This window comes from Herpailurus yagouaroundi, unplaced genomic scaffold (assembly GCF_014898765.1).
Source record: "Herpailurus yagouaroundi ecotype Mexico unplaced genomic scaffold, PumYag 195, whole genome shotgun sequence".
Lineage (NCBI taxonomy): Eukaryota > Metazoa > Chordata > Mammalia > Carnivora > Felidae > Herpailurus > Herpailurus yagouaroundi.
The window spans coordinates 7,535,172-7,607,260 of record NW_024412426.1 but is presented as its reverse complement, the minus strand read 5'-3'; the positions used below and the strand labels follow the sequence as shown (position 1 = coordinate 7,607,260).

Here is a 72,089-nt window from a genome sequence, read left to right as displayed (position 1 = left end):
GCTACATTTCCCAGCCCCTTTGACAACTGGGAGTGGTCTTAAGACTAAGATCTTGATGATGAAATGTAAGTGCAGTGTCATGTGAGAAGTTCTGAAAATCTTACTTTAGATTCGGCCCGCATATACACTGTGCCCTTCCTTCTGCACTTGTCCCTTCCTCCATTTTCCTGCCTGGAAGATAAATTGCCACCCTGGACAGTAAGGTTGAGACCACTCACAGGAGAACAACGAGAGAGAAGGATCCTGGGCAGGCCATCACTTTGCACTCCTCTAGAAGGGATCACTCATGCTGTATGTGTGGATAACACTCCCTGGAGTTGCACAGTGCACAGCTTGTGTAAATGGAGCCCCAGGGCCTGGGTTCCTGACATCACAGAGTTTCATAACAGAGCTCCGGATTATTTGCTCAGGCTTTTATGTGAGAAAGAAACTATTCCAAAACTTCTTATTTGTTTAAGTTTTTAAACTACCAGTATTTTAGTTTTCTCTCAGTTGCAGTAATATCTAATCCTAAATCACACAAGGAAGGAGTCACCAACCCATGGGAGAGAGTTGAAGCCACAGGGATGGATCCAGCCACCTAGGGGCTGTGTGCAGTGTGAGCGGAGCAGAGGACAATCATAGGCCCCAGAAGGCAGGAACTTGAGGGGCCCCTCAGACTCTTTCTTCCATCGGTTCTGGAACATTCTTCGCTCTTTGTTCTTTTCCTTCCCACACTACCTCTGGGAGGAGAACTTGTCTTCTCTACTCACCCAGTGCCCTTCTGTCACAGATGTCATGCTCTAACCGTAAAGTCCTGCAGTGGGTGTGGCACGAGGAAAGCAGGAGCAGTGATTTTAACAGCTTTATTGAGATATAATTTATGTAACACACAGTGCAGTCGTTTAAAGTGTACAATTGAAGGACGCCTGGGAGGCTTAGGCCATTGAGCATCGGGCTCTTGATTTCAACTCAGATCATGATCTCACGGTTGTGAGATCGAGCCCCGTGTCCGGCTTTGTGCTGGGCATGTAGCTGCTTGAGATTCTCTCTTTCTCCCCCCCGCCCCCCATCCCTCCCCTGCTCTCTGTTTCTCAAAAAAAGAATAAGGTGTCCAATGAAATGTTTTTATACTATTTTCACAGAGTTGGTCAGCCATCACCACCATCTTAATTTTAGAATGTTTTTATGCCACAGAAAGAAATGGGATGAGGCATCCATTAGTAGCTGCTTGCCAGCCGTGGCAATAATTTTTTTTTAATGTTTTTTTTTTTTAATTTATTTTTGAAGGAGAGAGAGAGACAGAGCATGAGTGGGGGAGGAGCAGAGAGAGAAGGAGACGCAGAATTCAAAACAGGCTCCAGGCTCTATGCTGTCAACGCAGGGCTCGAACTCACAAACTGCGAGATCATGACCTAAGCTGAAGTCAGACGCTCAACAAACTGAGCCACCCAGGCACCGCGGCAATGATTTTTAACTGGGTCATTGGTGGTCCCTTTTAAATCTGAAGCAAGACAAGTGGTGAAACCAATGCCTTAGGCATAGAAAGGCAGAGAATGATAACGCCGAAGACACTGAGGTTCAGAGAGTTTCAGTTACCTGCACAAGGTGACAACAAAGAGGTGGCAGAACCCGGTCATCTGCTCTCCCCCCAACGCCCTTTGACTTTGCTGAAAAATGCTGTAAGCATTCCGTAAGGACTCTTTGAATCCAGTGATAAGGTACCATGAGAGAATAATGACCTTTCTTTTCTTTAGAAATAATTTCAGACTTACAACAATGTTGTAAGAATACTGCAAAGAACTCCCACATGCCCTTTGTTCAGATTCTCCCATTGTTAACATTTACCACGTGTCCCTCATTCTCTTTGCATATATATGTATACATATATATATATATATATATATATATACATATACATACAGACTTTATTTTTTCTGAACAATTTGAGAGGAAGTTGTAAACATAATGTCCTATTATCCCTTAATACTTTATTATGCAATTCCTTCAAACAAAAACATTCTCCCAGGTAACTACAGTGCAAACACGGATGCAATGTTACCATCGAATCCACAAACAACATTTGAATTTTACCATCTGTCCCAATGATATCCTTTATGGGTCTAGAATCCGATCCAGGATTATGGGTTGCATTTAATTTTCAGATCTCTTTGGTCTCCTTAGCCTTTCCTTGTCCTGCGTGTCTCTGACATTTGCAAAGAGAACAGCCCATTGTTTTGTGGAATATTCCTCAATGTGATTTTGTCTGATACTTTCTCCCAATTAACTTTAGGTCATGCGCTTTTAGCAGGGCCACCACAGAGGAATGCTTTGTTCTTCTCAGTGTATCGTATTAGGGGTACATGATGTCTGTTTACCCTATTAAGCTGGTTAAACTGGTTTTTACCAAATTTCTCTATAGTAAAGTTAACTAATAAGTACTTTGTACTAAAACACACTCTCAAATACAGAGAACAAACTGGTGGTTACCTGGTTACTGGAGGGGAGCTGCGTGGGGGGATGGGTGAAATAGGTGAAGGGGATTAAAAGAACACTTATCACGATGAGCACTGCGTTTAGAATTATTGAATTATCATATTGTACACTGAAACTAAGGTAACACTATATGTTAATTATACTTCAATTAAAAAAAAGCCTTCTCAAAAAATAAGCATTTTGTACTTATTAGGAAGGAATTAATAAATATTCCATTGGTAGTTTCTATGAGGTGTAAATATTCTCTTTCTCATCAAATTTTCATCCACTAGTTCTAGTATCCATTGATGCATCTTGCCTAAATCAATTTTTATTATGATGATTTCCAAAAGGTGCTTTTCTTTCTTTATTAAAAATTTTTTAATGTTTATTTATTTTGGGCGGGGAGGGGCAGAGAGAGAGGGAGACACAGAATCCGAAGCAGGCTCCAGGCTCTGAGCTGTCAGCACAGAACACGATGTGGGGCTCAAACTCACGGACTGTGAGATCATGACCTGAGCCGAAGTCGGATGCTTAACCGACTGAGCCACCCAGGTGTCCCCAAAGGAGGCTTTTCTAATTCCATCATTATTTCTGTATTTATTAGCTGGCATTGCACTGTGAGGTGGAGTCCTTTTTCACTTATTTATTTGTATAATTTTAGACTCATGGACTCCAATTTTATTTATAATGGATTAATGTACTCATCTTGACATTTAGTTTTTAACATTAAAATTTTTTTATTTAGAGAGAGAGAGAGAGAGAGAGAGAGAGAGCACAAGTGGGGGAGGGGCACAGAGAGAGAGAGAATCTTAAGCAGGCTCCACGCTCAGCACAGAGCCCAGTGTGGGGCTCAGTCCCACAACCCTGGAATCATGACCTGAGCCAGAAACAAAAGTTGCACATTCAACCAACTAAGCCACCCAGGCACCCCCATCTTGATATTTATTTTGATTCTTAGTTGTCCTCAATTTGGCCAATGGGAGACCCTCCAAGTTGGGTCCTGGCTGTTATGTCGTCCCCATTCCTGAGCATTACCTCAATTTCCAGCACAACAAGATGTTCTGGCTTCATCCCAAACCTTCACTGTCCTCACCCCCGTATGAGTTCCTATGGCTGCTGTAACAAATTATCTACAACAAATTGTGGCTTAAAACAACAAAAATTTATTCTCTCACAAGTCTGGAGGCTGGAGGTCTGAAATCAGTATCACTGGACTAAAATCTAGATATCAGCAGGATGAAGATCCCTCAGAGGCTCTAGGAGAGAATTCATCCCTAGCCTTTTCCTTAACTTCTGGTGGCTGCTGGCATACCTGGACTTGTGGTCACATCACTCCACTGTCCACCTCTTTGGTGACATTCTTTCCTCCTCTTCTGCCTGTAATCTCTTTCTGCCTTTCTCCTGCCCAGATAATATGGGATAATCTCATTTTGGGGAGAAACTCAATCATATCTGCAAACATCCTTTTTCCAAATAAGATAGCATTTATAGGTTCCAGGGATTAAGATGTGATCAGATATCATTTGGTGGGCCATTTTTTAGCCTACCATGCCCTGGAATCCATCATTTCTTGAAAAAGTGCTGGTTCCTTTTTAACAGATCTGGTATCTTCTAAACATATTTAGAAGTCAAGATGTGGATTCCAGGTATCCTTGGATGTTTTACGTCCAGGCACTGTGCAGATAGAGCTAGAAAATTATACAGATAAATGGAAAAACAGAATAGAATAGAATAGATACGTGGGGATGTATGTCTGTATATATGTATGCCTATGTAAGCATATATCTACATATACATACATAAATACATGTAAATTTCATTTATCTATTTACATAAAAGACAAGGAGTTCACATAGATACCTTCAATTCCACTCCAGCACTACAGAGCTAACTCTAGCCTTCTTCCTTTCTGTATCTGTTGTTGTTATTGCTGTTTATTTATTTGAAAGAGAGAGAGAGTGAGCATAAGCAGGGGAAGGGCAGAGGGAGGGAACCAGAGAATCCAAAGCGGGCTCTGAACTGACAGCAGTGAGGCCGATGTGGGACTCGAACTCATGAACTGTGAGATCATGACCTGAGCCGAAGTCAGATGCTTATCTGACTGAGCCACCCGGATGCCCCAAAGCACCTTTATTTGTGATCTCACATTTGTTATGCTCAGAGAGATGTCCTCAAGTTCCAGAAATGGGAGAATGGTTCTTACAATCTGACATCCTCGAAAACTTCCACCCTAAAAGCTTCAAGACAACAGTGAAGGGTTCAGAAGTTCCCCTACACGGCATACATATTCACATTTGGTGCTGCGTTTTCTCATCCTTTAAAAAAAACATGAATTGCCAGACATGCTGAATGTTGAATTGCTTATAGACATATTTTTTTTTTCAGTTGGATGAACACCTTCATATTTAAAAACCCTAGAAGACCCTGGGGAAAACAATTTTAAAATCCACTCAGAGACACTAACAGATGATTTTGCCCCTCACTAACTCCCTTTCTGATGTTCCTAATGGGAGGAAGGGTGGCGTTCAGCTGTTCCATTTCAATTCTACACAAACATCGGATTTATAGTGCTATTGTGTAATATCATTGTCTAATCCTAAAGAGGTTTTCCTATCAGGAAATAGAGATTGGGTGGTGGTGCGGTGGCAATCAGAGGGAAATTAGTGGATTACAGTGCATTTGGGGGATTCTTCCAAAGTTCTTCAGGCACAATTTTGGTCTTTGCTCTTGGGATTTAAAAAAAAAAAAAAAGTGTGTGTGTGTGTGTGTGTGTGTGTGTGTGGCTATCTTAGCTGTTGCAATCCCTGGGCTGCTTACGCATTAATAACATTCCAAAAATGCAACAGATTTTGTTTTTTCTGCTCTTCGTATGCCAGGCATCTGGGGTGAGACAAGGAAAATGGAACCCTGAAAGCCTCCTGAAACTGTGCAATGAAGACGGTAGCTTTTGATGGCTGGGGATTGGATCTAATTTTCCTTTTCACTTACAAAGCTTCAGAAATTAAAGGGAGAACATTTAAAAGGGGGGAAAACCCTCTAAGTGCTTCATACCACAGTTTAAAAAAAAAGGAAGATGCATGTCAGGACACAGAGGAAATGACAAGGCATATTTGCAGTAATCAAGGCTTTGTTGCAGGGTCCACATATGTGGTGTGACAATAAAGCAAAGAGAAATTTCTTTAACACAGTACAACTTAAACGTTCAAAGGAGTTGTATCCACTTTAAACGGCCACCCAGCGAGCCCGTACACAATTCTAAGGAGAGTATAGCGAGCCCGTACACAATTCTAAGGAGAGTATATCATCTTGCCAAACATTTTGGAAACATCTTTTGGAGTTGACTTCAGAGCCACCTAATGAGCCACATACGATTTTAGTCTCCTGACTGTAACGGCAAATATTTTTTTTCCCACCCAAACTAGAATTTCCAGCCCTTTGTTACTCCTTTTTCTTCTTCTTCTTCCTTTTTTTTAAGAGAAGTGGGGTGATGGGGGGGGGCAGGGGAGTGGGGAGAACATGCATGTGAGTGGGGGAGGGGCAGAGGAAGAGGGAGAGAGAGAATCTTAAGCAGGCTCCACACCCAGTGCAGGGCTCCATCTCACCACTGTGAGATCATGATCTGAGCCAAAATCAGGAGTCCCCCAGCCGCCTCTATTTTTTATTCTTCTAACTGGACTTTAAAGACTTGGAAGTTTCCAAAAAAATCCTTGTCAAATATCTCTTAATGCAATTCCAAAGAACATGTCATTAGTGATAAAATGAAATTAATAATTGCTGACCGGGCTACACACATTTTTTGTTTCCTTTTTTCCCATTTTACCAATGAGAAAACTGAGGCTCAGAGAGAGGTTAAGCCACTAGATCAAGGTCGAGGTTCAATAGTGGCAGAACTTGATTTGCTGCCAGGCCACCTGCCCCCAAAGCTCCTGCTTCTTGCCCTGTGCTGCACTTAAGTGAGCCCTCCAAAATACTTCAGGGCAATGCCATTAGCCCTGGAAACCTATGTTGACCTCCCCAGTGGCCGTTTCAAAAACACAAGGCTCATTTGGTTGTATACATTCTCATTTGTTTGTTTAAAGCCGGCGTCATCATTTTATGTCACAGAGAAAATGTACAACCGAACATGTTAATGGGATGCTACCCACAAATGAAGACGGACAGTGTTAATATTACCATTTAGAACAATGATTCTTAGGAACCGAAGGTGGGGGGAGGGAGCTCAGACTCCCACGTGCTGCCCACCGGAATCTGGAGGGGGCTTGGTCTGAAAACAAAGCAGTGCTTTGTTCTGGTGCCTTTGTTCCCCTTGATATTTACGTTGAATTTCAGAAAATGAGAGGAGGGCATGTGATGTTTTAAAGTTTATCAAAAGGGGTTTTAAAATGCAAGGGTTTTAAATGAATATGGAAAATATTGTAAGAAGGAGAACATAATCTGCATCAGTGTTGTGGATATCTTTGCCTCTGTACCAGAAAACCCTGGCTGGTAAAAGCCTGAGGTAAGGAGGTCAAAGAAAACGCATCTTCAATCCCCATTGTTTAATAATTCAGTGCAAACCCTCCTTATTATGCCTCTAAAATCATTATTGTTCCTCGTGAAGGGAGCTGGGGAGAGGAGCTGCAGCCTCTGGGCACAGACGAAGACTGAGCCTGAGCGTGTGAAGTTCCAGGAGCTGTGGACATTCAAACCCGCTCCCTCCTCTTGACTGAGAAATGCTGGCAGTGACAGACGAACGCTCTCGAGCATCTGTTCAGTAGACAGTTGTGAATGGCGGATTCTTCCTAAACAAATTTATAGTTGCTGTGTAAACATTTCGGTTTGATAAATAGCTCCATTTGCACTAGCCTGTTGTTTGGTCAAGCAATGTGAGTGTGTGTGGCCTTGCACCTCAGAGACGGTGAGGGTGGGTTGATTGTCCCCTGGGTGAGATGCTCCATTGGAAAATCACTGTGCATTTCACCCTCTTCAGCTGCACTATTTCTGTCCCAGTTTTCTTCTGTGTTTTTCGTATTTTCAATTATTTCTAACTAGATGGTAAGAGTCGTGGGCTCCAGGGGCCCTGTCTATTCCATTCACTATGCGCGTAGCATAGTATTTGGCACATGGCAGGCACTCAAAGAATAAATAATCCAAAGCTCTATCCTGCCTGCTCTATCTTGCTCAGAACTCTGAGCTGGTCATTGCCCAAAGCTCATTTGACTTCACTGGGTCAAATTCCAGAGAGAGCAGGAGAGTCAATTTTCAACGCTGCCTAGGCAGTATGCCACTGCCAGGCCCTTCCTGCTACCCATTTGGAAAGCAAACCACTGCTTATCCAGCTAGCTTGTCAGAAGGAAATTCACTCCACACCACCCTCAAGGGGTCTACCAATCCCCATTCTGGAAATGCAAAGTCTGGATTTTTTCTATGCCTAAAGGCTGAAGGTTGCTCCCCAACTCCCCCGACCCAGAGGCGAAACCAGGGAGGGGTGGAGCCCTGGGACAGCAGCCAGTGCCATCATCATGGCCTGCAGGGACAGTTCTTCAGAGGGGGTCCTTGGTCCAAGCCAAAGAGGCCAGCCCTTGGATGGGCCGGAAGGGGAGACCAGCTGCAAACTGGGAATTGATGTGTTTGTGAGCAGATAAGAATGAGAGAGGGGATGTCAAAGCTGAAGAGAGGCAGGAGCAGGTGGGAGGCCTGGATGGAGCCAGGAGTCAGCATGGGACAAGGTCCCACATGGTCAAGAAACCCTTCCGGTCAAGTCCTCCTACGCCACCATGCTGACATGGAATGTGTGTTTTAGTCATGTTTTCTGGACTATAATATAGCCAATACTATTGAGACAGTATTCAAAGGGGGGAAATTGAGTAAGCAAAACTGGAGGCCATGGGGTCCAGAGTGAGGGCATAGGATGATGGTTCTCATTAGAACATTAAAATCACCTGGGGAGCTTTTGAAGTCCACGGAAGCCAGACCTGACCCCTATAGATTCTTAAGTTAATTGGTCAGAAGTGGGGCCCAAGCATCAGTGGGTTTTTAAAGCTCTCCAGGTGATTCTAATGTAGTTGAGCCTGGATCAGGCAAAAAGAAACAGGAAGCAGGGAGAATATGCTTATCCACCCAGCTTCTTGTCTTCCAGCCGAGTGCCTGCTCGTCCAGCTCACTCCAGGTACCACAACCTTGTCGCAGGCTATTCGCAGTCCAGAGAAACTGAAGGAAACTGATTGCATTAGCTCAGGTAACTGGGTTAATTGGGATGGTACCCTCTACTTTCTCCTTTTGGCAACAAGAGGATGGCCTTGAACATAAACAATAAGGTGGAATTAACATATAATACAGTGGCTTAACTTTAGACCAGGGTTGTCAGTAGCAAATAAAAATACAGAACACCCAATTTGATTTTCGCTTCAAATAAAGAATGAATAATTTTAGTATATGCACCATGCAATATTTGGGGGCATATTCATAACAAAAAATATATTCATTCATCTGAAATTAAAATTTAACAGGGCAACTTGTAATTTACCTGTGAATCCCGTGTTAGACTCCAATCTTGTGTTTGACTTCAAGAGCATGACTAGATTTTTATAATAAAATTGACAAGACTGGCATAGTGTGTATGTATTGGGTGGGTATAGGCCTCAATTTTCTGGAGATGTCCAAGTTTACACCTGCTTCGCCAACGTGAGTAACAGGCCTCCTTTCCCTTAAAGTGTCTAGTTTGAATGATGAAGATGTGGTCATCCCGTTCATGGTGACCCAGGCCGAGGACGCCTGGCTGTACTCAGTAACACAAGAATTGTAGTTGGTTAGTTCCATAAAGGAGATGATCTCTGGTTTTCTTTCTGGTGGCCTGGGGTAATCGAACATGAACTCCACCTGGGTTGTTGTACCTTGCTGTACCTTGCTGTCTCACTGTAACCCTCCTCTGACTGGGGGAGGTGGACCCAGGCTGCCTGGGGGCCTGAGGGAGGCCAGGATGGCAAACCCCTCTGCTCCCAGCATGCTCTGCACCTTGCCAGCAGTGGCCAGAGCTGTAAACTGTACTCACCCCTGTGCCCACCAGATCTGGAGGCTAAGGGAGGTGGCAGTAAAACCACGTCTGTATTTACCTTTAACTGGCGTCTTTATCTGCCTTGTAAAACCACTTGTCTAGAGGAAGTGTTTAGGGTCCTGATCTTACATCCCTCCTTAGGCAGCTCCAAAGAAACCAGCCCCTGAACATGGCCCCAAGTCACATATTTGTCAGCCTGCCTCCCTGGGTGTGCACCCCACCTGCCTCCCTGTGTGCATGCACACCCCATCCATTCCTGAATAGCATGTACTCCCAGAGCGTCTCTGCTTCATGCTCGGTGCCCACTGTTAGCCTCACGTTGGCCTCTTGGCTTTGAATACCAGCCTCTCTTCTCAGATTTATCACACTTGCCTCTCCCTCCACCTGTCCTTCTGCTTGACTTAGGGCTTTATAGATCCCTGAGTTACAGCATTCTTAAAGCTATATGATGCATAAGGGATACACCCTCTTTAATCTTTGGTCTCATGGGACCCATCAGGACATTCATTACACCTGAGACCCTCAATAACCCATTCCCTACCTGTCACCCACTTGGGAGCAACATTCTTTCTGGGTGACACCATATTATAAGCATACTCAGTTGCTGGTCTTTGACTTGCTCTTAATATTTTTTTTTAATGTGTATTTATTTTTGAGAGAGAGACAGAGCACAAGCAGGGGAGGGGCAGAGAGAGAGGGAGACACAGAATCTGAAGCAGGCTGCAGGCTCTGAGCTGTGAGCACAGAGCCTGATGCCGGGCTCAGGCTCACAAGCTGAGCCAAAGTCAGAAGCTCAACCGACTGAGCCATCCAGGCGCCCCCTGATCTTCGACTTGCTGAACTAACTAAATGTGGTATTACTCTCCCACCAAGCTGTCGGGCACCTCCAGTTTCTCACAGATCAGGATGGATGATGGCAGGACGGTCCTCTCAGACAAGTCCCTGTCCAAGCTGAGTACCCCACTGTTTCATATGGTCCAAAGTTTCATATGCACCACTGTTTCATATGGTGCAAAGTGGCTGCTCTGAGCTGCCAGACAACCCACTGCTGAGATCTGCACGTCTGGATCTCCAGGGATCTTCTGTTCCCCAAATCCCTGCTGTGTACTGCCCCCACCTCCTGCAACACCACCTGTTATCCCAGCTGGATTGTTCTGACAGTTAATGCCTGGTCCCTTGTGCCCACCTCATCCTCTGTGGTCTTGGAGATTCCCCTGCTCGGCCCCACTTCTTGCCATACATGTAGTTTGACTGCCACTAAGCACCTGGTCACCAGTGTGGTTTGGATTTGGCCTTTCCAAATAACTCTCAGCCAAATGCCTTCTGTGTTTCCATTCCAACAGCATGTTGTGGGTTGGGGGGTGGGAGGCAGATGGAAACTAGGAGAATGCTCAGGCAAGAGCAACCACCGAAAGGTGCCAGGGGGGAGCAGAGCAAACAGACAAGATAACCCTGTTTCCTGATAACCTTTTTTGTGCCTTTCTCCCCTTATCTCTAATTCATTGGGGCTGGAACATGGTGACTCAAACCCCATGGTGGGGCTGAAAATAGAAAGGCCAACACAGATTTTTCCCTACTCTAAGATGACTTAGAATATGAAACGTTAAAAAAAAATTGAGGCAGTGTGTTCTTTGATATTCCTAAAGAATCAATCAGTTGAATTAAGCAGATATTTAAGACATAGTTTGCCAAAAACTTTAATTTGTACACTTTTTAAAAAGAGCTCGACTACTGTGTAAGGCTAGACACTAACTTATTGGAGGGCAAACTTACAACTTCCTATAAAATGAGTAAATGCTATTGAACACTCAGCAAGACGAATGTTCTCTGTGTTAACTTAGCCAGCAAAGGCATAGGTTATACAAAGTCATTTCTGGTGCGTATCAACCATGTAGAACTATAAAATAAAACAATTCAGTAGTTGTTGGACCCGAGAAGAAGCATTTCTTTATTTAAAAAATTTCTTTTCATGTTTATTTATTTTTGAGAGAGAGGGAGAGACAGAGTGCCAGCAAGGGAGGGGCAGAGAGAGAGAGGGAGACACAGAATCTGAGGCAGGCTCGGATTCTGTCTGAGCTGTTAGCACAGGGCCCGACGCGGGGCTCAAACCCACAAACTGTGAGATCATGACCGGGGCCGAAGTTGGACGCTTAACCAACTGAGCCACCCAGACACCTCAAACATTTCTTTATGTTTTAGGGCCTCTCAGATGTAGCCCAAGATACTAAGTATCTCTAAATGTAATTTCTAGAATGTCTTTTGTTATTGTGACACCTAGGAGGAACATCTTCTCACGCAAGGAATATGGTAATGCCACACTGGAGCATGTGCCTCTATACTTGTGTAATATTGGTTCTATGACTTTGAATTACTTTAAATTGTTTATGTTTATTTTTGAGAGAGAAAGAGAACATGAGTGGGGGAGGGACAGACAGAGAGGGAAACACAGAATCCGAAGCAGTCTCCAGGCTCCGAGCTGTTAGCACCATTAGCACCTTGGAGCTGGAACTCACAAACCCCGAGGTCATGACCTGAGCGGAAGTCAGATGCTTAACAGACTGAGCCACCCAGGTGCCCCTGAATTACTTTAGATTCTGCCTTAGCTCCTTCCTGGCACAGTGCTTCATCGGAACTGCTCCTGCCCTGGTAAAGTACCCATGGCTCCTACAGGTGTAGTGCTTGTGAACTTCATTTCCTGAGCCTCCTGATCTCACCTGCTTCATCCCTCTACCCCACCCCATTCTTTTGATAGCTTTTACTTCTAGCCTGGCTGCCTTTATATTATTGTGTTTTGCTCCTTCAGCTCACCTCTTGATGAGACAAAACAGCGTTGGGATTCCAACTCTGCCACTTACTAATTCTTGGCAACTTGCTCAACCTGAGCCTCACTCTTCTCATCTGTGAAATAATAATAATGAACCTTCGATATGGTTACTATGAAGTTCAAAGGAGACAAAACATGGAAAGTGCTTAGAAACATGGCTGGCGCATGGTAAGGATTCACTAGATGTTAGCTCTTCTTACTACCATTTAGCTTTCCCAAGATGGCCACGGTCTGAGCCATTCTTTACATCTCTTTTGTTTGGCTTGACACATTCATGGATTGCTTTGATAGAATCCTCTCCAGGATGACCTAGCAACTTCCACACCTTTTATAGCCAGTCTTTGGAGGTGAGGCCAGACACAGGGTTCCTTATAGTAACAGGAGCAACCAGACGGGTATGTCTAACAATATCACCTCATTATCACAAATGCCAAATTTTATTAAGTCAAAAAGCACATTTGGAGAACTTTTTTCTTTTTTTTTACCATTTTGTTTAATTTATTGTTTTTTTAAAATTTACATCCAAGTTAGTTAGCATATAGTGCAACCATGATTTCAGGAGTAGTTTCCCTAATGCCCCTTATCCATTTAGCTCATCCCCCCTCCCACAACCCCTCCAGTAACCCTCTGTTTGTTCTCCATATTTAAGAGTCTTTATGTTTTTGTCCCCCTCCCTGTTTTTATGTTATTTTTGCTTCCCTTCCCTTGTGTTCAGCTGTTCTGTGTCTTAAGTCCTCATATGAGTGAAGTCATATGATATTTGTCTTTCTCTGACTAATTTTGCTTAGCATAATACCCTCTAGTTCCATCCATGTAGTTGCAAATGGCAAGATTTCATTCTTTTTGATTGCCGAGGAATCTCCATTGTATATATATACCACATCTTCTTTTTAAAACATTTTTAATGTTTATTTATTTTTGAGAGAGAAGAGCAGAGAGAGAGAGAGAGAAAGAGAGAGAGAGAGAGAGAGAGAGAGAGACAGAATCTGAAGCAGGCTCCAGGCTCTGAGCTGTCAGCACAGAGCCTGATGCGGGGCTTGAACCCACAAACCGTGAGATCATGACCTGAGCTGAAGTCAGATGCCTATCCAACTGAGCCACCCAGGCACCCCTATATCATATCTTCTTTATCCATTCATCCATCGATGGACACTTGGGCTCTTTTCATACTTTGGCTATTGTTAATAGTGCTGCTATAAACATTGGGGTGCATGTGCCCCTTCGAAACAGCATACCTGTGTCCATTGGATAAATACCTAGCAGTGCAATTGCTGGGTTGTAAGGTAGTTCTGTTTTTACATTTGGAGAACTTTTTATCATAAGTGTCCAACTCAAGATGATCTAATCTTAATCTTACCAAGAATATCATCTAAGACATTCTCAAAATGGGTGCATTGAAACACTTTCATAGGCAGTTACATTGATTCCATTTATGAAATTTAAATATGAATAATAACCCATGGAACTGGATAGAGGTATGCTTTCTATAATACTTCATGGTAGTTGGGAGGGACGTTATAATGACTTAGATCTGGGCATCGCAAACTTTCCTCTTAGGAAAACAGCATACATTTCACTCAGGTCCCATTTGTTGACTGTGGGATAGAATGGAAGCCTCTTCGTATGTCATTGACATCGACCATCAAAGCATCTATGTTAAGCACAGGGTCTGTGTGGCAGTTTTAAAACATAGTACATTCTGCTATGTTCCACCTGTCCCTTTTGCTTGAGTCTGTACAGGCTTCAACAATAGAGTGTGGTGATTTTTGAGCAGGGTGGGGGCTAGAGTGAGCCAAGAGAGATGTCTATGGGTGCACATTGAAAGACACACTCACTCTCAGTGTGGGCATTAATGTGTGACTCAAAAATCTTCACACTTTGTGCCCATACCTTCATCCTACCGCAGACCTCTTCGCCTCTGATCTTTCAGTTCTTTTCCTTCTAAGCTTTTGACCGGACATCACTCCTGGGAATCTACATATATTTTCACACTGGGCCCCTTCTCCTTCCATAAAGACTGGATGGCTAGGTATACTGCTCATTGGGAAGATTTTCCCTTTCCACTGTCTTTTAAGGCTACCTCTTGAAATATCCACAGACTAAACTAACCTATTCATAAACCAAGTTCAGACAGGTCTTTCAGCCGGTCTCGTGGGATCTCTCATATGGTCTGAGGTACAACCCAGTGTAACTATCTGGGTAGAGACATGGGGTCTAGGCCAAGTAGGTATGCAGCTGTCTTATGCCTTCAAGCCCTGCTTGGGCTTAATCCAGGATGTACCATGGTCAATTTATGATAAATTTTGCTGGACCAACCTGACTTTATGACTTAGTGAATGTGACAGAATACAGCTCATTAGCAGTTTCAGAATCATGGATACTTCATATCTCAAGGTCAAGTGTTCCATTCCTACTAGGACCTAGTCGTACACCTAGAGTTCTTTCTCAAAGGACACATACTTCTCTGATGTAACATGAATCCACCCCAGAGTCTGAGAAATCTGCACTGTGATTTTTTTTCTAGAGCTTGCCATAGACTCCTTGCCGCACTAGGGGAAATCCACCGGTGCAACCCAGCAGCATAAGATGTGGTGAATCGTGTGGCTGAGGTGGCAGGGCTGATTGCTGCATGGCCTGGACTTGCTGCAGAGCTCTTTCCTGTGTATCTCCTGCTGCATGTTAATAAGCTGGAAGCCTTCGGTGTCACCTAGTATATTAGCTGGAGTAGCATTTCTAGGGGTGTAATGTGTTGCCTCCAGAACCCAAAGGGGCACAACCAAGAGTTGTGCTTCCTTCCTTGTGGCAGCAGATGCAAGATGCAGCAGGTTTGCTTTTCCTTTGATTTCACTGACTTTCTCTATTCTTTGCTGCTTCCTCCATAATGGAAAGGACCCGATGTAATGAATCTGCCACCAGATGGGCTAGGTGGCTGGTGGGTCCAGGTGGCTGGTGGCTCTCCCTGCCCAGGAATTCTGTGTAGGTTTTCACTGTTGGCAGGTTAGGCTGTCAACAGTGGCAGTAGCCATATCAACCTCGGTGAGAAGATGTCTATATATTGAGCCCATGAGGAGCTTCTATTCCTGTTGCCATGACTACTTTGGACTTGAATTCATTAAGCACTGGAGTATCTGGCTGAGATCCACAGAATAGGTCAACATACAATCTTGAGTTTTTGACAGCCTTCTATGCAGTGAGCATATACAAGCAAAACACACATCTTTGCTCCGTGCCCACTTCAAGACATCCATCTCTATACCTTTTCCAGTCCTCCTGTCACCAATCTCCCCTTCCTGTCCTCTTCAATTCCCTAATCATCCATCCACTGTCCATGAATCAGTGCCTATTTTCAGTACTGACAGGGTCGATAACCAAATACACTTCTTTCATTTTGCACGCTGGAAGGATTTCCCTTCACTACTGTCTTAACTTGCATCTGATGTGGGCTATTACGCTGTAGCAGTTCACCTCTGGTTCATGCTGTGTGGAACCACGTATAAACCTGATCTGAGTTTTTCTCCCTCAGTCAGCTGATCATAATGAACTCCTGCTGACATCATAGGTATATACTGAGGAAAAGGAGGCAACATCACAGGACTAGGTGCTGTGGGAGTCTAAGGCACAGCTCATACAAATTACTTGTGTCTTCAGAATTTTCTTGAGTCCTATTTCTTAGTCGTTATTTCTACTGATGGTCATTGCTGCTGAGCATACTCTCAATTTATAAGTTGCTGGATCAGATATCACCCAGTTCATGATGAGCAGCTCACTTTGTATTGTCACTTAATGTCCTAAATGTCCCTACCAGGGCCCTGTAGCTCTGTTTCTTTAGAGAAAAAAGAATTGTTATCTGAAGGAGAGAGCATAGCTTTGCTCCCAAACCCCAGGAGTCTACATTGTAATTCTTCTATTAGAACTTGCTAGAAGTAAGCATCTCTCTTTGCCACTAATACTTGGAATGTGGCCGGATCTGTTAGGTCATATGACCAAAAATTGCTGTAGAACCTCTTGCTTTGGGCACTATTCAAAACTGGCAGCTTTTGGGTTATTCAGTAAATGGGCTGTAGTAACACATCAAAATTGGTGCATATTGTTTCTAAAACCAAGAAAAAAAAGCCCCTGCATTTTTCATGAGGTTTCTCTCCTACTCTATGGCATGCATGCATGCAAGTAAGGTATCTGTGGTGTTTGCTACTTTGTGTGCCTTGGGTCCAATTAGCATGCCATCAATTAATGGAGCATCATAATTTATGTGGAATGTTAAGATCACCAAGATATCTTTGGCCTAGATTATGCAGAAGGCACGAAAGTTGTTGTAGCCCTGAGGCAAATCCTTGCCAGTTGAAAGCAAATGGCTGCTGGTGGGTCTTGTAAATTAATAGAGGGGGAAACAAAGCATTCACTGGATCAATAGCTCTATATTAGGAGTCAGAGTCTGAGATGATTTGCTCCAATATATATACCAAATTGGAAAAGCAACTTCAAAAAAATGCCTGATCGATTTATGATAATCTATAATCATTCTCCAAAATTTATCTACCTTCCTCATCCACTGTCCACGTGTTAAATGGCAATGTGAAAGTAATTGCTGCCTTGGGATTTTTCAAGTCTTTGAGAGTGTCACTAAAGTTGACAACTCCCCTGAGGATGCAGTATTGGTTTTCATTTATTATTCTCATTAGGAGAGGATGCTCCAGGATGCTTTACTTAGCTGTTCCTACAATAGCCATTACTCCGTGGGTCATGAAGGCAGTGTAGTAATTCTCTCAGTTGCCTAGGATGTCTGTTCCAATTATACATTCAAAAACTTGGGAAATAAGCATATAATGAGTCTGTGGACCTCTTGAGCTCACTATCGGGTGAGCCTTGGGCCAAAACATCATATTTCCTGTCCTCTATAAGCCCCTGGTGGACCTGTAGACTATAGTGAGTTTTTGGGTCCTCAAGGATTAGTATCAAGTTAGAAGGCTATGTTAGTTTCCTACAGTTGCCATAACGAATTACCACAAAGTTGGTGGCTTTAAACAACAGAGATGTATTCTCTCATAGTTCTGGAGAACAGAAGTTTGAGATTAAAGTGTTGGCGGGGCTCTTATCCCTCAAAGTCTCTAGGGAAGGATCTTTCCTCACCTTTTCCAGTTCTGGTGGTTCCTGTTGGCTCCATGCTTCTTTAACTTCTGGCTGCACAATTCCGATCTCTGCCTACATCTTTGCATGGTCTTCTTTCCTTTGTCTCTATCTCTTTTAAGGGCATTTTAATTGGATTTAGGTCCCATTCTTTTCTAGCATGATCCTTATAATTACATCTGCAAAGATACTATTTCCAAATAAGATCATATTCTGAGGTTCCAGGTGAACATGAATCTTAGGGATCTTATTCAACCCACTACAGAGCCAGTGTTTAGTAATTCCATAAAACTATGGGTTTTTCATTTGTTCCTGTGTACAGCCAGTATAGCAAATGAATGTAGAGCCTATACAGAAGGCTTGTAGAAAGATGTGTGGTGTATTTTTGTTGCAGTATTGCAGTGTCCTTCTTCAAAATGACCCAATCTCCCTTTCATTCAAGGGGCTTCGGGTCTATACATCAGCTTAAATATGGAACCAGCTGACAGAGCATATCAAATTAATTCTGGGGTACCAAACACTAAATTACTACTACATACTTCTAAAGCACCACCGCCCGCTCTGGTCCAAAGAAAATTTTTAAAAAACTAACATTAGGTGGCAGTTTTCCAGTATACTTAACAGTGGCCATGTAACTAGCTCCTTTGGTAGTTAAAGGGTATAGCCACAAAAAAAAAAAAAAAAAAAAAAAAAAAAAAAAAAAAAAAAAGGAGAGCATAATAGTTAAAACAATAATAAGAAGCAATGAAAAACAACAGAAACAGAAATAAGGCAGTCGCCCATACTCCATCAGGCTTTATCATATTCTCCTACCCTGAGCTTCTAATTACTTATTCCTTTATCCTGATCAAAATCTGGATTAAGGAGTGTGCCAGCTGAGTAGGCGCCCAGAGCACCAATTAATAAGTAAACAGTGAAAAAAAAAATCAATGGAATACATTGGCTATATGGTGTCAGTCAATGCAGATCTTCACAGGAGGATTTTTATACAACTGGTGAAAACGTAATTTGGTCATACTCCCACCAGACTAGACAGTAATCTCAAATGGAATTTTTAAAATATGTCTGTCCCACTAAAGAGATTTTGAACAAATATCTAAAGAGCATTGGCTTGCTCAGATCACGATCTCACAGTCTGTGAGTTCGAGCCCTGAACTGAGCTCCATGCTGACAGTGTGGAGCCTGCTTGGGATTCTCTCTCTCCTCTCTCTCTGCCCCTCCCCGCCTTTCAAAAATAAATAAATAAATGTTAAAAATAGTAGTTCTTAAAATGTGGAATGGCTGAACTGAGTTTGCTAGTTTCCCCTCTTTCTCCATGGGAAAGGTGGCGGCCTTCTCAGAAGGTAGCCAAGCACTTGGTTAAGTTATTTCCATTGTCTCATGGGACTCAGGCAGTATGCCTCCTAAGATGGGAGGTTTAGAGTGCTTTGTAAAGAGATATCAAGTGGGATTGTGGATATGGTGGCTACTTCTTGAAGCTTTCAGTAATATCTTCAAAGAAACAACGTTCTTTGTACAATGGAATACTATTCAGACATAAAAAACTAATAACTAATACTATCCAGCCCTAGGAAAGAAGGAAATCTTGCTATTTGCAACAACATGGATGAAACTTGAGGCATTCATTAAGTGAAATAAGTCAGAGAAAGACAAATACTGTATGATCTCATGAATGTGTGGAATGTAAAACAAAAATGAAAACAAAACTCATAGAAAAAGAGATATGATTTGTGGTTACTAGAGGTCAGGGGTAGGGGGTAAAGAAATTGGATGAAGATGGTCAAAAGGTACAAACTTCCAGTTATAAGATAAGTAAGTACTAAGGATGTCATGTTCCCACGATGACTATCGTTAACATGCTGCATGGTATATTTGAAACTTCCTGAGAGCGCAGACCCTCAAAGTTCTCATCGCAAGGGAAAAACATTCTTTTTGTAACTATATGAGGTAATGGAGGTTAACCTAAGCTTACTGTGGTGATCATTTCACAACATATGTGTGTCAACTTTTTATGCTGTGTACCTTAAACTTATACAGTGCTATGTGCCAATTATATCCTAATAAAACTAATTTTTTTCTGTTTTAGTTGGCACATCTGAAAAAAACAGGGAAGGAAAATATAGCTTTATTAAAGAGAGATACTTTCTGAAAAGCTAAAAAATCATGTACCTTGCAGGATTGTCAAAGCGCAATTTGTCTAAAATTATCTAATATTAATGTGGACAAAGTCAGGGATGTTAGACACAGAGGAAACAAACGACTAAGGCCTGGATAGACAGAGCCAGAGTACTGAGAAGAACATGGTCCCCAGGCCGCTACTAGATAGACATGAACAAGTATGTAACAGTGTCCATAAGGAACATATGGTGCAAGCAACTCACCCAAGGTGTAGACAATAAAGGGGTGCTTTTTTGTAGAGAATTTAAAACATTAATAAAATCTGTACTGGTCTCGAACCAGGAGCTCACTTCTGCTGAAGTGCATATTTTTAACCCTGTGGAACAACATGTTCCTGCCTTTAAAAAGTAGATTTGAAATCAACTAGGACAGTGTAGCAATTGTACAAGACAAAGAAAGAAAACTTCAGTTACTCCAATTCAGTTATTCCATGTGACCTTTGGGAGTGTTTATTTATGCTGAAAATTGAAAATAGGGAAACAGAGACTGAACCACAATGTGTAATATTATTGTTGGTAAGTAGAAATTTTAGTTCATACCTGAAACATTTTACTGATTTTGAACAGTAGTTTTTAAATTGAAATTTATTTTGCTTTCTTGATTGTTAATTATTTTAAAACTGAAGAATGAATCAAGAAAATAAAATATTACATTTGTGTTATGATTTAATAGTTGCCTAAATTGAACCTTTTATAAACATATCCATTTTATTAATATTCACCTATTAGTTATTAGACAATTATGTATATAAAATATTGTTATATCAGATGGTAACCAAAGAATCAAGTTCAAACTGCTAGATAGATATAAACACTATTGAATAAATATTATGCCTTTCTCTTTCTTAGTACTGTAATATTCATTTTATTTTTATTCTATCCTTTCTACTGCTGTGATTACATATAGGAAATTCAATAACAGAAAATTCACTGCCTGCAGTTCTCTTCTGGCCATTATTGTTATTTGTTTCATTTCATAAATATTATAAAAAATAATTTCATTGTTTAAAGGAGCAGAGTGTTTAAAATGATCTCTTCTGGACTTCAAATGAGTTGATAATATGGAAGCTCAGTGATGGCTACATGGAGGTTAATATACTATTTCCTCTCTCTGTCTCTTGTTCTGTCTGTCTCTGTTTCTTTGTATCTATCATCTATCTGTCTGTCTATCTATCTATCATCTATCCATTCACCCATCTATATAAAATTTTCCATAATAAAGTTAAAAAACTATAAGGACCAAATGCAAACTATCGGGGGTCATATCTGGAGGGATTAGAGGGTCAAGCTTATAAAGGTAGCCATTGTGAGATGAAACTCACAATGGGTAAATGGAGATTGGACCCGAGTAAATTCCTGGCATCATTCAATGTGCCTGCTTAACTATAGTGAATGTGAAGGTAGCTACAAAGTTTCAGGAATGGAACAGACTCAGGCAAATTGATAACCACCAATACAACTTTTAAAATGACAAAAGTAGCTCTCAGATTTGTGTTACTACTGTGCATATCCCTTGGAATTCTTGGGACCCCAGGATGAAGGAATCTAGGATAGATAATGGATTGTTATTTTCTTTTGTGGGCTATACCCATAAGTTAATTTGGATAGAGGGAGGAGCAAAAATTGAGGACCACCAATACCATTATACCATCAGGAACTAAAGTGTTCTGGTAAATGATACTCCTCTGGACCCTGCTTCAATTAAGATCCTTTATGATCACAGAGGTTATCAGATCCCAGTAACGCAGACTTCTTGGAGACCTACAATGAAGAACACTGGACCCAGGGCTGGAGAGCCCAGAGTGAAGGCCAGTTCAAGTAACCGGATGATTTCTGCTTCCTTGTTTCATCCCCCACATAGCCATGCCGTGTGTAATAACTTCCATGAACTTGCATTTGTAGGGCTGTTTGCTAATTCAGGGTTTCCCACTGAGATCTGTACAAGTGCAGCGGTTTTGTTTTGTTGAGAAAATGAGCTATTTGTAAGTGGAGTTCAGTTTAATGGATTTCTGAGCTATTTTTTTAGAGCCAATTTTTTTAACGTTACCTTTTTAGACTTTGTGGTACTCTTTCCTCCATATCACCCCCAGGGGAAGGCTGTTGAGTAGCACTTGTACTGTAAGTTAGGGTGACGATGGGGGAGAAATAAGATCCCATCATAGCCCAGCAAGCTCCTTAGAACTGAGGGGCAGCTATTTGTGTCCTAATGGTGGTTGGCTAGCCCTTTGCATGAGGATCTCGCCCTGGCCACCTTTTCTTTACAGGGCTTGGGCTTCCACCTTACTGCTTAAACTTCACCCTGCATCTCTTAATCTTTTCCCTCTCTTTCCCCTATTCCTCTCCACTTAGCACTCTTGCATTGAATCATCCAACTTCAGAGGCTAGAAGGACTTTACAGCTAATGTAATCCAACTCTCTCATTAACAGATGAGGAAACAGAAGTCCCATAGTTTGGGCAATTGGCCTGTGATATATCAGCCAGACTATGGTAGGGCTTCACCTACAAATGAGGTTTGCCTTCTCACCTAGGACTCTTGCACAAAACTCTGCTGTTGCCATGGTTCTGAAGCTAGCAAGTCAGACGATTTGAGGTACTTATGGATGGATGAATGCGCAGCCTCAAACAATAGCTCTCTCGATGAAAAGAAAATCTGGCTGGTAATTGAAACCTCTGAACCACAAGCAGAGAAAGAAGTAAAAGGCTTTGCAGCCCGCTGCCCTGCCTGAGGGCGGGCCGGTGCAGGAGATGTGGAGAGTGGGTGGACAGAGGCTTGGGTGAGGCCCTGGCTCCACTGTGTCCCATCTGGATCATGCGGGAAGCCCTTTGGTTGCATGACACTGTTGTAGGCACCCTGAGGATTTTACATCACCCAAAGCTATAAATGGTTTTGCATTAAAAAAAAAAAAAAATTACAGGTCTCCCACAGCCCACAAAAATATGCTCCACCCAAAACGAAGCCCATAATTTGGCTGCATCCAGCTGGGTTCAACAAAATTGGAGCCAAGGTTGCTCTGTATTGTCCTTAGAGGTGGCTTAACATTAGCAGGAATGAAAGAAATGTAAAGTTACTCACAGTGGGCTAGATTTTCTCCATAGGGAAAGCTCTAATAGTTACACAGCAAGACCTTGGCGTCAGCCAGGTAAGGTCTACTAGCTGCATGAAAATCACTTCCAAGCTATTATTTATAATTTTATAGCATCTCGCATTTGCAAATTGCCTAGTGATGAATTGAGGCAATTTCTTTTAACAATTCTGAGTGGGAGGTTGAGGCATTTAACTCTTCTTTTACTAAGACACAAAGATGTTGAGACAAATAATATGCATCAACCACAAAAATACCTGGACAGTCCTATTTATTTTGGCCAGGACCTGTGGTCTGCGACTTGACCCACTTTAGGACGGCCAAATGTTCCAGTTTGCCTGGGATGGAGAGGTTTCCTGGGATGTGGGACTTTCAGTGCTAAAACCGGAACAGCCCCAGGCAAACCCAGACAGTTGGTCACTCTATCTCACTGAGTGATGTTCTATCTCACTGCATGGTGCTAACTCCTGGCCATTTCATTCTGCGCATCTAAAATGAATATGGCTCTATTTCTTTTTAATCCTAATCTGTTTTACTTGCTGTGTTTCAGAAAGCACAGCCTGAAAGCAGAGTTTTTGCTGCCTTCTCACATTAGAATCTTGTAAAATAGTATTAACTAGCTGATTGCTCTGCGCTGTTCCATTTAAGGAATTCAAATGCCTACCACTGACCTCTGAAATGTTTTTGGTATTGTGTGTCCAAAAGCAAAACACAAGCAAGGGAATTTGATTTAACGTTTAAATTAAGTAATCTGACTTGGACAGATTCTCTGTCTCCTTACACATAAAGGTCACACTTTATACCTGGGGTATTTTCTCTGATAGGAGAATATTTAAATTTATAAAATTCAGATAGCCACCGGATAGACATAAAGAAACAATTCATGGGGTGCCTGGGTAGTTCAGTCAGTTAATCATCTGATTCTTGATCTCGGCTCAGGTCATGATCTCATGGTTCATGGGTTCGAGCCCCGGCTCTGCACATCAGGCCCTGTGCTGATAGCATGGAGCCTGCTAGGGATTCTGTCTCTTGTTTCTCTGACCCTCCCTCACTTAGGCACGCACATGCTCTCTCTCTCTCTCTCTCTCTTTCTGTCTCTCAAAATAAATAAACAAACTTAAAAAAAATAAAATGAAATAAATAAAAAAGAAACAATTCACCTCTGGCTAAGGAACACTTGAGTCAAAGTCAGTCCCAACTAGAATCACAGACTGTTTTATCACCAGCCAAGAGGATAAGGGCCATGCATGCCAACATTTTTATTAGTAGGATGTCATAAATTGGATAAAGCTTTCATTAGCATTACAAGATTAAAGATCCAGAAAGGTCTAAGTGAGGCATTATAACCAATGGCAGGGCTTATTGAAGTGAGGCCTCAGGAGACAGGTCAGAGGGGAAGTAGGCCCCGAAAAAATTGCAACTAACAGTCACCACTGCAGATAAGCCTTTATCTGTGGAGTTCTGTTACTAATACATTCCGTTGGCCCTTGGTGGGAGATAGCATGACCTATTTAAAGGAGGTTGGGGAAGCACAGAGGGTGCAAAGAAGGAATCACACAGATTCAGAACTGGATTGAGGGTCAGTCCAGACAGACAGCTGCCTTAGGTGCCAATTTCTAAAGAGTACTCTCAAAAATAAAGTAGAAATATGGTGCCAAATAAGCTTAACACAAGATTCCACATATAACTGGGAAAATGTCAAAGTAGCCTCACTTCAGCGCGTAGACCAGGCCTTCCAGTGAAAATAAAATGGCACTCTTCCCCCATGTCCCTCCCTCACCACCACTCAGTTAATCCGAAAGGCACTCGCTTCTTAACCCACCTGGGATTCCTATTTCTCAGTCCGTCCTAGAGAAAAGCCTAGAGTGTTTTTCATGCCAACCACCTCTGGACCAGGTTGTCTCTAGAGAAACTATCATTCTCTGAAGCATTCAGGTGCCAATGGTAGGGATTAACACTGTGGACCTTGAGGAAGGTACTTAAAAGTTATGACAGCCTATCCTCTGTCTAGAGGTGCCCTCAGATCACCTTGAGCCATCTTTTGTCTCTCTTGCATGGTCCCTGCTTGGTTAGCCAGGTGTAGTTGTGTGCAGGCATCCATTACCTTGGAGAAAAGGGGAAAACGGGTCTTTTTGTGATCAGGGAAAGCCCATCATGATACTCCCTTACCTTAAGAATCTTTAGGTCTTCTCCCAGAGTCTGGAACATCAGCCCAAATCTTCCTTTTGTTTTGGTGAGTTTCCCTTTGGGAACACTGTGTCTTTAGGTGAAATGGTTCATCCTCACTTCACCAAGTCCAAAAGTATTGTCTGAGGCCTGGCTTTGACAAACCATAGGAGCTTCCATTGCCTTGGAACCTCGATGATGCTTTAGTTAGCTTATGGCCTAGGCAGGAAGGCCCCCAGGTTGTAGCTGCTTTGGCTGGGCACCAAGAGTGTGAACTTAGCTCAGAGTAGGGGCTCCATTGTACCATCGATCCAAACTAGCAAGGACATCAATGAAGGGTAGATGAGCTCTGTTGGATCGTGCTATGCCAGCTTTTGAAAGCCCCGTTTGGCCCACTTGGGTTATTCGCCAACCTCTGAATTAATGACAATGGTTAGAGTGATGATATACTTGGATTGGTCAACTTGCTTGGGCATATCCCCAGTGAAGCCAGAAGAGGGATGGGGCACTGTGACTGATGGCATCACCAGGACTTGCCAGGGAAGGGAAGCATAAGTCCCCAAAGAAACGAAGAAGTTTGTTATCAAGACAAAAGGGGAACTTCCATTTCTGGGCGAAGTCTTATTTTTTCAATATTCTCTCACCGCCTACACAAGATCAGTGTTTTTACACGATTCATACCTTTGGCAGGAAGTGGAAGATCAACAAAGAGGTGATCTATTTCCCCTTGCTCCAGGTAAAAGATTAACATGATTTTCCTATAACCCACTTGAAACATTACTCTATTAAACTGTTAGTGGGAATACAACCCAGCTTTTCTTTAAAAGTACTGTTGAGTCAGAAAAAATATAATGAACTAAAATAGAAAGGAAACTAAATTCCTTCATACTTCACAAAATCAGGCAATTAATGGGAAAGACATCTTTAGAAAATAAAGAAAAAGACATCGTTCCCTTACACACAAAGGCATCTTTTCCCAGGGGGCCAGGTACAGTCTCTACTTCATTAGTTCTCATCAAACCTCAGAGTGGGAAGAGACAAATATAGAAATCTGGTATCCTCTCTCCCTCTCTCCATCTCCGTCTGTCTGTCTGTCTCTTCATTTCAGAAATTCAAGAACTGAGACTTGAAAAGAAAAGTGATCAGGCTGAGGTGTCACACGGGGAGTGTCCTTGGTGGCTATAGATATGTTCAGCATCCGACATTTTTTTCTGAACAGAGCCCAAGAGAGAAGGGGCATCGTTGATGCCTGAGACATGAATGGAAATGTAGGTCCTCTTGCACAGTCTCCTGTTGCCTTTGTTGGAGTGTTTTCTGAGAGGAGGCAAGGCCTCACACTCTCCAACTACTTCCATTCGCCCAGGAGATTTAGGTAGACAGTGCTCAGCGACATTGTAAAGCAGGCAACTGAAGTTTGTCTTCATTCTCCCAGTGCCCAGGGCCCCCTGCGCTCTGCTGGTTTTCACCAGCAAGAGAGAGAAGGATGTGATCTTGGTCCTTTCACATCAGGGTGAATGAGCTGTACTCATCACCAAAGAATGTTAACGCTGCAAACTTAACTCTAAATAGTACATGAAAGATCTTGCCCCTTTGAAACAAAATTGTAAGAAAAGAGAAACAGAGACAGCCTCCCAGAATTTTACCATGAGTGTTGCTGCAAGCGTTTTTAAGAGATTCTTGACATTTGGGGGCATGCGGGTGGGAAAGAGGTCATTTCTATTTTTTCACTCCCTACAAGTGTTCTGTTTCTAGTCGGGAGAACGGCTAGGGATTACTTTAATCCAGCTCTGTTGGAAATAGGCTGGCTTATTCCAAGGGGAGGCTGGGGGCAAAATGGCCTGGATGCCACCACACAAGCGGAGGTGTTTACCTACAGTCACTCTCTCTGTTGGATCTCTCTCCTTTTTCCTCAGTTCTCAGCATGGCACTGGTCTCACCTTGCTACGCTTCTCTCTCCCAAACCTCCAGGGACCCAGAATCAAGTTCTCCCAAACCTCTGACCACCCCTGACCCTATTACTTTCCCCTCTGGTCCAGGTTTCAACCATCTCTCATTGAATCCCTTAGTATCAGTCAGTGGTCCTAGGCCGGACAACCTTGCTGGTACTGTTGAAAACTTAGATCTAAAGACCAGTGGTCATCAACGTTTTCTTTTTGCCAGTTCAGTCAAGTAGAGAAAAAAATTCAATAAGCCACCATATTTCCTTCACTTATATTCAATAATTACCAAGTTTTTGCCATATGTACTTGATCTATCCCCCCTTTTGATGTCTTTACTGTTTTTATTTGCTGAAGCACTTGATTAATTAATTAAAAGTAATCTCTACACCCAACGTGGGGGTCAAACTCACTACCCTAAGATCACAAGTCTTTTTTTTTTTTAATGTTTATTTATTTTTGATAGAGAGAGACAGAGCATGAGTGGGGGCGGGGCAGAGAGACAGCTCGAACTCACAGACCACGAGATCATGACCTGAGCCGGAGTCGGTCACTCAGTCGACTGAGCCACCTAGGCGCCCCCTAAGATCACAAGTCTTATGTAGCACTGACCGAGCCAGCCAGGCGCCCCTATTTGTTGAAGTACTTTAAAGCAAATACCAGACATCATATTATTTCACCTCTGAATCTCTCAAAATATTGACTTAAAAAAAGAAAACATAACCACAATGCTATTATCACACCTACCAAAATTAACAACACTACTTTGGTATCATGCATACCCAGTCTGTAATTAAGTTTCCCTTATTGTCTCTAAAGAGTCTTTTTATAGTCAGTTGATTTGAATCAGGACCCAAACAAGGTCTCCATATTACATTTGCTTATCATGTCAGCGTTTGAAATTAATTTCCACGTCCCTGAGTGGTTTTGTTTGGGGCTTATTTTTAAAAAGCCACCTAAATAGCACACCTTGACCTATCTAATTATAACGCTTGGGGTTGTTTTTTGTTGTTGCTATTGTTTGGGTTTTTTGTTTTCACTGAGATGAGATCTGGCTGTGTATATGTGTGGTGGGGGCCGAAGGGGGGCATTAAGATACTGGCATCTGAAGAGGCCAGTGGCACCAGATTCATCTGCAGACCAGAGACAAAAATAATAATTAGAGCTAGCACATATTCAATGCTTACTATGTGCCAGCCATTGTTCTAAGTGATTTAAATGTAATTATTTCATTTTTAAAAGATGACTGCCTTAGGAGAGTTTTAGGTGCTGGTGAAATAAGAAGAAAGCACTACCTTGTTTGGTTGGGGGAAGGTTATCTAAAGAGTTCACAGAGCTTGTGAGGGTGTCACCTGAGGGCGCAGAGGTGGGTGCAAAACACTTCGAAGACTAGCTGAATGTTCTTCTCCACCTCCAAATGTAAAATAACGTAAAGGGGATGTTTCTGCTACCACAAACATTTTAGAGGGTCTCAGGAGGGAAGTAGAGTACTGGTGACCCTCTAATCCCTTGTCCTGGACTGGTCTATTTCTTTCTCTCTCCCATCCCCATCCTGTGCCTTAAGTCACAGTGCATGGTCACCAAATGTCACATCCCTGGCGGCAGCCTCAGTGACTCATCACCAGTAGTGGGGGTAGAAGACTGGCTGGAATGACTTAGCCTGGGGAGGCTTTCTCAATGCTCCTGTGAGTAAGTGGGACTATAATAATTTTGGTTTCTTACTCCTGAAATGGGACCATAGGCTGTATTGCAAAACTTGGAGGGCCCTCGTTATTAAATACTGCTTTCTACACTTAAGGGGCTCCGGAGTCTGACTTTGAAAAAATGAGGATACAGTGCAGCTCACATGTAGGAGCACCATGAAAGATGGGCCTAAGCAGAGAGAAAACTCTGGGCTTGAGGTGGGTCAGGGTCAGGGAGTCACAAGAGACCTGACCACTGGGAAACTGTGAAGATGAAGTCAAGGACAGGCCAAATTTGGTGCTGGGGAAAGATGTGGCTGGACACTAGAATCTAGTCCAGGAAGCCAAAGTAGAGATGGCAGTCCAAGTTCAGATCCCTGCTTAAATGAGAATCCCAGGGCCTATCTGAGAACTAAGCTGGCAGATGTTAAGTGAATGCCTAAAACCAGGGTGGCACCAATCAACATAGGACAATTCCTCTGAGTGTACTTCTCTTTCATCTGGCCTCAGTTAAAACCAGAGGACCTGATACAACAGCAGGCCTGTATCACCTTGAAGGTACTGCTCTCTGAACCTAGTGTTTTCCCTGTAGGACTGCCTTGTGGGCAGGCAATCCTGGACCTTTCCGAGCCCACTCCCCCTTGTTGTATCTGTCCACATAGAGCTGAACGCTGCTTTGTGGCAGGTGGGTAAATAAAAAGGAAGAATTGCTTCTTTGGGGCAGTCCAGGTCATTTTTCATGAACTGGGAAATAGAACAAGGAGCCATTTAGGCAAAATATTTGGATGTAATGTCTACCCCTTATTGCAACCCTAGTTTCTCTATCCATGTGGACCTTTGAGAAAATACATGTTTAAGATCCATAAATGTCATTATCTTATTTTCTGCCTTAGGGACACAAATCTATATAGAGATCCACAACCAAAAATAAATAGGAATTTAAATCAAATGGGCTTGCACACCTAATGACCCCCTTCAGTGGTGAAAATGTTTAATGATAGTTTAGTTTATGGAAACCCCGGCGACCAGGTTCCAAACAGTCTCAGCTGGGAAACCCAACTCTTTTTCTTTTGGAAATTCTCAATGATATGTTTTCAAAGCAGCTGATAAAACAGTTAATTATAGTGAGGTGTTTGGCTCCTTTATAACATACACTTTCTCCTACTCTATGATTGGAGCTTCTTGTCATGTACCCTGAGCTAATGCTACCATATATTTTTTCCCTTTGGGGGTGGGTGGAGAACCCCTCTAAATTGCCACATAGGTAGAACTTCAGATAAAAAGGCAAAATCTAGCATGAGATCATTCAATTGATTTTCACCAAAAGTCTGGAGAGCTAAGTACCCCCACTGCTTCCATTTCTCCAAGGCCAAGACCTTTCTGGGGGTGAAAGTCCCTTGACCTGAGCCTGGAGGGCTTTTAGCTAGTCAAGAAAAGAAACTGCTCTTTTGGATATGTGGATTATAAAGAAACAAATAGTGAAAAGACTAAGAACTCTGGTATCACTCTTGATTTGAAGTGAGCAGAATCAGTTCTTAATGCTGCTGGTAGCCATTGGTTCCCCATGTAACTCAGAATGATGACGAGTTGATTCAACTCAATATAGGCTCATAGATCCAACTGCTCACTCCACATCTCCATTTGGAGGTTGGATGGACATCTCAGACATGTCCCAAACTCAACTTCCTATTGAGGCGCCACCCCCGCCTCCCTGCCTCTCCTCACGAACCTGCTTCCACTGCACCTTTCCCATCTCAGTTGATGGCAACTCAACTTTCCGGTGGCTCAAGCCAGAAACATCCTCAATATCTTTCTTTCTCTCATTCCCTACAACCACTCTGCCAGGAAATCCCTTGGCTCTACCTTCAAAATATATTCAGATTCCACTTCCTGTCTCCATCTTTACCACTGTCATCCTAATCCAAGCCACTCTTTATTATCTGTTGCCTGCATTCCTGAAAAAAAGTCTTCCACTTTCACCCTTCTACAATCTATTCTTTTTTAAATTATTATTATTATATTTTTAGAGAGATAGAGAGCACCAGCTGGGGAAAAGGGCAGAGGGAGAGAGACAGAGGGAGAGAGAGAATCCCAAACAGGCTCCACACCTAGCCCAACGTATGGCCTGATGCCATGACCCTGTGACCACAACCTGAGTGGAAACCAAGAGTTGGATGCTCAACTGACTGAGGCACCCAGGCACCCCTCTACAATCTATTCTTTTTTTTAAAGCTTATATATATATATATATATATATATTTTATTTTGAGGGAGAAAGAGGGCACAAGCTGAGGAGGGACAGAGAAAGAGGGAGAGAGAAAACCCCAAGCAGACTCTGTGGCTCCAGCACAGAGCCCAATGCAGGGCCGATCCGACCAATTCCCAAGTGGAAATCAAGAGTCAGACATTCAACCGACTGAGCCACCCAGGCACCCCTACAATCTATCATTAACAGCAGCCAGAAGGATGCTTTCAAAACACATGGTGTCACTGCTAGTCACAATCTTGAAATATCTCCACACTTCACTCAGAGTGAAAACCAAAGTCCTTACAATGGCTAACAAGAGTTTACAGGATCTCTCTCGTTCTCACCCCCACCTCTCGGTGTCATTCTCTCTTTAGATGTCACCTACTATTTCTCTCCCTCTTACTTAGTTCGCTCTAGCCATGCTGGCCTTGCACAAGACTGACACAGGCTTGGCGCACACCAACTAGACCTTTATTTTATAGCTCAGTGGCTCTTAAATTTTAGGGAACATCAGAGTCCCCTGAAGGGGGATTGCTGGGCTGAACCAGAGTTTCTGGTGGAGACTGAAAATGTGTGTTTCTAGCAAATGCCCAGACAATGTTAATGTTGCTGGTCTGGGTGGGGATCACAGTTTGAGAACCACTGCTATAACTGTTCACTCTTCCTTCTGCCTGAAGCTCTTTCCCTGTGTATCTCCTTGACTTATTCCTCCTCCTTCAGGCCTGTGCTCAAGTGTTACCTTCTCAATGAAACCTAGTCTGATCTCTCTACTTTCTGTTGCCACCTACGACCTCACTCCTGTCGCTCTTGATCCCCCCACCGTGCTCCACTCTGGTTTCTCTGAAGTGCTCATCACTTAACATTCTGTATAATTTATTTATTTTATTTAATCTGTCTCACCTACTAGAATATAAGCTCCTCAAGGGAACTACCTTCTAATTTGTTCACTCCATATATCCAACACTTAGAAGAGTGCCTAGCACATAATAGATGCTCAATAAATGTTTGCTGCATGAACGATTCAATACTTAATGTTCCTGTAAATTACAAGGATGAGAATCCTAATCTCTTCAAAGGCTTCCTATTTTCATGCTCGTTCCTTTATATGAAGTGTCTTCCCTTTTCTCCATCTCTTCACCTTAAATTTATTTATCTTTTAAGTCATATCATTCTCTTTTAACTACTTTCTACTGCAGTGACAACTCAGCTGTTCCTAACTATTCTCATTAGTTTCCTGGGTGTTATTTTGTCACTGAGAACAGAGACTATGTTCTGAATCAATGGCCAAATGGTAGAATCTGAATACATGCATGTTGGGTGATTGAACATTACTGTAAAGAGTGTTTAATAAAGCAATAGCTAGGATATTCCCACTTCTATAAATATCAACAATTTGCAAGTCTCACATTAAATTAGTCTAATCTTCGTAAGAATTTTTTTGGATTGAGTAGGAAAGATATTACACCCATTTTACATCGGGGGAAGTGAATTTAGGCTGAAATTCGGACAACAGTATCCACTTCATCAGGACTACATGTTGAAGTCATGCAATTTGCTACCACAAAGCTAGAACTCAAAATATGTTAGTTTTCTTCCCTAAGAGATCTTAGAAAAGCCATTTACATAAACCAATATTAACTGAATTCCTACCATGTGCCAAGAGCTTAATAAATCTTAAGCTTTATATTTCTAAATCTTTTTTTGTTTTTTTTTTTAATTTTTTTTTCAACGTTTTTAATTTATTTTTGGGAGAGAGAGAGACAGAGCATGAACGGGGGAGGGGCAGAGAGAGAGGGAGACACAGAATCGGAAACAGGCTCCAGGCTCTGAGCCATCAGCCCAGATCCCGACGCGGGGCTCGAACTCACGGACCGCGAGATTGTGACCTGGCTGAAGTCGGACGCTCAACCGACTGCGCCACCCAGGCGCCCCTGTTTTTGTTTTTTGAGAGAGAGAGAGAGAGAGAGAGAGAGAGAGCAAGTGGGGGAGGGGCAGAGAGAGAGGGAGACAGAATATGAAGCAGAGGGAGACAGAATCGACGCTGTTAGCCCAGGGGTTGATGTGGGGCTCAAACCCATGAACTTGACTGAGCCGAAGTCAGATGCCCAACAGACTGAGCCATCCAGGCGCCCCTATATTTCTATATATTATTAAACTACAATCTGGTGATATATTGCTTATTCCCGTTTACGGATGAAATAACAGACCCTGAAAGGTTAAGTAACTGGCACAAAGTTTCACAGCTAGAAAATGATGGAGCTAGAATTTGAGCTCAGCTCCCAAATCATGATTTTTTTCCCTTGGGCAGAGCATGGTGCCTCTCTGATGGCTTGAAACTCAGGTCTTTTGACTCAGAGTTCGGGGTTCTTGCGTGTATACCAACCACTAATTACTTTGCTGTTCTGTACTAATTGTTAATTAAATGATTAATTTTGAATAAATTTTATAGCATTTTAAATAAAGATTAAAATAAACTTTAGAAAAACTATTTGGTTCAGCCACAGGGTGGCGAATCTTTTTCTTTTCTTTTTTTTAATGTGATATTTATCTGCTTATTTTTCTTTTTTTCCCTTTTTCAAAAAATTAAATCCAAGTTAGTTAACATATAGCGTAATGATTTCAGGAATAGAATTTAGTGATTCGTCACTTACACATAACTCCCAGGCACCCCACAGCAAGTGCCTTCCTTAATGCCACTCACCCATTTAGCCCATCCCCCCACCCAGCACCCCTCCAGCCACCCTCAATTTGTTCTCTGGATTTAAAAGTCTCTTATGGTTTGCCTCTCTCTCTCTTTTTTCCTTATCTTTCCTTCCCTTCCCCTATGTTCATCTGTTGAGTTTCTCAAATTCCACATATGAGTGAAATCATCTGATGTTTGTCTTTCTCTGACTGACTTATTTCACTTAGCATAACACACTCTGGTTCCATCCACGTTGTCGCAAATGGCAATATTTCATTCTTTTTGATCGCAGGGCGGTGAATCTTAATGACTACTGCCTGATTTTTTTTTCCCTTTGGCTTTTACATACATAGAAAGTTAAAGCTGGAAAGGACCTTAGAAATCATGTGTCCTTTGGGTTTGTGAATATGAAAACTAAACCTTGCCCCAAATCAAAGCTAGGGACAGTCTGAGACCGGGGCATGTTTTGTTCTGTGCAGACCTTTCTTTTGCAGAGAGCCTTTTTGAAGGCTTTTCGGACAAGCTGAATGGACACCTGGGTGCTGGTTTGCATGGAAAGCTGGTAGGCAATGCTGGTGTCACCTTGTGGGAACAGAAGCACTCTTGAGAGGCTTGACCTTTCCTCCATTAGTGGCAGCTGCTTCTTCAATATCCTGCCGTAATCATTGCATCACATGGTAAAAGTCATTTGCAGAAAGGTAGAAACAGTCAAGCATTCACTGGTGTAGCACCCTAAGGTCCCAGCTCAGAGGACCAGGAGGAGCAGGGAACAGGCTGAACACTGGCCAAGTGCCTGACCGGCTCCTGTCTGAACTAAGAGCCTGACGTTCTACTATGGGTGTGTGCAGTATGAGATCACAGGCAGCAGCCTCTGGTTTCCAAAAGACATTTTCATATAAAAGGGATACCCACAGAAGGGTCTCTGTTGCCACTTGCCGAGAGTGGACAGGGGCCTGGAATCCACAACCACAGTGCTGAGATCGTTTCTGTTAAGCAGGTCACACTATGCTGACCATGTTTGAGGCTCATCTTTGTAGTGACATGGAAATGAAGGTAGAGGGAGGGCTCCCGGACCTGATCAGCCTCAAGTCTGAGATGGGAGTTTGCTCTTCTCCCCACTCCTTTGAAAACATCCTGGAAAGATGTCCAGCAAGTTCTTTGAAATGTTTTTTTGTTGATTCACACTTTAACATGACCACAGTCTTGGGGTAGTTTTAAGAGCAATCTTCTTCTGCATGTCTGTATAACATTGACCTTGTCAGTTAGTGGGCTCTAAAAGCTGGTTCTTTACACTGGAATGTATCAGCATTTCAAAGTGGAGCCTTGAGGCCTGTCAGACACCCCCACTGCAGAGTAGAAGCTCAAAATATTTGTTAAATAACTTCTTGGGAAACAATTTCCTCATCTGAACTGAAAGCTGATCAAAGGCATGAACTTGTTTTTTTATACCCTTTAAAAGTTGGTCTCTCTCCCTGTTTTTAAATGTTTATTTATTTATTTTTGAGGGAGCAGAAGCCAGGAAGGGAGAGAGAAGAAGCCGGCTCCTTGCTGATAGCAGCAAGCCCGATGTGGGACTTGAACTCATGAACCTTGAGATCATGACCTGAGCGGAAGTCTGACACTCAACAGACTGAGCCACCCAGGTGCCTCTAAAAGTTGGTCTCTTGTGTTCACTTAGGCAAAACTCTTTCTTCCGTGCTGAGCAAGCAACAGATACTGAGTATACACTTGATGGCTAAATGAACGGATTACAGGAGCAGAGAAGCAACAATGATTTAGAGCCTTGTTTTTCGGGTTTCTCTATATTCCCTGGCTGTGTCCTCCCATCCTCCACCCCCCCTCAGGACCTCACACCATCACACACAGTCAATGCCCACCCTCTGCCATCCACCCTGCCCCTGGCACCAGAGAGGGCCACCTGAGCACTTTTCCTATGTGGATTTTGCCCGAGGCTAGAGCCCTGCCAAACAATTACTTTCCAGGAACCATACGACTCTGTTCTGTTTCTGTAATGCAGCCAGAGTGGTGTGCCAAGGAACTGTGCAAGGGTGGGTCGTTCATGCTACTCTATCAGAAAAATCCACCATCAGGCTGTTCGCCCATTAATTAAATTGCCTAGTGTGGATGGAAGGGTGGGGAAGAGATCTGGGCAAGCTGTCTATTCCATGTTTAAGTGAATTTATATTCAACTTTGAAAAGGGATCGCAATTTTCTCTTCTTTGAGATTGAAATCATTTTACAAGTAAATACTGGAAGAGAAATGTGATTATGTGACTTTCTTTTTCTATTGTACTATTCTTATGGCTGATTATTGCTTTGATGTCTTCATTAAAAGATGATCTTCCTTCAAAATAAGGCTGGATCTTATGTCAGAATGATTGCAGGAAAGAGGCCTGGCCGAAGAAGCAGAGAAACTCTGGCTTCAGAAACGTTCAAGGTTTAAACATTGACTCTATCTCCGCAAGCCAAAGTGTCTGTTCTAAAAGAAGGTGATCATAGTATCCGCCGTACCTATCTTAGGAGATTCTTTTGAGGGGCAGTCCTCCTAAATGCTCCTTGAAAAATTTTATAATGTATTATTTTTCAATATGTTAAGGATGTGTTCCTTTGTTTCTTTTTAAGAAACTGCTGAGGCTAGTGATGACCATTATGTTATAAAAGGCCCCAGAAACAGGGTCAACCCTGTGTAAAGGTAGGAGGGAAAATGGCGATAGGAAGGGAAGGAGGCGTTAGAGTGCCCCCATGTGGCGACTTGGGTGTGACGTTTGGGAGGCGGCAGGATGGACCGACCCCGCTAGGGTGACCTGTAGTGAAAAAGGAAACCATACAAGAAGTCAAACTCAATGTCTCATAGGAGCATTTAAGTACCATAAAAAAAAAAAAAAAAAAAAAAAAAAGAATGTATTTCATGCAAATTGTGCTCCAAGTCACCAGCCTCCCTTTTAGGGTCTGCTGCCACTTTACATTCAATTTGCTGCTCTGGTGAACACAATGAAGTGTTTAGATTCCATTAAGAAACCTCAAAAAAAAAAAAAAAAAAACCAACCTTGAGCCTTTAGACTTAGAGGAAAGCTCTTTAAAAGCTTCTCACAAGCTATTATTTGTGCATTCAGAAAACCATTAGGACTTCCTCCTTTGGAAATCTGTGTGATTTTTTAGCTTCTGATTTTAAACATCAATATTTTCTTACCATGACCATTATCCTCAAGAACAAATTTCCCCGCCTCACCAGATAGTGCAATTTCTGAGGTTCCTGGATGTGGGCTGGATTTATAACAGTAATAAAGTGACATATCTGATGGGAGGAAGATTGGAATCAGAAGGAGTTGGGGGAGTAGGAAAGTGGGTGCATAAGTGTCCTGAGTAGAAATGCCATGGGAGTCACGGGGGGCTCCAGCCAAGCCTCATGCCCGAGAAGGATACTTGCCAGTTGGCGGAGCAGATACTTGGGGACCAGACTGAATCACAGTGGGAAACATCTCCTCTTTCTTCCTGATACTCTCAAGAAATGGGGACTAGGGCAGACGCCCCAAGAGGCATCCTGCCATGGCTGGGAGAGGATGCAAACTCTAGGGCAAGCTCTTAGGCTTAGCCTCCAGCTCTGTCACTAGCTGCTGAACTTAGGCAGTCAGAGAGTGGTGTCTTCAGTAGCCCCGAGGGCAAAATCCCAAGTAATTCATATCAAATTCCACAATCTTCTATTTAACAAGACTAATATGCCCTCTACCCAGCAAATACCAAATAATAAATTGGATGGGCCTTTCCAGTTCTTGCAAAGGAGAAAGTAAGAATATATGTGTAGATATAAAGAATGTAGGCTTTAAAGCCAAATTGCCAGGGTTCAAATGCCATCCCTTCCACCTACTAGCTAGGTGTCCTCTTATTGTCTCATTAAGCCCCAGTTTCTTCATCTGTAAACTGGGAATAAAAATAATTTCTATCTCAGAAGGTAGTTGTGAGGATTAAATGCAATGGTACATATAGATTTCTTAATACACTGCCTGACACAGAGTAAGCACTCAGTAGTTAACTACAGTAGTATTTTTCATCCTTAATATTTGAGACATGATGTTATGATGCCTGGTCAAGTTGAGGAAGACTGGAATGTCAAAGACATCACCTATGTAAATGTTTAAATCAAAAGGGCTTTCACAGAGTGTTTGACCTTCACATTTCTGTTTTTAAAAAAGGAATTAGTTGCTTTTATTCCTAATTGCAAAAGTATACATGAACACAATGTACAATTTGGATATTTTAGAAAGGCATAGAAATAACCATTGTTAATTATTTGATATATAATAATAAATATATAAATATATGTGCATATTTTAAACTAAACTGAATTTACACTACAGTTTTTAATCAGGTTTTTTGCACTGTGTTGTGAAAGTGACTTAAAAACATTTTTTTAAATGTGTATTTATTTTTGAAAGAGAGCGACAGAGCATGAACAGGGGAGGGGCAGAGAGAGAGAAGGGACACAGAATCTGAAGCAGGCTCCAGGCTTTGAGCCATTAGTACAGAGCCTAACGCGGGGCTTGACCCCACGAACTACGAGATTATGACCTGAGCTGAAGTTGGACGCTTAACTGACTGAGCCACCCAGGTGCCTCTGGACATGACTTTTTTAAAAAAACATCATGTTTTACTTCTGTAGACATTTTATTGCTGAATATGCAATAATTTAATCGGTGTTATATTGTTGAACATTTTGATTGTTTCCAGTTTTTACCTATTAAAAATTATAATGCTTATTTCTTAAGGATAAAAACTCTAGTAGAGAAAGATGGCACTACTTCAAGGCTTTTGATTCTTGTTCCCAGATTTTCCGCTAAAGAAGTGGTACCAGTTTACATTCCTCTCATGGGTAAAAGAATGCTCATTTCTCTGAATATTATAAAAATGTTTACCAATTTGATAGGTGAGAATTAGTTATTTTGCATTTGGATTTCTAGTGAATTTGAATATTTTAAATATGTTTATGGCCACTTATTTCTTAATGGAACATGTATCTGATGCTTTTTAAATTTTATTTTTTGTTATTTTTTTAATGTTTATTTATTTATTTTGAGAGAGAGAGAGAGAGAATGCAGGTGAGCAGGAGAGGGGCAGAGAGAGGGGAAGAGAGAGAATCCCAAGCAGGTTCTGCACTGTCAGAGAACCTTGAGATCATGACCTGAGCCGAGACCAAGAGTTGGGTGCTTAACTGACGGAGCCATCCAGGTGCCCCTTAAACCTTTTCTTTTTCTTTTTTTTTTTTTTCATTTTTTTTTTGGTAGTGAATATATTTAAAGTACAATTATCGTACACTTTTTCTCCCAACTGGATTGTAAGTTCCTAGAGGACAGAAATACCTATACTTCATTTGTCCCCCACAGTGTTGACAAGTATCTGTCAGATAAATACATCAGTGAACTGGGGGGCGGCTCAGTTGGTTGAGCTTCTGACTACTGATTTCTGCATGGGGCCTGCTTGGGATTCTCTTTCTCTCTGCCCCTCTCTCCAGCTCATGCTCTCTTTCTCTATCTCTCTCTCTTAAAAAAATATACCTTGGGGCACCTGGGTGGCTCAGTCGGTTGAGCATCCAACTTTGGCTCAGGTCATGATCTCACAGTTCATGGGTTTGAGCCCCGCGTCGGGTTTTGTGTTAACAGCTCAGAGCCTGGAGCCTGCTTCGGATTCTGTGTCTCCCTCTCTCCCTGCCCCTCCCTTGCTCTCACTCTCTCTCTCTTTCAAAAATAAATAAACATTAAAACTTTTTTTAATTAAAAAATACATTAGTAAACTGATATTTTTATTTTATTTGACCATAAAAGCTTTATCCTCAGTGATATTTTCCTATGTTACTTCCATTGTGGTTTTGGTCAGCTGACCTGGCAAGCAGAGGAATTAATTTGTTTGTTTAAGAAACTAATTTTAAGGGCACCTGGGTGGCTCAGTACGTTAAGCAACCGACTTCAGCTCAGGTCGTGACCTTACAGTTTATGGGTTCAAGCCCTGCATCTGGCTCTGTGCTGACAGCTCAGAGCCTGGAGCCTTCTTTGGATTCTGTGTCTCCCTCTCTCTCTGCCCCTCCCTTGCTCACACTCTGTCTGTCTGTCTGTCTGTCTGCCTCTCTCTCTCCCTCTCTCAAAAATAAATTAAAAAAAAAAACATTAAAAAAAAGAAACTAATTTTAGAAGAGACACTCAGTTGTGCTCAGGTTGTATTTATAGGAAGCAACCTTTGAAACTTTCAATATCATCAATTAACTCCCTCCTCCCCTGCAAGCTTTATTGGAGCTTGCTCATGAAATATAGGAATCCACTGACACATGTGGATTGTGTCATGGAAACTTGATCAAGGCAGAAGGTGACCCACCTCAAAATATCCACAGTCCCTAACTAACCAATGGGTTACTTATAACCAGGCACAGTTACGGAAAAAGGGAAAATTCTGTAAGTCACCATACCTCCTCATCTTCCCTCCTATAAAACAGCCCCCACCAACTGTGTCATCGTTGCTAATGGCCTCTCCTCTGCTCTTGTGCCCGCTGCTCCCTTATGGTATATTCAATAAACATCTATCTCCTTTGTTGTGCCCTGGGTGAGTCCTTTCACTGCCTGCACCACCGGCTTCCACCCAGTCGGTGCCCCCATCTGATCCGACAGGCAACACATTACGTAGTATTGAAAAGTGGCTGAGAAATGATACACATTTAGTAAGGGTGGGGTCCCCGTTGCTAATGTATTTGGATCAGCTCCCCTAATAATTTTACCTCAAATGAAAAAGAGAAGTCAAGCTCTTTGGGGCGCCTGGGTGGCTGAGTCTTCATTTGGGCTCGGGTCATGATCTCGTTGATTATGGGATTGAGCCCCACATCGGGTTCTGTACTGAGTGTGGAGTCTGCTTAAGATTCTCTCTCTTCTCTCTCCCTCCCTCAGCCTCACCTGTTTGTATGCCAAAGTGCTCGCTCTCTTTCTCAAAACAAAACAAAACAAAACAAAAAAACAGTCCAGCTCTAAGAATAAGATCTAAGTGGGGGACAGCAATCATGCTTCAGGCAGCAAAGCTGGTCATTGGGAGATTAGTGTATGACTTTGCCTTGAAGGGCTCTCTCTCTTTTTGAATGACAGATCATGGCCTTCTTGGAAAAGTGCTCTGCCACATTCTTTTTTTTTTTTTTTTAACGTTTATTTTTGAGACAGAGAGAGACAGAGCATGAACGGGGGAGGGTCAGAGAGAGGGAGACACAGAATCCGAAACAGCCTCCAGGCTCTGAGCTGTCAGCACAGAGCCCCACGCGGGGCTCAAACTCATGGACCGCGAGATCATCACCTGAGCAGAAGTCAGACGCTTAACCAACTGAGCTACCCAGGCGCCCCTGCCACATTCTTATTGATAAGCTTTCAAAAAAGAACAGAGCAGTGGGGAAGAAAGGAGGGGCCAGTGGGAGCCCAGACACCTTCACGGGCAGATGGGGACTTGCTCCCTTTGACTCGGGAGCAGTCTTGTTTATTGAATTTCAGTTCTGAAGATATCCTGTATGGTTGCCTGGTACTTCTGGTCTGCTCCCTCAATATTCTTTTCTCCTCCTTCTCTTACACGTTTCCCTCAACACCTCCCTCCGTCGGATCTGCTGGAACGCCCCCTTTCCTTACTTTACTTGAAAAAAAAATGTATTACATTGTCAAATAAATCAGTGTTCAACTGGTGTACTTGAGAATAGCTGAAAAAGCCTTTTGTCTCTGGACAGAAGATGCTTAGAAAATCTCACCCCATTATCTTCCAGGTAATTTGTCTTTTAAACACCTTTCTTCCATAGAGAAAATTGCAAATGGCAGTGAAAAGAGAGATGGTTCATTTAGAAGACACAGTGATAGTATAACAGTATTTTCTTAAGGTATTAATTAATGAACCTGTAATCGCTAAACTTAAATCACATAAGATGGAAGGTATGAAACTTTTTTTTGAAAAGAAGCTTTGCACCTATCTCATTCCCCCAAATAGCCATCTCTAATGATTCCCTCAAGTACTGTAGGAAAGACCTGCCATTTACAAAATGCTTTTGCTTATATTTTCTTATTTGGTCATTATGCATTAAGCACAATGGGCATTCCCCCTCATTTTCTAAATGCAGATGCCCAGACAAGGTTAGGTGACCTACTCAAGGTCACCCAGCTCCCTGCTGCTCAGTGGCTCCCTGCTATTCTCTGCATGCTCCCATCTCCGTGCTGCACTCTGTTGTTTAAAACAAAATGGAAAACAGCGTATTACTCCTGGCACTATCTTGGGGCTAGGTTATACTTGGCCTAGCTTTGCACCTAGGCACCCTTTGAAATGTGATTCTGAGCTGCGAAAAGGGCTATTTTAATACCCCCGGAGTGAGGCTTAGTTGAATTTTTCCTAGTATGTGCCTGTGACTAAGAGAACACAATGTCTCAAGTGGTTGTTCCTTCAGCACTTTGGTAACATTTGTTTTGCTAAAACCATGAAGTGACAATTACTCTCCTTTCTAAACACACTGGAAATGTATAGTCACCATTTCAGAAAGGGGGGTGGGTCACAAATTATTTTTAAAAGATGATACATGAAGAAGAACTTCCCATAAGTTTTGGGTTAGAGGCAGCTAATATTCCTCAATAGAAAACACTGTGAAAAACAACAACATTTTCAGTAGAAAATACCAGAAAAGCAAAAAATCTTCCCACTGAACATCTTGGAGGTGGAACTACCTCGCCACCTTTCACACATACCCAGAAATTCCCAAATTCAGGATCCTAAATGCAGGATCCCAAATGCAGGATCTCAAATGCAGGATCCCAAATGCAGGATCCCAAATGCAGGATCCCAAATGCAGAATCCCAAATGCAGGAGGGCACTGCACCTTAAAACACACCCCACCCCCACAGCAACTGCCGATGTGCCGTCACAAAGCCATTTGTGTAGGTAATGTTACCAGGATTAGTTTCCTCAGAGACATTTCCTGGCTCCAAATAGCTTTAAAGGATTTTAAAACAGCATAAAAGTTGGTGATCAATTATGACAAAGCAAACTGTCTGCTGACACTGTGCTTAGTAATTGAGGTAAGGTTTGACCAGGTTATTTTCAGGATTTCCAAAGAACAGACTTCTGTACAACAGCATTAAATAAATGGAGTTTCCAGCAAGCAAGGGTGAGAATTTTGTCGAGGTTCAAGTTCATACCGGGCTCAGGAATTCTCACCTCCTCAGCGTCACTGGGCACTGACATCACAGGCATATTTTCTATACTGAGAATTTGGGTCTCGCTTTATTTTTGCAGTTTTTAAGAAAAGAAAAAGAAATAATAACCTGTTAGGTGCCCACTATTATGTAGCAGCTGTAAAGAAAGCTAAGGGGATGACTCATTGTCCCTTGAACACATCATGCACATTCCAGCCCCCGCATCTCTGCTCATGTGTTTCTCACGATGCCCTTGCCCCTCCTGGCCTGCTGAGGAAGGCTACGTGCCTGCAAACATCATCTCTGGCTCTTTCTTCCCAGGTAGAGCAGTGCTGTCTGCCTCCTCTGAGCTTTTGTAGTCCTCACTGTTTGCAGGACACATATACAGCATATCCTCTCTGGTATGGATAATTCTCTTTTTATTTCCTACCTCTAGAAATGGGCTGTAAATTCCATCAGTGAAGTGTACCTTTCTTCCTTTCCTTTCTTTTGTTTAAGAAAAATTGCCCTGATAGTGTGCCTCATACCAAACAAGTACTCAAAGTAATCTCTTGATTGGTTCACGAATCCAAATCTCTCAGTGCTTGGAGGAGTATAGATTTAGTTTGGGTGGCAGAGTCCTTGGTTTTCACCATTGCCTGATTTAAGGTCTATGTTGGACTGTGGATTCGTGTTGTTACAGTGTTTCAGAGCAAGGTCAGGGAGGGGAACCTCAGTGTTTTCATCATAACTCCATTTGAATGTGTGCTCCCTTATCTGTGGCTGTTATCCCAACCAGTGGCAAGGACGTAATTAAAGAGTCACGAAGATTCAGGCAGGCTGAGTGTCCTGGCTTAACGGAGGGCCAAGCTCAGCTCCAAGAAGGCTAAGGAAATAAGAGGAAGAAGATACAGTTTCAGGTTAGGAAGAGTCCTCTCCTAGGGCCACCAAGAAAACACCTGGGAGATTCCGTGTAAGATTTAAAGATCCTGTTGTTGCCTTTTCTATGGGGCTGGGTTCACCTGCTTCGAGAAGGAAGTGGGGAAAATGAATCCAAGTTCCTGGTATTTTTTTTTTAATTTTTTTTTAATGTTTATTTATTTTTGAGACAGAGAGAGACAGAGCATGAATGGGGGAGGGGCAGAGAGAGAGGGAGACACAGAATCGGAAGCAGGCTCCAGGCTCTGAGCCATCAGCCTAGAGCCCGACGCGGGGCTCGAACTCATGAACCGTGAGATCGTGACCTGAGCTGAAGTCGGACGCTCAACCGACTGAGCCACCCAGGCGCCCCCAAGTTCCTGGTATTAAATGAGGCTTTTCTGTAGAAGAGCTGATGAAGCAGAGAAATTGGGAGGAGAGGAGTAGAGACAGCAGAAAGTTATCTAGAAGAGCAGTGAGGGGGGACAATGGAGTGGAAAGGAGGTCAGAGTGGATGTGAAATTATCTCAGGAGAAGGAGTGTTGTTGTTGGGAGAGAGCTGTTGGGGAAAGGATTCAATTGCATGGACAAAAATGTCAGGGAAATTTTTACCTGACTCCACAGAAAGCTTTGCTGAGTTAAGAGGCGAGTAATAGATTTGAATTCTGACGACCTAAGGCTATGTGCACAAGCCAGCTATGCAAGGAGGCAGCAAATGCCTCAGTGTAGAGCATGGACTTAGAGTACGTGGAACTGTGTTCAAATCTCAGCCATGTGTCCCTGGCCAGGTTACCGTTTCTGAGCCTCCGTTTCCTCATCTGTAAAATAAATGTGTCTCCTGCAGTGTTGTTGGGAGTATTAAATGAGATCATGTAAACGGTGGGTGAAGTCCCTGGCATTTAGTAAATGGTAGTGCCATCTGTATATGGGATGGAACAGAAGGATGGCATATTTCATGATCTCTTTTTTAAGTAAACCCTGGCTTTGGGGCACCCTGAGAGTGCCAAGGAGGGACCCAGAGAGAAATTCCTTGTGGAGGGAATGGCGAATGCAATTCTAGGAATAATGATGGCTAATGTTGCATTTGAAATGATTTCCTGCCCCAGGCTCTAATAGCTCTGTCTGCCCTCATCCGCCACAGCCTCTTCAGAAAACTCTGTTATGTGCAACTGCTTTGTGTTAGTGGTGTTTAGCAACAGAAAGGAGACAGGTCATTTGGCTACCTCCAGTGGGAAGGTAGAAAGCAAGCAGCAAGGACCGAGCAGGAAGCTGGAGTTCACAGCCAGAGGTGGTGGATTCATTAAGGAGCATAGTAATCCCACAGTGAGTATCAAAGGAAAGAGCAGCCTCAGAAGGGAAGCAGGCTTGATAATGTCCAGGTTACACTAATACATGCGTAACTGTCCCTGGAAGAAATCAGGAAACACCTCTAGTTATTGGACTAACCAACCCAGAGCCAAGAGCTGATATGAATGAAGTCTTTCTTGGGCCCTCTGCTATCACTTACTGATTAAGTTAGGTCAAGCTGACTCACCTGGAGTGGCTCTAGCACATTCTAGTTAATCTGGACCCGCTAAATTTGCACAGCCAGCATCTCTGAGTGTCCGTTGTAACTCCAGGCACTCCTTCCTCTCCTCTGTGCCACAGGAAGGTTTCCCCAGGTCGCCAGCCTCAGGGACAGACAGGATGCAAATGAGGAATAGCACAAAAATGGTTTGGCTCCAAATGGGGAAGGCCTTCTAGGATGGCTCACAACTGCTGTCATGTTGTGCTCACCACGGCAGTGACTCTCCCATAATTCTCGGGACCCCTCAGATAATCGCCCCAGCCACCAGAGGCCATAGCCCTTACCCACTGGCTAGCCTCCACGGCAGTCCCCTTACACACACAGGTTTCCTTTGCCTCGGGCAGGCTATTCTTAAACTCTAACTCCTTCCCACGGTACTGTTGAGCCTCCCCACGTTGCCCATGACGTCCTCTTGACGGTAAGCAGCCCTGTCAAGGGCAATAGCTGAACTGCCGCCATTCGTCATTTCCTATCTCTTTAAATAACACCTGTTCACCCACACAAGTGGCTTCACTGCCATTTGCAAGCATCTGCCATAAGTTTCCAGAATTTCTCCAGACCACCCATCCCTCACTCGCTCATTTTGCTACTCGTTTGTTATTCCTAGCTTTCCTATCAGTGACCACACCCTTCCTACCAGCTTCCTCCTCCCCAGTCTGGTTCTGTCCCCAAGCTTTTGTCCTTCACTTTGGAACCAATTGTGCTGGCTTCCAACCCCTTCACTCCTCTGGACAGAATCCAGGTTTTCATCTGCCTCAGATACCTACAGCCTCACTAAAACCTTTAACACTCCAAGCAGGGAAAAAATATATAAACCATAATGTTAAAGTTATAAACCAGAAATAAATAATGCCAACACATTAGATGACGACTATTAAAAAGACTTTTCTGAGGGGCACCTGGGTGGCTCAGTCGGTTAAGCATCCGACTTCTGCTCAGGTCATGATCTCACAGTCTGTGAGTTCGAGCCCCACGTTGGGCTCTGTGCTGACAGCTCAGAGCCTGGAGCCTGTTTTGGATTCTGTGTCTCCCTCTCTCTCTCTGACCCTCCCCCGTTCATGCTCTGTCTCTCTCTGTCTCAAAAATAAATAAACTTAAAAAAAAAATTACAAAAAAAAAAAAGATTGTTTTGAACTGTCAAATGTTTCTCCTGCCCAAATGTTCTGAAGGCCCAATTTGCTGGCACTCAGAGTCTGCCTGATGGTGAAGCACACGAGCTCCCCCCAACTTCCACCCCACACCTGGTGGCTAGCCCCCCAGCTTGCTTCTAGCTCCTTCCCTCCATAAAATGGCCTCTTCTCGTTTCTCCCCATCCCCATCCGTCCCGGTGTGTGTATCTGTTTTGTCTCTTTAACGCATTCTCAATGAATTGATTGCTACTTATTGCTTTTTCAACAAAGATGACTAAAACGTCAAGCGATAAGCACTGCACTAGAGATATGTGTTGATTCTACCCAACAGTCACTCCCTCCTGTAGCCAGGTCCAGGAGGTGACCGCAGGGACCAGGAGAAAAAATTAAGCAACAGGCTGTAACAATTGTTCTGACCCTGAGCAAATTTACGTGGGTCACCAGAACATCCATCATTTCTCACTGCAAGTGTTTTTTAATGCCAGTAGCGATGGTTATGCATAATTTATTATCTAATTGACTTGACCGAAAAGGCCATGAGAGAAATAACAAGCATACCCAGAAGGCCCCCCCACTTCCTGTCCTGCCTGTGTTCTTTTGCCTTATTTCTTTTTTATTTTTTGTATCAAAAGTGCATTTAAAATGGGTTTGCTTTTTATCTGTAACCCAAAATCTTTATCTCATGACCTCATTTTTTCGGCACAACCCTCCCTAAGCTCCTTCTCAGACCTTCTCTGAACCGAGCCATATGTGGCTCTGCCTTTATTTCAACTGCAAGCAGTTTCTCAGAATAGTATCATTAGCGAGGAGGACCCCTCTCTGCCAGGGAACCCGGGATGGTGTCTGCTCGCCTCGGCAATGCAGCCCTTCTGGAACTTTAACTTTGCCTTTTAAAATATTTTGTGTACGAGCTCTCTGTACTCTTGGCCTACCCCCTTGTTTTCCCTCCAGGTCTCAGTGACCGATCTGCTTTCCCCTTAATTTACTCATTTACTTCATTTTATGTCTTCTAACCTGGATACTTTCAGAGCAGCGTCTCCAGACTTTTCTCCTTGCTCATCACTGTTTACTCCATGATAGACATAGGTGCTACAGGAGGTGAGGGGAGCCAGCCCATCTAATATTTCGGAGATGATTTAGAGATTTTACTCAAGAAGAGATATTAAGGAGGGTCTCAAGATGGACAGTGTGGGTGAAGAGCAGGTGGAAGAAACAAAGCCTCTGTGAATGAGGATTATATTCATTTTCTTGTGGCTGCTGTAGCAAAGTACCACAAACTGGGTGGCTTAAAACAATAAAAAGTTATTGCCTCAGTTATGGATGATACAAGTCCAAAATCAAGTTAGTAGGGTCATGCTTCCTCTGAAACCTGCAGAGGGGAACTCTTCCTCACCTCTTTCGGCTTCTGCTGGTTTCCAGGCATTCCTTGGCTTGTAGCCCCGTCACTCAAGTTTTCTGCCTTCCTAACTTGTCACACAATATGCTATTTGTGTGTCTTTGTGTCCACATGACCATCCTTCAAGGACACCAGTCATACTGGAGTAGGGGCCAGGCCTACTCCAGTATGAACTCATCTTAACCAGTGATATCTGCCACCACCCCAAGTTCAAATAAGGTCACGTTCTGAGGCTTTGGGGGTTCGGATCTCAATGTATCTTTCGGGGGAGGGACACAATTCAATGAGGAGCATGACCATTTGGAGAAAAGTCAGTGGTTCAGTTTGGCTGAGAAGTTGACTATGATTAGGGAGTAATGGGAGATGAAAACAATCTAGCAACTAAAATAATTGGAGAGTAAAACTGTGGACTTATTAGCTTAGTTTAATACTGAGAAATTCTCTCCATCTCTCATTCCAGTCCAGCACCTTACAATTTTTGCAACTGGTCAAAAGAAAGAGGGCTACCATGCAGGTAAGCCAATAATGTCTTCTCTATCTCTCTGTCGTTCCTTTGTTTATTAATCCAATAGTATTTATTGAGCCCCATGTGTGAGGAACCATCCCAGACGATGGTTCGGTGGCAAACAAGACAAACCTAACTTCTGCTTTTCTGGAAACACAACTCAAAGTGTGATCTTACTCATCTCCACCTATGACCTTTTTCATCAACATGTAAAAATGTTTGAAAGGAATTCCAAGGTAGAAAAATTAAAAATGGGCAGGTGGCAAAATGCAAAACAAAACAAGAAATCATTTTAAAAGTAGAAAATAAGTAAATACTCCCCAGGTAGGTGGCAAGCATGTGCAAAGCTCTTTCTATGTCAAGGCCAATGGCCTTAACGTATTATAAGGTATCAGATAACTAATTCCTCCAAACTGCTGAGGCATGCTTGTCATTCCCATATTGAAAACTGGAAATCTTCAACTGCCCCTCCTGGAAGGTGACAATGTAACACACTGCCCAATACTCAGCCACCTGCTGAAGTTTAAAAGGCACAGTGGGAAATACATAGCTATTTCTTCCATACATTAGGAATAATTGGACCATGCCTGGACAAGCACAATGAGTTGGACGCAAGCCTTCAATTCTAATCTGGCAGCACACTTGTTGATAAATTGCAAAACGTCTCCTGGTTTCCATGGAAAAAAAAGGAAGGTACTGTGGACATGCGACTCAGTGCAATTATATTCACTATAGTTAATATTTTCCATAAACTACAGATGGTCTCTGGATTGGGCAATATTTGCAAAAATTATATTATAATACTATCAAATACTACATAGAATGAACTTTCAAAGGAATAATTTTTTCATTTAATAGTATGTTTTCACAAAAGGTAGGGAAGAAAAAAAGAAAAAAAAAACAATCAGTAAGATAGTGAATGTCATTTGAGATATTCACAAATAGTCTGGCATTCATCTCTTTCTAAGAACATAGTAGGACTGTATTTCTCTGCCCCCTTTCAAGTTAGGTATGACCATGTAACTTACTTTGGCTGATGAAATGGGTACAGAAGTGACGTCATTCCTTACTGAAACCTTTCAGAACCAGTGCACAGTTTGTTACATTCTCCTATTTTGCTGCTTTAGAGGTTGTGGAAGTAAGTGTCAAGGTGAGTCCTCTCAGAATGGCTCTCTTGATGACACTGATGAGCAGAGAAACAGAGTGTGGGTGAAATCACAGATTTATAGGATTAAGACATTGAAGCTTAGGGTTTTTTATTACTGCCACATAACCTATCCTGTTCTGATTGAAATCAGCAGCAAATTCTTCGTGTCCATTTCTACTAACCAACTAGTCAACACCTTTAGTGTTAATGGGGGAGAGTTCTCAGATGGTTGGATGGTGCCCCCAAAGGGAATTCTTTTGGGTGTGCACCTGTCAGGGTGGATCTGTCAGGGAGACCAAGGTTGGGCTCCAGATAGATTGTAAGGCTTTAGTAGGAAGATACTAGAATACGTTTATTTTAATTACTCAATTGTAATAAATGCTTTGGATAACTATGAAATATTTCAATATGATATGATTTCAATGTGATTTTATTCTAGTCAATACTCAGCAGTGAAGTTCCAAGAATATTATGATGAACAAAGGGACAAAGGAAAAAGATGGAAAACCATAGTCAACAGAATATCATGTTAATAGATGGACGTAGCCATTGACTTAATGTCAAATTCATCCATCTCTCTCTTTTCTATTCTTAACTCCCTTAGTTAAGTCAATCTAACCACCCATTTTCAATCCAGAATTCTACTCTTACACTTCTACAATGACTAGCATAGCTACCTAAGATTACTTTTGGGACAAAGCAGGGTACAAATGGAGGAATAGACAATTCCTTTATCCTAGGGAACTGTGAGGTTTGCTTTACCATGGCTTTATCACTTCACCCCTAACTCCTTTTTCCCTCCCTGCCTCCTAATCAATTCCCTTTACCCCAAACCACTCTCTTGCAAGTGTGCTCTGATGGCTTTTCTCACATGGTTTCACTCATCTGCAAAGCCCTTCTTGCTCTATTTTCCTATTCAAATCTGACCATCCCTCAAGGCTCAGCTGCCATCTCCATGAAGTTCTGGAACTTCCTGATGTCTTTATTAGCATTCCTCTTTTCTAAATTCCTGTAGCAGTAACAGTCTGCAGTACATCATTTCGTCCTTAATTATATAATGGTTCACCCCTGTTTTGGGTGCCCCTGTTCTGTCCCCCAGTCACTTTTTGGGGTTGTGTGCAACTCAAGACTTCTCTCTCTCATTCTTTCTTTCTCTGTCTTATGTCTTTTCATAAAAAACACCCTGCACCATGCACAGAAACACAAAAATGAAACAGGCCTTACTATTAAAAACAAAAGAGCATGACAACTCAATGTAACCAAAATAATTCAAATAGTACCTTCACTTATGATTGATAACATGCCCTTCTGAAAAGTAAGGTCTATGTAAGATGACTATTACACGGAAGCTATTTTACTGTGCAGAAGCTAGCAAAGGACAAATTACATATTTAAGATAAAATATTACATGTGGACTTCATTTTCATCTTCTTGATATTTTATATGAAATTGAGATTCTTTGAATCATTTACAAAACATGTCAATTAAAACGAGATTTCAGGAACTTTTGCTAATGTGTTAGGCTTTTGGTTTTACCAAGCACAAATGTAGGCTCAATGCCTTTTTTTTTTCTTTTCAAATATTTTATTTACTTTTTGAGATAGAGTGTAAGCAGGGGAGGGGCAGAGAGAGAGAAGGGGACAGAGGATCCAAAGCTGGCTGACAGCAGCAAGCCTGATGTGGGACTTGAACTCACAAAATGAACCACAAGATCATGACCTGAGCCCAAGTAGGATGCTCAACCAATTGAGCCAAGCAGATGCCCCGGTTCAATGCCTTTTTTAAAAAAAAAAATTTTTTTTTTTTAATGTTTATTTATTTATGAGACAGAGAGAGATCATGAACGGGGGAGGGTCAGAGAGAGGGAGACACAGAATCGGAAACAGGCTCCAGGCTCTGAGTTGTCAGCCCAGAGCCCGACGCGGGGCTCAAACTCACAGACTGCGAGATCATGACCTGAGCCAAAGCCGGACGCCCAACCGACTGAGCCACCCAGGCGCCCCTCAATGCCTTTTTTTTAAAAAAGTTTTATTTTATTTATTTATGTATTTATGTATTTATTTATTTAGAGAGAAAGGGAGAATGCACGTGTGGGGTGGGGGGGGGTGGGGGGCGCAGAGAGACAGGGAGAGAAAGAATCAGAAGCAGGCTCTGTTATCAGTGCAGTTCTCGAATTCGAGAACTGTGAGATCATGACCCGAGTCAGAATCAAGTCAGATATTTAACAGACTGAGCCACCCAGATGCCCCAGGCTCAATGCCTTTGATGATTCTATATACCTGTACACTCATAGAATCAGAAATGGTAATTAGCATGTGGTCAGTTGTCAATAAATTCTTGTTGATTATTCACCTTTACTATAAAGTGCTTTGATTTTTTTTTGACAAAGCCTTTTGGACCTGAGCTCTGGCTTTCATATGCTAATATACGTATAATACATACATATCCATGTATTTTAGTTTTAAGTGATTTGAATGTATGTGTGTACTTAAAGCCTTTTTGGCAAAACTAGGAAAAATTGAATACAGAGGACTACATGTTAGTTGTCATTTGTTAATTTTCTTAAGTATGAGAATGGCATTATGCTTTTATAATAGCATTTTCTTATTTTTAGAAGATACATACGATAATACTTAGGTTTTGAAGTACCGTGATGTCTGTAACTGATTTTCAAATGGTTCACCAGAAAATTATAGGTAGGTAGATAGATAAAGCAAATATGGAAAAATGTTAACAATTGTTGAATTCAGGGGATAGACAGTTGGGTGATTCTTTATTATTCTTTCAATTTTTCTGTATATTTGAAAATGTTAATAATAAACAATTGATTAAAGAAAACTTGCTATCATGAGAAAAATCAGAAGCAGGAACATTAATATTCAGACCAATTATAATAGCCAGTGACGTGGATGTGCATACATGAATTGTGTGACGGAATCTCTGTTACTAAGGTTTATCGTGCTGTTATTTCTGAGCAATACTGGATGCATTCTAATAAATAGATGTTACTATTTGCTTGACCCATTTGGGGGATCAGGAATAGAGGTGTAATTCTACAGTCAAAACAATGGCTTAAAGGTATACACAGTCATTTGACATTTTAAGAGATGGAAGTTAAAAACTTACAATCAGGCTTCAATCAGAAAAATAAACGGGTAATTTAATTTTTAATATAAAGATGTTTTTGGAAAAAAATGAGACATTGCAAACTACTTGAATGTTCTTTTCTCTTTTTTTTTTTATTTTTTTTTTAAAAATTTTTTGTAACGTTTTTATTTATTTTTGGGACAGAGAGAGACAGAGCATGAACGGGGGAGGGGCAGAGAGAGAGGGAGACACAGAATCGGAAACAGGCTCCAGGCTCTGAGCTGTCAGCCCAGAGCCTGACGCGGGGCTCGAACTCACGGACCGCGAGATCGTGACCTGGCTGAAGTCGGACGCTTAACCAACTGCGCCACCCAGGCGCCCCTCTTTTCTCTTTTTAAGGTAATATAAACAAAACTGGTTAAAGTGATTATATCTGCCTGACCAGATTTTCTTGATGATAAAAACCATTCCTGGTTTTTTATTACTAATGTCTGATGAACTCTTGCAAGCATTTTCAAATGCCACAAAATTCATCAAAGTCATGATTTCTTCCAGGATGATGCTCAGCTGTGGATAATATCAACAACAATGGGATGAACAATTTTGATGAATGCAAACTGAAAGAAAATCCAGCATATGAAATTCACATTTTGGTATATTTTTATTTGCTAAGTCTTTTCAGCTTTAATAAACACATGTCAAGATATACCTACTAAATATTCTATCTTCTATTGTGCATTTTAGAATGTCAATTTTAAACTTAAAGTGCCCCCAAATATTTGGAAGAACAGGGTGAGGTGCAAGAACTTTTTTTTTTTTCAAGAAAAGAAAACCCAGCAACAAAAACAACAACCAACAACAATAAAGAGGGGGTAACGATGTAGATTCAGAGCTAAGCTTATCTCACTCTACACTGTATAACCTCTATTTCTTACTGTGACATTCAGAATAATAAGTGTACTCATTAGGACATTTTTAACCAAGCACATCTTAACAAAGTCTGTTTTCCTCTTCAATCTCAGTTCTTGGGTTCTAGGTATAAAGAAGAAACACCATTAGGATTTGGCTTCTGTTCAATATAAAGATATAATTACATAAAAAATTGCTCCATTCCTTCTGCAAGGTGGGTGTCTTTCCCAAACACGAAGACAAAGATACTCTAGCAAACCTCTGACCGGCAGAAAACAAACCTGGCTCTATGTTGCCATCATGTGGTCAATATCTATATTACACCTTCACTCCACCGGTGCCGCGCAAGATGGCAGCCACCTGGAATCTTAAACCACCTAGAGTAGTGTCAGTGGGTCAAACCCACAGGCCTCATTTTTCATATAAAGAAACCACATTTTATGGAGGTGCAGTGTGTTAGTTATGTTTTTGTTTTCTTAACCCTTTATTCTTCAACCTAGTAACTGTACCCAGAAAAAGATAACATTAACGAGATGGATACAAAAATGTTTAGTTTCTTAGTTCCAAGTTCAGTGATTCTTTCCTTAAAGATCTTTACTTTTAATGCACCTACACATAGTTCACATTAATTTCTGCCAATTGACTAATAGCTCCCTTTTAATTTAATGAATACTGAGCACCATGTGTTTTAGTAGATATAAAATGCCCAGACTATAGCATTGTGTGTCAACTATACTTCAGCAAAAATACATACATACATACATTTTAGGAGATCTGTGTGTTAGATCCACTTGGTCATCCACCTAAATATATCAGGCCTCATGCAAGTCACTCGATGTTTAAAGGGCTCCTTCCTCCTCTGCTCAACAAAGGACTTTTATGGGGGAGAATATCCAGCAAAAAAATCCTATCATTATTTTGTTTCAGTGTGCACCATGAGATTTAGTACTTAATTTTACTGTCTTATTTAATTTAATAATTTTTCTAATGAGTCCTAATCTTGTTTCTACAACTAAAATTTAAGTTATTTGATTGCAAGAATGATAGCAGACTCTCTGGCCTGTGGACTGTATTACATTACCTGAAAGGTTAATAGTCTGCATTTAATAATTCAATGTCAATTAATTTTCAGCAAGTCAAAATAACAATGAAATTGTTAAACTATTTCACTACTTCACATTCATATTATACTAATATATAATATGCAGCACCATTGATTTACTAGCTAATATATTAACAACAACAACAACCAAAATGTTTCAAATGTGGGCCAGAAGCGAGCCATCACTACCCGCTTACTTGAGCCCACTGATTCTCTATATTACTCTGTGGTTCATTTTATCAAGCACAGTAGAATCTCTTCAGGACCGATATCTAAGAGTATGCTAGGCTTTTATTATTTAATCCTATTTTGCTTTGTGGCAGATGATTTGCCCTTGTATTTGAATTCATGTAATGCTAAGCAGCATTACACAAGGTTCTACCATTAAGTCAGTTTCTAAACCCACAAACACATCCCCCAGAAATCTCTGTTACTTACACTGAGTTAAGCCCATCCATTACCATCAAACAGCCAAACTAGGGGGGAGGGGTCTCAAAATTAATCAAAGTTTTTTAAAATTTTTAGTAGGAAATATCTAACTTCCTGAGAACTTGAGGATGTGTTTTCGTTTGTTTGTTTGTTTGTTTCCATTAAATTTTACTCATCATACAGAATTCACAAGGACTCCATGGTCGGGGCAGTGATTTTCCTGTTGTGATTCCTGTATTTGAAGGTGGTCAAATGAACTTCAAAATTATGCAAATCAGATAATATAGTCTAATATCTCTCTCTATCTGCTTATCTGCCTATGTACTAGAGTCCCACTAATGTGCTTAAGAGTTGGATTAGGGGTGCATAGGTGGCTCAGTAGGTTAAGCATCCAACTCTTGACTTCTGCTCAGGTCAGAATCTTGTGGTTTGGGGGAGAGAGACCTGAGTAGGGCTCTGTGCTGACAGTACTGAGTCTGCTTGGGATTCTCTCTCTCCCTCTCTCTCTCTGCCCCTCCCTGCTTGCATGCTCGTGCACGCTCTCTCTTCAAATAAACAAATAAACATTTTTTAAAAAGAGTTGCATTAAGGGCCATAGATTGCCTAAAAGATTACATCCTACTAGTTAAGTACCATCAATATGATTAGTGACATACAAATAAGCCACTAACCTGTAAGAACTCTATTCTTTTAAACATTTGCAAGATAATGCAGCCTTGGGGCACCTGGGTGGCTGGCTCAGTTGGTTAAGCACCTGACTCTTGATTTCAGCTCGGGTCATGACCTTGAAGTTCATGAGCTTTAGCCCTGCATCCTGCTCCATGCTGACAGCGTGGAGCCTGCTTGGGATTCTCTCTCTCCCTCTCTCTCTGCCCCTCCTCTGCTCATGTTCTCTCTCTCACTCTCTCAAAATAAATAAATAAGCTTAGAAAAAAGATAATGCAGCCTTTGTTAAGCAAAGTTTTCTTCTTAGGAGTAGGTTAACATATGTTCCAATATTTAGTTTATGTTGGTGAGAGAAAATCAGCTAATTACACTTCTGCTGTTTGCTTATTGATCTTACTTATTACTAAGTGAAAACAAGCAATATTGCTTGTTATTTTTATACCCCTGTGCATTTGCTCATGTTACTTCTGTCTGGCATGCCCTTTCCACATCACTTGTCATGTACTATTGCCCTTATTCATTTTCTCTCCTAAGTCCTTAAAGAAAAATGACCAGGTCTTTTATAAATTCACTCATTTATCTATTCGATAAAGATTTAGCTATGTGCCAGCTCTGTGGAATACAGCAGTGATAAAATCAGATGAAAATCCCTGCCTTCCTGGAACTTATATAGACATGATATAACAAATGACTAAAACATATTGTTAGCTGGGTGGCAGTAAGTGCTAAAGAAGTGGGATAGGGTGTTGGGAGGATGGAGTTGCAATTTTTAATAAGGCAGCCAAGGAAAGTTTGGCTAATGCAACAACTGAGCAAAAAGACCTGAAAGAGGTGAGGGCAAACCACATAGAAATCTGGGGATAGAATGTTCCAGAAAGAGGGGCTAGCAAGCATAAAGTCACTAAAATGAGAGTATTCTAGATAATTCTAGATTTGAAGAAGAGCCAGAAAGGGGCCTATGTGGCTGGAGTAGAATAACGTGAATAATAACCTTGTTTATCTTAATATCCCTAGGTTTTAATGCTGTCTGAAACATATTAGGAATGAACAGTTTTGATGAATTAATGAATATTTTAATGATAATGTAAAAAAAAAAAAGTCAACGTTTCACAAAACCTGAATTGTGCTAAATCCAGTTACTTTTTTAACAAAAATGTTTTCTTTGGTTGTCCTATCTTTAGTTTGTCATTGGTATGACTTTTATTCAGGTTGTAGGTACATTCAGGATGTCATGCTGCAGTATATTATAATCTTCTCTTTGCGCTTCTTCCTATTAAAGTACTTATAAAGAACTGTAACCTACAGCGAATGCAGACACTGGAAAATGCTAGCAAACATTGTTGGATGGCATTCTTATAACATTCAGATCTCTTAGCAAATTAATAGTGCTACTTAGAATCACTTAAAGAATTTGCGAGTTTATGGAGTGACTTGTCTTCCAAAACTTATTTCTCAGAACATCACTCATAAAATATGTATAAAGTGTACCATGTGCATAATCTTATTAACATTTATTGTATTTGCAAAATGACTCACTGTTAGCAGCAGATGGGGCCATGAACACATGTACACCAGGCAACCACCACCAGCAAGACTGATTAGCTCTTGACCACTTTTTGCCCGATTGTTCCTTTCCCTGGGTCACTTTGGACCCCAGGTGTTAGCATTTCCTGCTATGGCTTTTTTTTTTTTTAAAGCAAAAACAAAAAACTTTTTTATGTTTTATTTATTTTTGAGAGAGAGACAGAGACAGAGACAGAGCACGAGTAGGGGAGGGGCAGAGATAGAGGGAGACACAGAATCCAAAGCAGGCTCCAGTCTTTGAGCTGTCAGTACAGAGCCCAATGTGGGGCTTGGACCCACAAACCATGAGATCATGACCTGAGCTGAAATCGGATGCTTAACCAACTCAACTGAGCCACCCAGGCAACCCCCTGCTATTGTTTTTAACTTGTCAGTGGATCCCTTTGAATCAATGACCTCTCCAAATTGGTTGTTAATCTTTAATACTGATTAAGTTTTTATTCTAACTATGATATTTTCTGTCTTCCCAATTTGATTTCTTCTTGAGATTCAGAAAAACATATTCAGGGGCGCCTGGGTGGCTTGGTCGGTTAAGTGTCTGACTTCGGCTCAGGTCATGATCTCACGGTCTGTGAGTTCGAGCCCCGCGTCGGGCTCTGTGCTGACAGCTCAGAGCCTGGAGCCTGTTTCAGATTCTGTGTCTCCCTCTCTCTCTGCTCCTCCCCTGTTCATGCTCTGTCTCTCTCTGTCTCAAAAATAAATAAACGTTAAAAAAATTTTTTTTAAAAAAATGTTTAAAAAAAAAGAAAAACATATTCATTTCCCTACAGTTCCCAAGAAATGCTTGAAGGGAAACACCAACTGTAAAAGATTTATTTTCTCAAAGTTGCCAGATCCTGATAGTTTTGGAGTTTTTTTTTTTAATTTTTTTTTCAACGTTTATTTATTTTTTTGGGGACAGAGAGAGACAGAGCATGAACGGGGGAGGGGCAGAGAGAGAGGGAGACACAGAATCGGAAACAGGCTCCAGGCTCTGAGCCATCAGCCCAGAGCCCGATGCGGGGCTCGAACTCCCGGACCGCGAGATCGTGGCCTGGCTGAAGTCGGACGCTTAACCGACTGCGCCACCCAGGCGCCCCTGGAGTTTTAACAGAACCCTCAAGAAATCAAATGTTGTCAAGTGTCAATGCCCTTCAGCTGAGGCTGAAATCAGGAAGTCAGCGATAGTAAACCCAGTTGTATTTATTTCTTGTTGCAACAAGGAAGAATACACACCATGGGGAACCATGTTCTGTCTCAGTAAGAAGATGTTCAGAAAACACCTATTACAGAATTTGGGCTTTGGTTGGTGACTTGAGGTAGAGTCTGAAGAAACAGGGACTTGTCCTCAATTGGATGCTATCAGAAAGCCAGGACAATTCCATGATTGGGCATCTCAATAAATCTTATCTATAGGGAGAGAAGACTAACATGAGAACAAAGCTATAGTTTGTAAAGCAGTAATAATCATTTATTTTGGCCAATAGAAAGGGTGTTTGGTATTTTGCGGGACAGAGTGATATTGTTTTTGTCTGTATTTTGACAAGTTTATGAAGTGTTTTGTCTTATTTTATCATGCTTTTACAATGATACCTTGTCCAAGGTTGATATTTCATGAGGTTATTTATATCTATAGGAGAATAATATGGCTTAACTGTGAGTGTCAGGCCAGCTTCTGAATGTCAGGGACTCTTCATGTTTTTTTCCTTTTCATACGTTATTTAAAAAAATTTTTTTTAAGTTTATTTATTTATTTTGAGTGAGAGATAGGAGCAGAGAGAGAGGGAGAGAGAGAATCCTGAGTAGACAGCACAGAGCCTGATGCAAGGCTTGAACTCATGAACCACGAGACCATAACCTGAGCAGAAATTAAGAGTCGGATGCTTAACTGACTGAGCCACCCTGGCACCCCTTTCACATGTTATTTTTTATCTTTTCATTCAAATACAGTGTACATACAGAAAAGTATACATTTTAAGTGAGCTTTGATAAAGCGAACACACCTGTGTAACCAGGGTTCAGTTCAAGACTAAAAGTCTTTTGACTTTTAACACCACAGAATAGTTTTGCCTGCTTTTGAGCTTTTTACGAATGGAAGCATATGAGCTCTTTTGTGTCAGCCTTCTTGGGTTCTACATTATGAGATTTATTTGTGTGTTGTATGTTACTGTAATTAGTTCATTTTTGCTGCTAAGTAGTACTCCATTGTGTAAGCACACTACAGTTTTATTCGACTGTTGGTGGACATTTGGGAGTCTCCAGTTTGGAGCAGTATAGAAATAACGGTGCCATGAATGTTCCGGTACATGTATTTTGGTGGACACATGTATGCATTCTTGCCGGGTAAAAGTAGAATTGCTGTATGCTTATATTCATAAAAGAGTTTTGCCTGCTTTAGTCCCATGTTATTTAAACTGCTGTTGAATACAGAAAAAGATGAAACTTGACTTTTTCCTTGATTCTCTACTTACTAGTTGTGCACCTTAGGCACGTTATTCAATGACTCTGCTGATTTCCTATGTGCAGAGTGGAAATAACTGTACCTACCTTTAGTAGTAAGGATTAAGTACCTTAAACAAAAAGGGATTCAATGAGTTATTATTATTATTATCACTTTTTAATTGTAAGAATTTGTTCTCAGCCATCCCTTGCTTGGGTTGAGTGCCTTGAGAGCAAGAGACTGACAGTGGCACATTCTAGATACTCAAAGAGTATTTGTTGAATCCTGACCAAAGCCTTCACAACTTCCTGTCTTTTCTTTCTTCTCTCACCTGTCTTTATCCCATGTCCACCTGCATAAAGTCTAACCCCAAATGGTCGATAACCACTTTTTTTTTTTTTTTTTTTTTTGAGAGAGAGAGAGCGAGCGCGCGAGCACATGTGAGCGGGGAAGAGGGGTAGAGGGAGAATGGGACCTTAAGCAGGCTCCAAGCTTGTGGAGCTGGTGGAGGGACTTGATCCCACGACCATTGTATCGTGACCTGAGTGGGAATCAAGAATGGGATGCTCAACGGACTGAGCCACCCAACTATCCCAATAACCACTCCTTAGAACACTTCCTTTGTACCAGATCTGATGGTGCTTATTACATTGTTCTGAGTACTAAATGAACAATGTTTTCGTTTTTGTTTTACAACACTTGGGATATAGTAACTACTAAGTAAAAGTTAATTGTTATCATCAGGTTAGTTTTTGTGTAGTTTTGTGTAAGTTCCTTTAGGGCAGAACTGTGTCCCAGTTTTTGGTTTCACTTTAGTGTCTTCAAAGCACAGTGGCAAAGGCTGTCAGAGAAGACAAGTGCTAATGGCGGGGAGGGAGATGGGGCGTCCCAGTACCACCCAGGGAAGTGGGGCGTCCCACGGGCGTGCAAAGCGAGACAGAGAGGAGTGGGTCGACCAATTAGTCACGCGATTTAGGCGGTGAAGGCCCCAGCTCCCAAATTTTCACTCATTATTCAAGTTAGAGCTAAGTTCTCAAGAAACAGATGTTTGTGCAGGGATCGGAGGCCAGTTTGGGGACGCCCGGGTCACACACCCCTGGAGGCGGGTACAGCGGAACCTTCGTCCTCAGCTCCGTGTTTCCGCGACTCCGCTCCCATCGCTACACTACCAAATAGCCTGCCTCCTTCCCCACTCCCGATGGCCTATTCCGAGAACAGGTTCCAGACTTTGTGACTAGCAATTTCAACAAAACGATTAACAGACATCCCGATGATCGAGGACAGTTTCTCCGAGCACCGTGTCTCTAGCGCCCCCCCGCGAGTTCCCCTCCGCGGAGGGCGCCCAACGCAGGGCCGCCCGCCCTTGCGGGTCCAACGCCGAGACCGCCTCCGCGCCTAGCCCCGCGCGCGTGCTCGGACGCGTGCTCAGGCGCGTACGCCGCCCGTCCTGCCCCGCCTCGCGCGCACGCCGCCCCGCCCCGCCCGGCGCGCACGCCTCCCGGCCCTCGCCGCCTGCCGCCCTTCCTCCCGGATCCCTCAGCTGCGCAGCCCCCAGACTCGCTCGCCGGTGGAGGGACCCGGGACGAGCCAGAGCGCGCTGTTAGCCTGAGGAAGCCGGGGGAGACCCGCTGGGCCGGGCAGAGCCGTCAAGAATAGCGGAGCCTGCCCCGCACGCCCGGGAGCGAAGTGAGAGCGAGGCAGAGTTACGTGAGGCAGCGCAGAGTAAGTGGGCTCGGGTCCGACTCGAGGTCGGGCTCGGGACCGAGACTGGTGGGCCAGGCCCCCGAGCCGGCGTTACCCCCGGTCTGAGGAGCACCGAGCGGACACAGAGGGACGGACCGAGCAAGGACTCATGGCCTCGCCATTCCTGCCCGCGGGGGCCACCACGGGCGACAGCGGCGGCGAGCTGAGCTCGGGGGACGACTCCGGTGATGTAGAATCCCTCCAGAGCCCCGAGACCGAGGCGTCCGGGAGCCTGACCGAGCTCTTTGAGAAGGCTGCAGCGCACCTCCAAGGCCTGGTTCAAGTGGCCAGCAGGGAGCAGCTCTTGTACCTGTATGCCAGGTACAAGCAGGTAAAGTCCCAGGGAAGGGGTGGGTGCGGGAGAGCCATAGGAGACCTCTTTCCTCCAAAAACTAATAGTAATGGCTAGGTTTAAGTGTGTGTGTGTGTGTGTGTGTGTGTGTGTGTGTGTGTGTGTGTGTGTGTGTAATCATGTATTAAGGAATAGCATCATTCTGAATTTGGAAAGGACCGATATGCTATCCTAGGGATGAAGGTTCACTGGACATTGAATGTCAGTTTTCTACGACTTCTCAGACTTGCACAGTGACCATGTACTTATGCTTTTACCAACTTTAGAAAATGAGGATGAGAAAATAAGATTTATCACTCACTGTTGCTAAGGGTCATATGGAGGTAGTTATGGAAGTAATATGGTCATATGGAAGTGATGTTAAAAAAATTGTGAGATCCGAGGAAATTATATAATTGTCATAAAAGGGTGATGCAATACAAAATACAGTATTACCACTTTTATTATTGTGATTTTTAAAGTCCTAAATATACTAGACTTACGTTTTGGCTAAATATGCTTCTGTTAGATACAATTATAAAAATTTTAGAGCTAGTAAACACCAGGTGAAATAATCCCCTTCTTTTGCAGGAAAGGGAAGCCCAAAAAGAGTAGATAACTTGCCTAGGGTCATACAGAAAATCAGAACTAGAACTAGGTTGTAGCTCCTGGACTCTCTCTAAGGTTCTGAACTTTACCTGGAAATAATAATCATAATGTTATGTAAGACATATTTAATTTATCATTCAAAGAATCAAAGGTACCAGAAGTAAAAATAATTACTTGCTTTATCATAATCAACCAATACACAGCATCTTTTATGTGCAAAACACTTGGGTGTTATGCCTTCCAGGAGTGCAAAGAAGAAAACCATGATGGTATTTGCCTTTAAGAGACTTAAAAAGTTACATGAGGCATCTAGATTTAAACATGTGAAAAATTGCTAACAAGAGTTAAATAACATTTTAGGAAGACTCCATCTCTTTGGAACACTGGAAGCAATGACGTTCTGGGTAATAGTCCATTTTATTTTACTAAAAAATTTTCCCCTGTCTTTTGCTTCTTGGTATCTATTTCCTCCTGTTTCCTTTTAGAAAAAATAGTTGAGGGTCCCTCTGTATTCTTCAAGTGAATATGCTGAGTAGAGTATTGATGAATTTTGAAGATTGATGAATTTCAGTTATGAATATCAGTTAAAGTGGTTTGAGAGAGCTGTAGATATGTATGATATAATAGTGTTGAATGAAAATTGCCCCTGAATTGGCTTTGGAATTTGCTTTCTTGCAGAAGTTGTGGATATCTAATTTTTCTTTGGTTATTTGCCCTGTCCAAATAACGTTAAAATGAGATGTGCAATGATTTAACAAGAGTTTATTGAACGTTGTCCTAGGACCTTTAACATGTCTGAATAATAATTCTTTGGGCAGTATAAGACTTTTCCTATAAATTTGCTGGAGAACATTCTTTTTCTTTCTGGGACATAACCTTATCTACTGATATTAGAGTCATAATTATTAAATATCTGATTTCTAAGTTACCAGTGAACTGCAGTCACCTGTCAGCTGCTAACGATTCTGTCTCAAGTATACTCCATCCAGATATACTGAAAGAGGTGTGCCCCTCACCCTTATAAGAGTTTGATGTTAAGGTGTTTAGAAATACTTTGTATCTGGAAATAAAATTTTTCATTATTAGGGAATAAGGTTATGTTTACTTAGATATGACATTGGGACACAATTTTTATCAATCTCTTATAAATATTTTACTTTTAACAGAATCCTGAGATAGTGTTAAAAATAGCATCTTTGATAGAGTAATAAAGTTGAAATTCCAATATAATTTCTGCATCATGAATCAGAATTTCTCATGAAACAATTATGTTTTGTTTTGGAATAGCACTGTATTTTGTAGGCTGAATGAGGTAAAGTTGTCCCCAGGAAGATGATAAAAATAAGCTGAGCTGTGAATCTTCTTTTCTTGGGCAGAGCCCTAAACTTACCTAACATAGTAGCTCTTTTAGTTTCAGAGAAGCCTGTAGTTCCAAAATTATCTTTTAGTGAAGTTTCAAAAAGATCACACAAATTAACAGTTTTTTGATTCTCTGCATTAGCAGCAAAAGATAACTAATTGACACCTGTGAAAACTCTAGGACAATGAATATTTTAAACTCCTTTTGGCTTTATTTTATAGGAGCCTTCAGCATGAGCACAGTGAGGATACTCAGCATGTTCTCTTACTTTGACCTGGTCACATGATTCACTGGCATTTGCTATTAGCACCCTTTGTTAAAATACTCTCTTTCAAGGCACTGGATGTATTATATATATCAGAGAGAACAGCGTTTAGATGTTCTTTTAAAATGGTACCTTTTATAACTCTGCTTTATAGCTCATGATTCATTATTTAATCATTTGGAAACTGTTGCTCATCAAGTCCTAAAATCCTGTAGTTTTGTTTTTCCAGTCTTTTCTGATCCAGAACTGTTCTTTGAATTTGGGAATACAAAAGCTTCTGTGTCAGAATACAGGGTCAGCTGCTGAACTTTTATTTTCATTGCACATAATGGTGTGGAGGTAGGTGATCTAGAGCTGGTAGGGTGGCTCTGCTTCATGAGATCATCCAGGGGCTTGGTCTTTTTCTGTCCAGTAGTTCTGTCATCCCTCAAGGCAGCAGTTCTCAAATTATGGTCTAGAGATCCCTGAGAATCCCTGAGACTTTCTCAGGAGATCTGTAAGGTCAAAACTATTTTTGTAATAATACTAATACACTGTTTGCTTTTTTCCTATGTGATGAAACTGGTGATGCATCAGTACGAATCGAGGCAGTGGCAGCAAACTATACTAGTAGTCTGGTATTTTTACCACTATGTACTCAGAGTAAAAAAAAAAAAATCCAATTTCACTTAAAAATGTCTTTGATAAAGCAGTAAAAATCATTGATTTTTATTAATATTAATTTTTGAGTAGGAGTCTTTAGTATTGTGTGTGATGAAATGCAGGGTACACCCAAGGCACTTCTGCACACTAAATTATATTGGCTATTTTTGAGGAAAAACACTTGTGTAATTTTTGAGTTGCAAGCTGAGCTATCCAGTTTTTTCATGAAATACCATTTTTCTTTAATAGAACAAGTCACAGATAAACTATGCTTGTTCAAATTTGAGTATTTGGGAGATAGTTTCTTCAAAGTGAATAAAGTGAGCCAGTCACTTTAAGGAAAAAAGCTGTTAGTATTTGTTGCCAATGGTAACATTTGAACCTTCAAGTGAAATTAGTAGTTTGGAAAATCTGTATCTGCCGTATGAACCAAACAGCTTCCTAATACTTAAAAACTTTTTGATGAGATTAATGGTGATTTTAATGATTGTAAACTTTTGCTTTTGTGTAATGGACTGTGTCAACATTTGGGAGGAATGCACAACTCAGTGAACCATATTTTCCAAATATTGCATGAAATGTTACAAATTGTGTGTGGGTAAAAGATCCATTCAAAGTGCAAGTTAGGGTGCATGTGTGGCTCGGTTGGATTTCCGACTTTGGCTCAGGTCATGATCTTGTGGTTTATGGGTTTGAGCCCCACGTCGGGCTCTGTGCTGACAGCTCAGAGCTTGGAGCCTGCTTCAGATTCTGTGTCTCCCTCTCTCTCTGCCCCTCCCTCGCTCACGCTCTGTCTCTCTCAAAAATAAATAAACGTTAAAAAAAAAAAAAAAAAAAACGAAGTGCAAGTCAGACCAATGGATTTTATTGTAACAGTATGAAAAGTTCATTGATAGGACCTCAGAGTCCACATTGCATCTAACCTTAAAGAAACTGCCACTTGTTGAGTTTTGGTGTGGAATCAAAGAAGAATATCCACAATTATCTGAAAATGCTGCTAAATTCTTCTCTCATTTCTAACAACAAATCTGTGTGAAGCTGCATTTTCTTCATATACTTCAAACAAAGCAACATATTGCAGTAGATTGAATACAGAAATAGATAAGAGAATACAACTGCCTTCTATTAAGGCAGATGTTAAAGAGGTGCAAAATGTAAAATGATGTCACTTTTCTCAATAAAGTTTTTTTGCTTCACATAGTTACTTTTATAAAATTTTGTTATTAATTTAATGAGTTTATTTTTAAATGAGTTAATGCATATTTTAAGAAGTCTTCTAATTTTTAATATGGTAAATATTGATAGAGACAACTCACATAAAGCTTCTTGGGGTCCTCATTTTCTAAGAGAATAAAGGCATCATGAGACCAAAAAGTTTTATAACTGTTCCCCTTAGATCCTCTTTTCCTGGCCAGAGATGGCTCACCATCACCACATGCATGTTCTAGTGAGGGAGGGCTCAGGGAAAGGGAAGGACAAGCCCCCCTTTCTTTCCTTTTTTTTATGTTTGTTTATTTTTGAGAGAGAGAGGGCAAAGAGGATCCCAAGTGGGCTCTGCGCTGACAGCAGAGAGCCCAATGTAGGACTCGAACTCACAAACCATGAGATCATGACCTGAGCCAAAGTCAGTCGCTTAGCCAACTGAGCCACCCAGCCACCCCATTAAGGAAGATATTTATATCACTTTTACACACATCTCGTCCCTTGAACCTGGGCTCAAGTTGCGTGACCACATGTAATGTTTAGCTGGATGACCATGTGTCTGGCCAAGATTTCGTGTAGGAGAAATGGAGAATAGATACTGTATTTGTTTCTGCCACTGGCTGGTGTCTGGATAAAAACCAAAGGTAGTAACTGCAGCTGTTTTTATGATGTGTCATAGTTTCTCTTATGCTTCTAATAATCCATCTGTTTGGGTGATTTTAGAGATGCCAGAACTGAAGCCTAGATTCTATGTGGTATGTAAAGCAAAGTGGTATAGAAAAGGAATATTGGACTTCGGAGTCAAACAGTCCTAAATTCAAATCCTGACTACTAATTCAGGATTTGCTAATGTAACGTGTGAACTCCAGCACCCCTCCTCAGTTTCTCTGTACACATTTATAAAATGAGTTTGTAATGGCAAACGTAACAGGCAAATGAGTTGTATGGCCCAGTTGACGTAACGTGTGAAACTTTTGTTTTATGGTGATCAAGAAATGCAGTTCCTGTTCTCTCACTGTTTCCCCTTTTGGTCCCATTATAATAGATCTACTCCTGGGTAAAGGTACATTTTAATATTCATCTGAGGGCCATGTGATTATTTGCTAAACAAATGATAGAGATGATTATTGTTATGAATTCAGAGATGGATGAAATCATTGTAGACTGAAAGGGTTCTTACATCTGAACTTTTGAGTGGGACTAAAAGGTGTAGCATTTTGAAAGGCTGAAGGAAGAGAAGGCATTTCATGTGAGGGCAATAACATGAGCAAAACAGAATAAAAATCCCTAAAGCAGTGAGTAGATCTGCCTGGTTAGCGAGTAGACCATCAGTTTGATTTTAGCAAAATTCAAGTGTATAAGAGTAATAGTAGATAGTGAGTAGGTCTCTGAGAAGTAGATGGGGTCGGGTTGTGGTATTTAGCATTAGGAAAAATAGATATTTGGTTGAACATGTGCCTGACATATTCATTCCACATTCATCAAGCATTTTTAACAACCTTAGATTAGGCATTATATAAGGTGCAATGAATGTGTTAGGAATGGTTTCCTAGCAGCTGTGTTCTGACAGAAAGATGAGACTTTACACAAAATTTTCTAGTACCAGGTAAAAGTGAAAAGTGCTTTCAGAGGTATACAGAGTAAATGCTGTGAGAGTTCATCAGAAAGAGAGATTACTTCTGCCAGTGGGAATCAGGGGCTGTATAATGAATTCAACACTTGTGTGAATTTCATTTGTTTATTCACAATGAAAATAATTATTGTATAGTTTTACTACAAATGTTATTTGAGGTTTTACAAATAAGTATTGACCACAAACAAGAAAAGATTATTGTGGAGTAGATAGAATTTATATTGTTGTTGAAAAACCCTTGAAAATTTTTTGCACGGCTTTCAGCATCTATATTTGTACTGATTAGTTTCATAATGGGATACTTTACAAATAGTGTGCTTTATCCTGGAATTTGGGAGAGAGAAAATGCTAATAATGTAATGAGAATCAGCATAAACAATGTTATGAATTCTGATAAATTGTACTATAAATCTTGTTTTTTGCATGTTTAAAAATTCTTCAATAGAATAAATGGTAATAAGGATTACATAATCTGTATTTATAATTTGCCTTACATATATAATTTGTCTACTAGTTTAGGAATGCCAGTGTTTGTTACCCATGTTTTTTTGTGTATCACAGTGTTAGACAACAGTTGTTTTATGTGGTAAGCCAAAGCAGCCTTTATTTAAAGTTTGTTTTTTGTTTGCTTTTGCGAAGAATGTTAAGTTTTGTTGTTTTATATAGATATTTTCTAATCTATAGTTACTAAGTATACATAATAAATTTGAAAATAAAAAGTTTCTCTGGTATTTCTTTGAAAAATAAGTTCTTGATTTTTTTCCCCCTCCCTTCAATTAGGTCAAAGTTGGAAATTGTAATACTCCTAAACCAAGCTTCTTTGATTTTGAAGGAAAGCAAAAATGGTAAGAAATTCTTGGAATCTAATGAGGTTGTTGGAAATGGTTTAGGTGTTTAAGAATTAGAAAGTAGTGAGCGGATTAAAGAATTATTTTTATGTTAATCTCTCTGCTATAGACTGTACTAACAACAGGCAATTGGGAGAGAGATTAAAAGAATCCGCTTTTAGCTAAGTATCCTAAAGGATTCTCATACCATGATGTTGGTATATACTTAGTCCACAACAGACATACACTTCTTACATATGAATAGCTTCTTAGACAGTGACCATAAGAGCTATTCCTTGAGATTTTCCTATCCTGTCATACAGCCCCTAATGGATCACCACTTCTGTCCCCTGGAAGAATCTTTGGAAGAAGGACAGGAGGATGGGAACAGAGAACAGGATAAATCCTCATTTTTACCCCTCACCCCTGCCCCAATTTTATCTTCTCATTTCTATTGCTCTTCTGTTCCTTGCCCTACCCACACCACAGTGAAGACGTGCTTATAATAATCTGTTGGGGAGAAAGTGGGGGGGAAGATACTGAGTCCATTTCTTTCCTGAATCTGTAAGAAAAAATTATACCCTCCCCAGTTTTTTTACTTATAATTCAGAGGTTCCTTCTTATCATATGAGGCCTTATTTACTCTTACCTAAGTGAAAAAAGAGCAATCGTGTACAACAGGGACCCTTAGTTACAGAAGGAAGGACTTTGGAGTGTCAGTCTTGGGATTAACAGTATAAAGGATGGGGTTTAAAAAAAAATATGGTTGTAGAGAGAAGGGTGCTAGAAAAGGATTCTAACTTTACATTTTAGAGCAGTGCTCCTCAAAATGTGGTCCCTGACAAGTTGCCTCTCTGGCGACAGCTGTTACCCAGCCGTAAAGAGAGAGATGCAAAGCTTGAACTTAATGCAAATCAGTTATGTCATTAAGCCCCTGTTTAGTTCAGCTTTTTTTGGTGTAGGACATTCTCAGTAAAGGAGGCATTGCTTTGATCTCCATTCTGGCAGCATCTTTCTTTGCTAATGATGACAACTAGTTCTCTGACACTTTGTTACCGTTGTAGAGAATAGCTGATGAAACTTTTATTGTTTTTTTGTTTTAACTTAAAAAATTTCATAACTTCAGCATTATTTTTTCCTATATGCTTGCCTGTTTTTTCATTGTTTTTAGCAATTTTAAAAAGTTTTGATTTTACAACCACATAATAATTCAAGCAAGAATCATCAGTGGATGCTGAAACCGTTAGATGAAAAACTACTGAGGAGCAGCATTTACGCAATTCTGACCCACCGTTTACTTTTTAATTACAAGGAAGACAACTGGGAGATATTGCTTCTAGGTCTTTAATCTTATCATTGATGATGGGACAAAGTGATGTTATGTGCCCCCTGATGTGATGCATGATAAAGGACACTCACCTATATATTGCTCTTGCCAAAGCATTTAACCTGATTCTAATCATGATTGATCATTTTTGGCAAGAACACTGTAGGTGAGGAAACAATCAGAGAAATCCAAATTGATAGATCTTTTATAAAACAACTGGTTTGGACTCTTAAAAAATGTCAATATCATGGAAGACAGAAAAAGCTAAAGATACATGAAATCAATGCTATGTGTGAATCTTGATTGGCTCCTGGTCTAGGAGAAGAAATCTATACAGGACATTATTGGGTAATGAGGGAAATCTGAAGGTAGTCTATATATTTATATAACGGTATTGATGTTAAATTTCCTCACTTTGAAATATGCTGATGTATTTAGAGATAGAGTGTTAGGATGTATTCATTTATTGACTCAGGAGAGCCAGTAAAAATAAATTTGGAAAACCTCAGCAAGATGTTACATTCATTATGGGAGCAGGAAGGTGGTAAAAACCTGTGGCACTGAATTGTGTTTTGTGCTGGATCAGTGGATCTACTTCCTGGTTGGAAGCAGAACGGGGAGGACAAAACCAAGAAAGAGCCTATCTTGGCAGCTTGAAGAAAAAAGAAGAAAAGGATGACCCAGAAGGGGGCACAGGATTAAAATATTACTCTTGGTATTTATATTGCAAGTAGTCCCTACCTTCTTACTCATTAGAATTCTTATCTCTGTCCTTACCACCCCTCACTTTTGAAGTCCCTGTCTCACGACCCACTACTGGCAGCTTACAGATGAGATAACAGCAGAAGGGAAAGGTGTATTTCTCATAGCTTAAATAAGAAGTTTGAAGTATTTTCCCAGGAAATATTGTTTCTTGTGCTGATTGGTTCCTATGTTACTGAAATGCTATAAGCACAGTTAATTCAAAAGGTGGAAACTACTTTTATTGGTCTGTAGATCATACATTCTCAATAGGGATGAAAGGTGGGTTTGGGGGAGTTATAAAATCTTCGATATTATAGTGGTTTGTGATCTTCCAAAATTCAATTGTTATACAATGTATCTGTGTTACTAAAATTTCATGGGGGAGGGTGATTAGGAAAAAGTGTTTAAAAAGGCTCCTTAGGTGGTGGGATATAAGGTGTGCATTGGTATAGACCAAGGTAAATGCAAAAAGAGACCTACTCATCTGTGGCTTATTAGATCTATATCCCACATCCTTAAAATGTGTATGCCAATTTTTTAATACTAAAAAGGAATGTGCTGTTTGCATTATTTCCATAGTTAATGATAGGTCATTTTGGATATTCTTTACTGTAGGGAAGCATGGAAAGCCCTTGGTGATTCAAGCCCCAGTCAAGCAATGCAGGAATACATTGCAGTAGTTAAGAAATTAGATCCAGGTTGGAATCCTCAGGTAAGATTTGATGATTGTAAATAATGCTTTCCAAAAACATGATCTTCGTCTCTCAAATAAAGGTTTAAAACCAAGTGTAGGCTTAAGTAACATTTTTAAAGTTTTATTTTCTTAAAAGATTGTAAAGTTATTATAATATTTACTTGTCTCAAAATGCTGTTGCTTGAATGTTAACATAACCAACTACTGATTCTGAGAACTCCTCTGAATTATAGAGAATTTTTTTTTTTAATTTTTTTTTCAACGTTTTTATTTATTTTTGGGACAGAGAGAGACAGAGCATGAACGGGGGAGGGTCAGAGAGAGAGGGAGACTCAGAATCGGAAACAGGCTCCAGGCTCTGAGCCATCAGCCCAGAGCCCGACGCGGGGCTCGAACTCCCGGACCGCGAGATCGTGACCTGGCTGAAGTCGGCGCTTTAACCGACTGCGCCACCCAGGCGCCCCTGAAAGAGTTTAACATGAGATAATCATTATCTTGAGAAATGGTAGGTTTCTCTTGGATTTTTTTTATGAACACTTCTGTACATGTACAAAATGCTTTTTGATGGGGATAAAATGTGTGTAAGACATGCTTTCTACCATTGTATAGTTTAAAGTATATTATAGAAGATAAAACATAACAAAATATGATTATAGTATAAAACAGTAGTAATATGAGTGCTAGGGAATCCCGTGGAAAGAGATTACTTTGGACCTTGGGGGTATTGGATGTTGTTCACTTAAGTGTACGCTTTTTTCCTGGTAACTTATTGGAGAACATCTAGAAAGAACTTAATAACAGTGGGGTTGCTATTTTATTTGAAAAAAAAATTTAAAAACATGGTTGACAGGTGTTTTAGTGGAATAAAGACTACTTTGGTATCATGTAAAAAATTCAAATTGAGAGGTTCCTGGGTGGCTCAGTGGGTTGTGCCTGACTCTTGATTTCAGTTCTGGTCATGATCTCATGGTTCGTGAGTTCAAGCCTGCATCAGGCTCTGCACTGACAGTGTGGGGCCTGCTTGGGATTCTGTCTCTCTCTTTTTCTCTGCCCTTCCTCTGCTCATACTCTTTCTCCAAAATAAATAAACTTTAAAAAATGCAAATTATTACTTTTTATTAATAATACTTAGACAAAACATTTCAGTGATGAATGAATACAGCGATTTTCAGATTTTTTTGGTAATAATTGATTTCATTGGTACACATGTTTTACCAGTTTGAAGGAAGTTTGTTATATTAATTATGGAATCCTGCTTAAATTTTTTTTTTTTTTT

General features: G+C 41.4%; 1 protein-coding gene and 1 long non-coding RNA gene across 10 annotated transcripts in view; both read left to right on the top strand.

The window, feature by feature from the left end:
- The first annotated feature begins 20,040 nt into the window (after positions 1 to 20,040).
- LOC121011692 (uncharacterized) lies at positions 20,041 to 53,043 on the top strand. 2 transcript variants are annotated; one of them, XR_005781701.1, is made up of 4 exons: positions 20,041 to 20,131; positions 48,048 to 48,101; positions 48,663 to 48,785; positions 52,882 to 53,043. It is a non-coding gene; the product is annotated as an uncharacterized LOC121011692 (long non-coding RNA). The 2 variants fall into 2 exon arrangements; XR_005781702.1 differs by lacking the exon at positions 20,041 to 20,131 and adding an exon at positions 35,793 to 35,904.
- A 7,860-nt stretch (positions 53,044 to 60,903) lies between these two features.
- The window catches only part of ACBD6 (acyl-CoA binding domain containing 6), a 213,509-nt gene continuing 202,323 nt past the window's right edge, over positions 60,904 to 72,089 (top strand). For 4 of the 8 annotated variants that reach the window (XM_040446490.1, XM_040446492.1, XM_040446489.1 and 1 more), the window contains exons 1-3: positions 60,905 to 61,509; positions 68,002 to 68,066; positions 70,735 to 70,831. In XM_040446490.1, the coding sequence (XP_040302424.1) occupies positions 61,288 to 61,509; positions 68,002 to 68,066; positions 70,735 to 70,831 (384 nt within the window). In that variant the 5' untranslated portion in view covers positions 60,905 to 61,287. Of the gene's footprint in view, positions 61,510 to 68,001; positions 68,067 to 70,734; positions 70,832 to 72,089 lie in introns of all 8 variants that reach the window. The other 4 variants (XM_040446488.1, XM_040446494.1, XM_040446487.1 and 1 more) reach the window with 4 other exon arrangements.